The sequence below is a fragment of the Gouania willdenowi genome, chromosome 1 (assembly GCF_900634775.1).
Source record: "Gouania willdenowi chromosome 1, fGouWil2.1, whole genome shotgun sequence".
NCBI lineage: Eukaryota > Metazoa > Chordata > Actinopteri > Blenniiformes > Gobiesocidae > Gouania > Gouania willdenowi.
Window position 1 is genome coordinate 7,202,513 of NC_041044.1, and position 70,948 is coordinate 7,273,460.

General features: G+C 39.4%; 1 protein-coding gene, 1 long non-coding RNA gene, 25 other non-coding genes and 1 pseudogene across 27 annotated transcripts; 26 read left to right on the forward strand and 2 right to left on the reverse strand.

Moving 5' to 3' along the window:
• Positions 1-4,930: 4,930 nt before the first annotated feature.
• LOC114466092 (serine/threonine-protein kinase pim-2-like) lies at positions 4,931-10,486 on the forward strand (annotated as a pseudogene).
• Positions 4,997-7,450, reverse strand: LOC114461974 (uncharacterized). Its single transcript, XR_003673902.1, has 4 exons — positions 7,266-7,450; positions 7,067-7,187; positions 5,442-5,520; positions 4,997-5,045 (listed from the first exon to the last, which is right to left on the reverse strand). It is a non-coding gene; the product is annotated as an uncharacterized LOC114461974 (long non-coding RNA).
• A 5,305-nt stretch (positions 10,487-15,791) lies between the features above and the next one.
• Positions 15,792-50,280, reverse strand: LOC114461138 (lysosomal alpha-mannosidase-like). The gene is made up of 6 exons (XM_028443033.1): positions 50,262-50,280; positions 21,409-21,582; positions 21,140-21,333; positions 20,083-20,215; positions 17,085-17,193; positions 15,792-15,981 (listed from the first exon to the last, which is right to left on the reverse strand). The coding sequence occupies exons 1-6, from the start codon at positions 50,278-50,280 to the stop codon at positions 15,792-15,794; spliced, it is 819 nt and encodes a 272-aa protein (XP_028298834.1).
• Positions 22,097-22,169, forward strand: trnaf-gaa (transfer RNA phenylalanine (anticodon GAA)). The gene has a single exon. It is a non-coding gene; the product is annotated as a tRNA-Phe (tRNA).
• trnaf-gaa (transfer RNA phenylalanine (anticodon GAA)) lies at positions 23,211-23,283 on the forward strand. The gene has a single exon. It is a non-coding gene; the product is annotated as a tRNA-Phe (tRNA).
• trnaf-gaa (transfer RNA phenylalanine (anticodon GAA)) lies at positions 23,886-23,958 on the forward strand. The gene has a single exon. It is a non-coding gene; the product is annotated as a tRNA-Phe (tRNA).
• On the forward strand, positions 25,303-25,375 carry trnaf-aaa (transfer RNA phenylalanine (anticodon AAA)). Its single transcript has one exon. It is a non-coding gene; the product is annotated as a tRNA-Phe (tRNA).
• Positions 25,978-26,050, forward strand: trnaf-gaa (transfer RNA phenylalanine (anticodon GAA)). The gene has a single exon. It is a non-coding gene; the product is annotated as a tRNA-Phe (tRNA).
• trnaf-gaa (transfer RNA phenylalanine (anticodon GAA)) lies at positions 27,436-27,508 on the forward strand. Its single transcript has one exon. It is a non-coding gene; the product is annotated as a tRNA-Phe (tRNA).
• Positions 28,115-28,187, forward strand: trnaf-gaa (transfer RNA phenylalanine (anticodon GAA)). Its single transcript has one exon. It is a non-coding gene; the product is annotated as a tRNA-Phe (tRNA).
• On the forward strand, positions 29,564-29,636 carry trnaf-gaa (transfer RNA phenylalanine (anticodon GAA)). The gene has a single exon. It is a non-coding gene; the product is annotated as a tRNA-Phe (tRNA).
• trnaf-gaa (transfer RNA phenylalanine (anticodon GAA)) lies at positions 30,242-30,314 on the forward strand. Its single transcript has one exon. It is a non-coding gene; the product is annotated as a tRNA-Phe (tRNA).
• Positions 31,693-31,765, forward strand: trnaf-gaa (transfer RNA phenylalanine (anticodon GAA)). Its single transcript has one exon. It is a non-coding gene; the product is annotated as a tRNA-Phe (tRNA).
• Positions 32,367-32,439, forward strand: trnaf-gaa (transfer RNA phenylalanine (anticodon GAA)). Its single transcript has one exon. It is a non-coding gene; the product is annotated as a tRNA-Phe (tRNA).
• trnaf-gaa (transfer RNA phenylalanine (anticodon GAA)) lies at positions 33,783-33,855 on the forward strand. The gene has a single exon. It is a non-coding gene; the product is annotated as a tRNA-Phe (tRNA).
• trnaf-gaa (transfer RNA phenylalanine (anticodon GAA)) lies at positions 34,457-34,529 on the forward strand. The gene has a single exon. It is a non-coding gene; the product is annotated as a tRNA-Phe (tRNA).
• Positions 35,912-35,984, forward strand: trnaf-gaa (transfer RNA phenylalanine (anticodon GAA)). The gene has a single exon. It is a non-coding gene; the product is annotated as a tRNA-Phe (tRNA).
• On the forward strand, positions 36,668-36,740 carry trnaf-gaa (transfer RNA phenylalanine (anticodon GAA)). The gene has a single exon. It is a non-coding gene; the product is annotated as a tRNA-Phe (tRNA).
• trnaf-gaa (transfer RNA phenylalanine (anticodon GAA)) lies at positions 37,335-37,407 on the forward strand. Its single transcript has one exon. It is a non-coding gene; the product is annotated as a tRNA-Phe (tRNA).
• trnaf-gaa (transfer RNA phenylalanine (anticodon GAA)) lies at positions 38,008-38,080 on the forward strand. The gene has a single exon. It is a non-coding gene; the product is annotated as a tRNA-Phe (tRNA).
• On the forward strand, positions 39,464-39,536 carry trnaf-gaa (transfer RNA phenylalanine (anticodon GAA)). Its single transcript has one exon. It is a non-coding gene; the product is annotated as a tRNA-Phe (tRNA).
• trnaf-gaa (transfer RNA phenylalanine (anticodon GAA)) lies at positions 40,220-40,292 on the forward strand. Its single transcript has one exon. It is a non-coding gene; the product is annotated as a tRNA-Phe (tRNA).
• trnaf-gaa (transfer RNA phenylalanine (anticodon GAA)) lies at positions 40,887-40,959 on the forward strand. The gene has a single exon. It is a non-coding gene; the product is annotated as a tRNA-Phe (tRNA).
• trnaf-gaa (transfer RNA phenylalanine (anticodon GAA)) lies at positions 41,558-41,630 on the forward strand. Its single transcript has one exon. It is a non-coding gene; the product is annotated as a tRNA-Phe (tRNA).
• trnaf-gaa (transfer RNA phenylalanine (anticodon GAA)) lies at positions 42,221-42,293 on the forward strand. Its single transcript has one exon. It is a non-coding gene; the product is annotated as a tRNA-Phe (tRNA).
• Positions 43,663-43,735, forward strand: trnaf-gaa (transfer RNA phenylalanine (anticodon GAA)). Its single transcript has one exon. It is a non-coding gene; the product is annotated as a tRNA-Phe (tRNA).
• Positions 44,337-44,409, forward strand: trnaf-gaa (transfer RNA phenylalanine (anticodon GAA)). The gene has a single exon. It is a non-coding gene; the product is annotated as a tRNA-Phe (tRNA).
• Positions 45,095-45,167, forward strand: trnaf-gaa (transfer RNA phenylalanine (anticodon GAA)). The gene has a single exon. It is a non-coding gene; the product is annotated as a tRNA-Phe (tRNA).
• Positions 50,281-70,948: the final 20,668 nt, after the last annotated feature.

Genomic DNA, 70,948 nt, shown 5'->3' on the forward strand with positions numbered 1-70,948 from the left:
TGAATTAACGTGTTACATCTTTAATGTCCTTTAATTCAAACAGATACAGACTTTTATAGTGTGTCCCACTGATATAAACTCCCAAATTTGAAGATTTTGAAAATGAAGGTTTAGATTACATAAATCCAGTCAAAGGTTTCGTGCTAATTTTCTGACCTACGACCTTCTCTTGCAGAGTGTTTGGTTTACACCTTCAAATACCTCCACCAAACCTGTGTATATTTAGTTTGACCATATGAGGGACTTTGAGCTCATTAGAATGTCCAAGTTGGGAGTTAGTTGTTATTTATCGCCCCCATGTGGCCAGCAGAATCATTTCTGACCTTGTCTAACCCAGTGGTTCTCAACCTATTCAGACCACGACCCCCCGTACCTGAAGGTGGTTGAACACAGACATGAACATTGAAGAACAGTCATGTGGAGACAGGACCATCTATAAGGAAGAATAAAGGGGAGAGTTTTTTGGGGCCCATTCATGAAGTCAGGAAAATGATGGTTCATTGTTCTATGAATCTGTGATAACCACATTTATTTATTTATTTATCTGAATAATATCCACTGTTATCCAGGAAGTTTATTATTATTCAGGCCATAGTATATACTATATAGTCATCTTAAAGATGCAAATCATTGTTTTAATCAGAAATAAAATGGGTTAAAAGTGACCAAAAATGGTGAAATTAAATTTTAAAAAACACAAAAATTGGTTAAAAGTAGCAAATTAGAGTGGGCAAAAATGGACAGGAAAAGTGGTAAAAAGTGTCAAAATAAGCATGAACTTTGGTGAAAAGAGATTAAAAGTGACCATAATGGGTAAATGTATGCAACATTAGTTGGGAAAAGTGGTGGAAAAGGTGGAAAAGTGGGAAAAAAAAATGCAGCAAAGCCATTGAAATTTCATGGAGGAGTGGCAGGAATGCAACAAAAAAGCATTAAAATGAGCAAAAATATGGCAAGAAAAAGTGATGAAAATAAGTTAAAATATGGCAAGATTGGTGTATTTGCAGAAAAAGGGTAAAAATAAGCAAAAAAAAAAAAAAATGGGCTCAACTTGCATCTGGCGACCCTGTCTCACTGTCTCACGACCTCAAATGGGATCCAAACCCCAAGGTTGAGAATACCTAGTCTAATCCACACTTTATACCATCTATGTCAAACTCAAGGCCCGGGGGCCAAATCCGGCCCTTTAGAGCATCCTCACATCTGCCACAGTCTCTCCAATTTAGAGAATCCAAAACATTAATTATTGTTTAAATTACCAAAAAATCCAGTTATAGATATCTCAAATTCACCAATTTAATGAAACTCTACAATATTTTTATGGCCTTTTATTTTTCCTTTGTTTATATCACATGAATGCAGTCACTTTAATTGCAAATTGTGGAATGAACTCAACTTTTCTACAAGTTTTTTTCACAAAAATTGGTAAAAATCAAGTGAATTGAACCGTAATTGAAAACTAGGTCAAACTGCTCCATATTTGGCCCCTTAACTAAAATTAGTTTGACACCCCTGATAGAAAAGATGAAAGCTTTCATCCAAAAGAGTAAGATAGACCTTTTAATTGTAGCTTACACATTGTTGTTACACATCTGCTTTAAACAGGTTATATATTGTGATGTAATGCAGGGGTTCTCAACTGGTGGATTAGGACCTAAAAGTGCTGACAGCAGCAATTGAAGCTACTGGAGATGATCAGTTTTAATCAGATAAAGACACAAATAAAGCCTCATTAATCACAAAATCAAAGATCTTTTACTTTGAAAAAAGATGTAAAAGGTTGGAATTTGCTGCTTGAAAGTATGTTTTGATTTCTATCATGCGAATTCTCTTATTGACATTGTTAAAAAAGTTTCCTGCATTGCATCGTGGGATGTGAAGTCCTGTGAAAGTTTTTTTTAACTTCATTCTTGCAGTGATTTCTTGTGTTTCTTCACCAGACAAGGACAGTGATTGGATTCACACTATTTTTACTGTAGATTGTTCTCTGTATTTTTCATGATATCACTAGGGGTGTCCTGATCCGATATCAATATCGGATATTGGTCCGAGATCAGCCTGAAAACGAATATCGGAATCAAATTTCCGATTTTTGAATTTTTTTTGCAATTAATTTTTTATTTTATTTTTTTTAAATTTTTGTAATTTATTTTATTCAATTGTAGAATACTGGTTAATAATAAATGCTGCTGATATCTTATCGGATTAATATCGGTATCGGTCGACAGAGGCGTTGCAATGCGGTAGGCAACACAGGCAACTGCCTAGGACCCTGAGCTGAAGGGGGCCCCCGAGGGACGGCTGACATTAGTTAATTTCAATGAGAAAATAATGTAACTGCTTTGAGACGCTGCAGCGACAGAGCCTCAAAAATCCCCTGCACGGGGCCCTTTCTGAGTAGTCACTGGCTAGTTGCTAGTAGGGGCCCCGACAGACGGCAGATATCGGCAACACAACTTGAAACCCCCCGGGGTGATACGCCGGGAACCTCCCTAATGGGGCCCCACTACTACCGGTCCCTGCATCAACGTGCTGATGTTATCAAACACACACTGAATAAATGAAGCGGACATCCCACAGGGCTCATGAAAAGAAGAAAAAAACAAGAAGAGGATGAAAATAAAAACCGTGATAGTGGTAAGTGAGAATGTGTAAAATATGTGTGTTACATTATAAAAAAGTTTGTCCCAGTTAGTCCCAGTCACTTTGTCCTAAGCTCTCAGTCATACACCCAGCACCAGAAAAGTTAACTGTAGATTTAAGTCTGTGTAAAGTGAATTCAGCCATTTTCTTCTAAACACATTCATAAAGTGCGTTTATATGTTTTTATTAATCATTCAAATTTGACAGTGTGGTTAACAACAAACTTCTGTGGTATGACAAGCTTAGAGCACATATTTATTCTTACTTTACGCCAATTTTAACAGCTTTATGTTAAGAAGTTGTCCAGTTTTGCTTACATCATAAGTCTTGTTGCCAATGGCTGTGTACATACTGTACATTTATTGACACACAATAAGTTAGTCCTTTGCTGCCAATGATATTTTCTCTCAGAATAAAGTATTTGTGGTCAAATGTTAAAACTGATATCAGCATCAATCCTGCTGTCAGTTTAGTCTAGACTGTGGCTAATTTGTATTTAGAATTGAAAGATAATATAGTAATATAATATATCCATGAATTTTCTGCTATAGCCTAAATATTACATTAAATAAAATGTTAACATGAAGCATTAAAGTTGTTACTGCAAATTATGTTCATTAATTATTCCATACATATCTCAAATGTTTAGTGTTTGTGTAGCATGCACATTACTTTACTTTATGCAAGCCAACCAATTACATTGTGCTCTTTTCTTTTTTCTTCCTGAGGTGCTTTGTTGAAGTTTTTTGGACAACAACAACAACAACAACAACGACAGACCTCTCTATATGAAAGTAGGAACTTACTTAGTTTAACTTTTTTAAAGTTTAAAATATATCATGGGAGCTATCTGATTTAATATGACAACACAAATATTTGTCTTAAACAATTGCTTTTTATACTATTTTCTTTCTAGCAATATCAACCTCAGATCATGAGGGGGGTCTTGAAGAAGAAGAGTAGGACATGATAGTACCTTCATGCAGCAGCAGCAGCATGGCAGCACAGCATTCCATCACCACCTCCTCACCACCCCCATGACACCACATCACCAGAACAGAAGGTACTCAAATCAAATAATATCAGATGACCCAGCGCTGTGGCCGAAAGCCATCCATGACAATGCTCGGTGTCAAATTGTGAGAAAAGATCCACTCCAAATAACAGACACGGACTTCCCAAAAGTTTAGAAAACCCACCTCGGAGATTCACCAAAGAAAATTACAAAATGACAATGAGACATGGTTAGAAAATTCAATGTTCAAGGTTAGTGTACTCTTACTTTCCACTTCAATTCCTTGTTTTTTGTAGTTTTTTTGCTTGGTTGCATTTTTATAATACTTAAAATTTTGCACATTTCAGTGTTTGTTTTTCTGGCATTTACTGTATATATTGTGTGTAAATTTTGCATTTAGTTTTTAATTATTATTTATTTTATATGTTCATTATTTAATAAAGTATTCTTTACTGATCCGTTGTCCTGGACTTCATTCATCATCATTCTGGGGCCGAGAGGCCCCATAGTCCTTCTTGCCTCGGGCCCCCAGAGCGTCTACAAACGCCCCTGTCGGTCGATATGCAAGGTTGCAATATTAATATCTAATCGGAAATGAAAAAATTGTATCGGGACATCCCTAGATATCACCTTTCAGTTCAGCCACATTCAGATCTTATCAAGTCAGCCCCAAAATAAACATCTTCCATTGTTTTGCTGCAACTTTGGCAAAGTTTCTTTTGGGGCAAAGACAAGAAATCACAGTAAGAATGAAGTAAAAACACTTCTATGTATCTGTTTACGGGACTCTAGGACCCACAATGCAATGCACCAAACTTTTCAAACTATGTCAATAAAAACAATCTTCTATGCATTCCCATTACTTGTACTTAAGTACGTTTTTAAAAGAAGTTAAGTACTTGATTACATTTCTACACCCAACCGTTACTGAGTAAATAATTCTTTTTTGTGATTATTTTTTTAATTTCCGTTTCATGGTCTTTATAATTCATGAAGGCACATTGTACATAATCCATATGTTCTTAGTCGTGCCATTTCTGATCAACTTCCAGCCACTTTCTTGGGTTCAGGTGGTCTTTTCTACCTATAATGTTGTTCCCCACATGGCACTGTTTTAGAGTTCATAAATGTAACTATACTTAGAGCCTGATAATTATTTTGAATTGAATTAATTGGTGGTATTTTATTTTTAAAATAATGCTTCATTTTGACAAACCTTTTATTTTATACAGATTCCTTTGTGGAAAGATTTTTTTCTTTTGAAGTTTATACATGAGATGGAACCATAGCAAGCCGTTAGCTAGCCTCCTAGCATAGTCGTTAGCCACATGTTGCTTCTCAGTGCCTGACACTGAATCGTGGTGCTGAGCCACAGCCATGGCATTCTCTGAACACACACACATAATATTTTAGAAAAATCCACTTTGCGTTTTTTTAAAAACATCTTATCACAAATATCTGCAACACTTAAAGAGATTGGCCTCAATGTCTCAGTGAAATTTAATTTAAAGGTAATACAAAAATGTGACAAGTGCAGCATATACTCTATTAAAGCTTTGACTACATCTGTCACCTGTATTTATCCCTGTGACTTTGAGGTTATCTGGTGCCCACGGGCACCATGTTGGTGACCCCTGCTTTAACACAAGGCGATGACCCAAGGAACCCAATTCATTTTATGCAAATACAGCAAAGATAGAGGACTGATTTTCAATTGGATTGGGAATTCACTCAATCCTATCCATCAATATGGACGTTGGGAGTCAGTTAATAAAAGACTCACTCATGGTGTGGCTGTCCCCCACTCTGAAGGGCCCCTTCCTGGAAGCTGAACCACCAAGTACTTCCAGTTGGTTACACGTCTGGTAAAAAAAAAAAAAAGAGAGAGTGAGAAAAGATAGCAGAGCTGCAGACTAGACCTTTACAACATTTCAACTATGCATGTGTAAAATTTACCGTATTTTTCCAACTATAAGCCGCACTTAAAATCCTTTAATTTTCTCAAAAATCGACAGTGCGCCTTAAAATCAGGTGCACCTTATGTATGAAATTAATATGTAAAAATGTTTTAGTACAACTTTGGTAAACTATGAAGCTGCACTGCTTCATGAATTTTTGGCACTTCAGGGCTACCGTAGTCAGGCGCCTCATGGAGTGATATGTACCAGTACTGTGCTTCAACATACTGAACTGAAAAAGTGAATGTGAAGTTCTATATTTTATGTGTTAAACCTGAACAATGTAGAGAGTTATTGTTAATGAGTTGAATAAAGTTTGACTTATCTGACTATTTTATTTCGCTTAATGCGTCTTAATAAAAATAATAATAATAATAATAATAATAATAATAATAATAATAATAATAATAATAATAATAATAATAATGATAACATTATAGTCCGGTGCGCCTTATGTATGAAAATAGACCCAGTCAGGTCCATTCATTGATAGTGCACCTTATAATCCGGTGAGCCTTATAGTCCGAGGTTACTACAACTAAACACACTGTTTACATTGTGACTGAAGGCTTTTATTAAACCTTAAAACAACTTAAATCATTATGTCAGCATATATTGTGTGATTAAGAACTGCACAAATGGTACTTATGCACTCAGGCAATGGAAACAAGAGATATGATATGTACATGGCTGCAATTGTGGTACTTCTGTGAGCCACCATTTATATTGTATAATTGATACTGGACATTCAACAGAAATTGAGTTAAAAATAGTACATTTTTGACCAAAGTGGTTGAATATTTTTAAATACTGAGCCCTCGTACAGCAAATAGTCAGTTTTCATTGTATCACATACCTTCCTCTGTTAAAGAGTGACAATCCTGCATAGAGGAGATTCTTACAGGAAATGTTATTTGTTTATTGATAAAACTTAAACAACCATATTTAATATTTTGGAAGGAAAAATCCTTATCCGAGACCTTTTTATGTATTAATATGAAGGAGTTCAAAGGCAATTAGTTGCCTTTGCAAAAGTGACAGAAATAAACATCAAATGAAAAAAAAAACACTAATTACAGAAACACTCAAAAGGACAGAAATACACAGAATTACTTCAAAAAATACACTGAAATTACACAAAATGACCAAAAATACACCAAAATGAATGATGAAAAACTAAAACAAAATAACTCCAAAAGCACACAAAACTACACTACAAACATAAAATAGAAAAAAATACAAAATGACAACACAAATACAAAAATCATGACAAAACCATTAACATTCAGATTGGTCAATATTTTAAATGCCGACATAAATGTTGATGATGAGGCCCTCAATTCAGAAACGATCACATTTTTGTGGCCCTCGCTGTGATAAAATTAGATTTTTTTTAAGTCAGAAATGAATTCATTTTTCCATGCTGTAAATGAGTGAAGGTCAGATTTACCTGAAGGTTGCTGTTGCTAACCCTCTCATAGCGTTTCAGTGCAGGCCGACTGGTAAAGTACCCAGTCCAAAAGTCGTGAGCATTGTCTGCATAGGGGAAGAAGTCATCAGTTTTCAAAGGCCTGGACACAAGAGGACATCATGTACATCAGTCACAGGTGAAAAAACATTTCTAAAAGCATTCCTGAAACTCCTTTTACCAGGTGAGGTTAGCACGGTGCAGCTCTTGGAGGTAGCAGGATGGCGTGGAGTAAAGAACATTAACTTTGATGCCCGTGGCCTGCTGGGCGTTGACGTAGTGGATCAGTTTGTCCAGGTTGTTGTATCACAGGTTGGCGTTTTCATACTGGAAGTCTGAGCCCATGGTCATGATGATGTGGTTTTGTACACAGTGGACTGTGAGGATGAGTGAGACATAAACAGACAGAAAATGGGCTCTGTTTGCTATTGGCGGACAAGTAAATGTTTTGTGTGTGTGTGCGTGTGTCAGTGAATCATTGATCCCTGAGGGGAAATTGGGTGACAATGCTGCTCTTACATCTTTATATGACATGAACTGATATCTACCGTTTAATTGTATCTTACTCATTTTAAATTATATTTTTATTTTTGACATACATTTTTGTTTAATTATAGTTTTATTTTTTATTAGTATTTTGTTTCCTCACAGTACAACTTATAACTACATTTTAATTGTATTTTTGTTTGAGAGAATACTTTATAAAAGGTTTACTTCTCTGACCCAAAGTTCCATATTGCATATTTTAGGCATTGTTACAACATTGTTTTTTAAATTAAATGTTTATATTTTTACCATTTTAATGTATTTCTGCAATCAACTAAAATAAAAAACAATGCTTAAATCTATTGTGTGGCACTCATAATGTAGTTTATTTTTGTTGGGGAAAAAATGAGGCTGGTGGAAAATCTGGTTGGCTGGTAACTTTAAGAATCTACTAGCCATGCTGGCTGGTGATCTAAAATGTTAATTTGAAGCCCTGGTATTAGGAGAAAGAAAATCCCCTCACACAGTAACCTGGTCAACAACCTGTGAGGGAGGAATACAAACAGCTTTTAGGCCAATATTTGATGGATTTTCTTCAACAGCTTCTGAAAACTAATCAAAGACTCTGAAACCCTGATAATCACTATCAACACAATCACACTATCCACTACACTCACAGGAACCTTCATACCTCACTGACATGATACACATGCAGATTATCACTCACTTATGTAGAGACTTTTCAGCTTCAAAAATTTTCCCAGTTCTGTTTCAGAGTGTATCCATTTTCGTGTCAGTTTATATGTTTCTATTTGGTTTTCATTCCTTTGTTATTACAGGATGTCAAATATCACAAAATTATAATAAAACATTTAAAAACCAACAATATTGCTTTTTGTCTTTCACTGTGTCTTTTTCCCAGATATGAGAATATCTGTGCATTTCTGTATACCAAATGCAGTTTTACACCCACATTCATACATGCTGCTTCTGTCTATCTCTGTCTCTCCTCTGACTCTTACTCTCATGCCGTTTCCATCAGTTTTACTCGACTTGATTCAACTTTATTGACTTATTGTCGTGAGAATGAACAGTGAGCAACGTAGGAAGCTGTCAAATATCAGCACAGCATCACTTCCTCCCGTGTGATATTACTCTTACGCAACAGTTCTAAAAGTGCATTTTATTATTCAACAGTATTAAACGACAAGAAATTGTTGTTATTTTTATTTAATCATTTATTTGGCTCCACAAAAACAAATAGGTCCACAACTGGAAGGGAGACAAGGCTGTTGCTAGGCAACACATGAACATTTCCTAACTGAAAGTTGACTAACATTATTAGAAAGTTGACGCACCCATGGAACGTCTCTTATCCAATCAAATTACTTGGTTAGAATTAACTGTTGGATAATGTAACCTTTACCTCTATTATGAAGACTGAATGAAGACTAATGTATACTGATCAGTGGCCTGTAAGTTCAATGAGTTGATTCCATACTTATTGTTTAAGTTTTGTGTTCATGTGCAGTATATAGGCCCGTGTAAAAAATGTAAAAACTGTGCATTTATAGTGTACAAAGTTTAATAAACTGTGTTTTTCGGCCTTGGGACAGCAATGTTGTCATTAAAATATAAAGAACAGAACATGAAAGCGCATGTGTAGAATAGGTTCTTTCATCTCCATGGCAATCATCAAAACATTCTTTCTACACATTCACCCTGTGGTAGAGTGACTTTCATCTTGACAGTACAACTTTGCAAATGATGAATTCCAAAGTGAAGAAGTGTTTCAGACGTGTGCATCACATGATGGCTGAGGAGAACCACAAAGGATCCATCCCACTGAAGGAGGAAAGAAAGGCAAAAGAAGTGCTGTTTGGAATCATGAACAGTAGGAAAAGGAAGGCTGAGGACGAGCTGGAGGATGAAAGGCCAAGCAAACAGAGCTGCTTGGACAGCAGAGATCATGAGGTGAGGAAAACAAGAAAAATCCTCAAAGCCAGAAAAAGGTCAGTCCAAAAAAAGAAACTCCGAAGCATTGGTTCCTTGGTGTGCTGTGAGGAATACCACACATGCCATAACATCATTAAAAAAAGAAAAAAGGAATTTAAAGCAAAATATTGTGAATTCAAAAAGATTGGCAAAGGAGGCTTCGGATCCGTCATGTCAGGAATACGTCGTTCCGACTCAAAACCCGTGGCAATAAAGCATATTCCAAAAGGCTTGGTCCGATACATGTTGGTGAAACGCCAAGGTTATGAGTACAAGGCAGTAACCGAAGTGGCCCTCATGGCCCAGGCAGCCGGCCTCCTCTACGATGGCAGTGTGGCAAACCAAGGGGTCATCGGCTTATTGGATCTCTATCAGCTAAGAACAGAAATCCTGATAGTTATGGAGTTACCCTTGAAATCAATGGACATGCACAACTTCAATATCCTCAGAGAGGGACGTATCCCGGAGCACGAGGTCAAGAGCATATTTAAACAACTTGTAGATGCTGCAGTGCTAATGCATGAGAATGGGATTTTTCACCGGGACATAAAGGCAGAGAACGTCCTGGTTTACCTGGACCAAGGAAACCTCTCTGTAAAGATCATTGACTTTGGCTGTGGCGATATCATAAAAAATGAGCCATACACGCGGTTTTCTGGCACTTTTGACTTTGCACCACCAGAGAAGCTTTTGCAGAGACAGTACTACGCAGAACCAACAACAGTGTGGCAAATAGGGGCCCTGCTGCGTGACCTCTACGCTGAAGAAGCATTTGAAACCAGAAAATACATGGAAGGACCAAACCCCCCCTTTGACTGTCTGTCTCATGAATGCAACGACTTCATGAACCAGTGCTTGACCATCTCCCCAAAGCAGCGACCACAATTGGTGGAGCTACAGCGTCATCCCTGGCTGGTGTAAAAATCTCCCCCGCCACTCCACGCTCCCCCCACCTCGCTGTGGTGAGAGAGTACAATTAAAAAAATAGGGAGGATCTGCTGGATTATCTCAGAAGGAGAAGAGAACCTACTACACCCATTCCAATCCCAGATGACTTACTGGATGGTAATGGATGAATAGAAAGGGAGCTGCAGGGTTCAAGGATGCAAACAGGACATGGGTTTATCACCCACCTCTGTTTCACATTCACCAGCATCTACTTCCTGAGGTTTCATACAGAATAACACAAACTGGCTCATCTCTAACCGACTGATTGATAAACCTCTGGCTTATATGTATTTGTTTAAATTACATTTGTTGAAATAAAAATGTTAATATTGTTGAAATATACATTTTTCTGATCTATTCTCTCATGCACACTTACAGTAAATGAATTAAAAATCTCCAACATAATCATCATCATAACTGCAAATAAGAAAACACTGATGCACTATCTGTTACATGTTTATAATACATTTGTATAACACTGTGTAGTGTTTCAAGAACTACCATTACATTAAGTTTGCATTTAATACAACCACATCAAACCAACCAAATCACCATTATTCACAGAATGAACAATGAGCTGTTCAACATGTTTAACAATACACAAATAAAAATAAGAAGTATAAGTTTACGAACTCAGCTGCATTTGTCAAAACAAACAGTTTTATTTGCCAAAAAACCAACACTTCTATTATTAAGAAGAAAAACAACATATTTCTGTCACTCGTTGTAGCATTTGAGCGTCATGAGGTATATTTAGACATTAAAAAAGTAATAAATGCATTGTTCAGAGCATCTATTGTTTGGCTAACCAGACTTTATATTGACAGCATTAGACTGATGTTTATATGACGCAAATCACTTTTGGATTTAAAAAAAAAAAAACTCTTGAGTGTGGGCCTTAAATATGTCCATAGATGCTCAGATTAAGTATCTTCGTTCTTCTTAGGGTCAAGTAATTAACAACAAACAACAACACCATTAGACGTATATGTTAATGTTTTATTTATTTAGACTTTTTTCAGGAAATGTACTTTGATCTACTGACATGTTTCGACTGTAAACCTCCAGTCTCACTCAGAGGCATCCTCTGATCACTTTGATGTTTCCTTGACTTCTGCGTAACAATTCCAGCAAGTTCTTTTTGTCTTCTTCTTGAATAATATGTTAAGGTTTCATTTATTCGGACAACTTTTTTCGGGAAATTTACTCCTGAAGAAGACTGGCAGTTGACAGTTGAAACATGGAGAGCAAAGTAAAGTTACTGGAAAAAGTTGTTAACACATTATTAAAAAAGAATTTACTATTAGACATGACCTCCTCTCTCTGATTGGCTCTTGTTGTACTGTAACTTCATACGTCTGGCAAATATATAATTCAATAAATGTAAACATTTATACTTTGACTTATTTGCACTACAACAAAGGACAACAACATTATTATGCCATTATTTTACTAGCGCTTACAAGGCCCTATAACTAAACTTAGTTAGACTCCCAAGCTGTACATGATGAAGTGAGTGTAAAAGATGAATGAAATGATTAAATCAAGTTTTGTTGTGTCCTTAGAATGAGCGCAACAAAGTAAGAACTACTCTGACAATTATGGAGATGAGGTAATGGGTAATCTTGCGGCATAAGTCCTGTTCTTACTGTACTGTTCTGCTAGAGAATTCAATTTATAGATGATAGTTTGGCTTTACTTGATTCAGTGAATTGATTAAAATTTTCACTAGTCAAGATGTAGTACGTCATAAGTGATAGTTATAGGCCCTTAAAAGTTAGAGTTGCACTTGTATAGCCTGGGAGTCAAATACAAAGTGACTCATTTACGTTTCTGAGATGGGATGAGCTTAAAAAGTCACACCTCGTAGAAGAGAAGGACATTAAAGCAAGTAAAGAAAGCTTATCTTTTCCTTAAAAGAACATGCTGCCCCAGGAAAACATACCAAGTCATGTCGCTTTCGGTTTAACTGACTGAGGCAGTGTTATGATCACAATGACAACATGCCACATGATACAGTGAATAGAATTTGTCAGTCATGCAAATTTGTCATTGGATGGAGCCAACAGGCACTCATTGAGTCCATCATTGGCCATGTTTACATGGGAGCTTTAATTCCTTTTTTAAAGCAGAATAAAAGTTAATTCCTCTTTAACCTGACCTTGTAAACACTTAATCCGCATTAAACTTAATTCCTTCTTGCTGTCCTTGGCAAATTTGGCTTTGGAGAATCATTCATACAATGGATCTCCACCCTGTACACGAAACCTAAGGCCTCAGTAACCACAAACAAAATAACATCCCAAAGCTACACACTACAGAGGGGAACCAGACAAGGTTGCTCACTCTCACCTTTGCTTTTTGCAATATTCGTTGAACCTCTCGCAGCAGCTGTACGTCAAAACTCTGTTATTTAAGGAATCCACTCATCCATCTCAGAAAACAAAATAAATCTTTATGCGGATGATATATTACTCTATTTGGAAGAACCCCAATCCTCATTAGAAGAAGTATTTAAACTAATAAACAGCTTCTCTAAACTATCAGACTATTCCATTAACGGGTCAAAATCATCAATCCTCCCTTTAACAAAAAATTAATGGAACCCAGTAAGCCAAATCCCACAATACCCCTTAAATATATCACCAAACTTAAATGAATTACTTAAACTGAACCTGGATCCGCTGTTGGATAAAGTCACAGATGATCTGCGAAGATGGAACAATCTCCCCATCTCACTCCTTGGCAGAATAGCTGTTCTCTCTGTTCTCTATGATCCCGCTGAAACCACCAACGCAATGGTTCCAAAGATTAGATTCTGCAATTACAAAATTCCATGTGAGGAATAAAAAACCTTAAATAAGTCATTCAACCCTCCAAAAAAATAAAAGTGAGGGTGGTTCAGAAGCCCCTAATTTCATGCATTATTACTTAGCAAACCAAAAATTATACTTAACAGAATGGCTAAAACCAAAACAATACTAAAAGAATAAGAAATAGAACAGCTAGATTGCATACATATTAAACTCTCTGATCTTCCTTTTATCACTGCAACCCTCAAATGTCACAACTGTTTTAAAAACCTACTGATTGCCTCCACCCTGACTGCGTGGTGGAAAGCTTTGGACATTACGAATATTCAATTAAAAACTAGCATGTTGTCTCCAATCTGGCACAACCCTGACTTTAGAATTAAAACAACACTGCTCTATCTGAAGACATGGGAAGAAAGTGGAATCACTCATCTCCAAGACCTCTTTGAAAATAACAAGCTCATGATATATAACAATCTAACCCAAACATTCATTATGAATAAAAGTAATTTTTTACAGTACTTACAAGTAACAGAAACAATCAAGAAAAACACTTCTGTAGATCCAATTACCTTACAACCTCCAGAACTGGCTATATATATGAAGAAAATCTCAACAAAATCAAAAAAACTCTCAAAAATATACAGAGCACTCTCGAACACTAACTCTAATCACTTACCAATCGCTGAATGGGAGGCTGAAACTTCAATCTACACGAACACCGATTTCTGGGAAGAAATTTGTTGTAATACTTTAAGGATGACAAAAAACACAAACCTACAGCTAATTCAATACAAAGTCCTCCACAGATCTCACATTACCCAACAGAAAATGTATAAAATGGGCTTCTCCCCAACAGACATCTGCTCTCAGTGCACCGAGGGAACTATTGATTCTTATTTACATGCCTTATAGCTCTGTTCCCCAGTTCTGGTCTCTAATTACTAAAAAACTGTCCTCCATTTTGGACTGCAGGATTCCTCTCTCTCCAGATCTATGTCTGATAGGAGACCTGACGAAGCTTGATCTTCCAGCAAACCAATCACAATCCATCCTCGCGACACTCACCATAGCAAAAAAAAACAATATTAGTGAATTGGAAAGACAAAAAATCCTTAAACATAAACCAATGGCAAAATCTCCTCATAGAATATATTTCCATGGAAAAGATGTCAGCTCTCAGAGAAAATAAAACAACCTGCTTTGAGGAGCGCTGGACTCCTTTTTTAACTGCATTTAATGTCGATTTCTTGGCCTAATGATCTAGCCTGCAAGCGAACTGCCAGAACCACTCTTAACTAACACACTAATCAAACTGTAGACCTGGATCTCCCTGGGCTTGTGGGGTGGCTTGGGTGGGTGGCCTGGGTGTCTCTTCGCGGGTGTGCGTTCCTTCTGGATGTCCTCCGGACCCTGGGCTGTTTGAATTTTGCTCTCCTGCCCCCTCCGTACACGTCTGGGAGGCCTGTGGGACTGGGGGCCTGCGTGTTTTTCTGCCGCTCTTTCCCCTTGCTCTCTGTCCCCCGTCCCGTTCTCCCCTCCTCCTTTTCCTTTGCTCTGGCGCCTGCTCTCCTGCTGGGTTGGGCGTTGGGGGGCTCCTGTCGGCCCGGGGTACTCGTCATGGGGGGCTGTGGCTTACGCCTGGGGGACGGGCGGGGCTGCGTCGGGTTGGTTAGCTTGGGGGTGGGCCCGTCGGGGTGCCTGGGGTGGTGGGGTTTGTGGCTCCTGGCCGGGGGGGTCTGGGGTGGGGGTGGCTACTGCTCGGGGGCGACACCTACATCCTGGATCGCTGGGTGGCGGGGGTGCTGCCGTGGGCCGCTGCGCCTGTGCTACTGAGTAGTGGCGCGGGGGTGGCATTCCCACCTCAAACTGCCCTACCAATCCCTCCAATTTTAATCGCACTTTAACACACCACCCCCGGAGGGTGCGACTACCACTTCCACCCTCCGGATCTATTTGCACCACATACACATATATTGCACATCATACAGTCACTAAACACACACATTCACACAGGGGATAGGGAAGTATAACACCATAACAGGAAGGTGGGTAGGATCACATATTTGGGCGGGTGGGGGCCTGATCCCTCTGTTGATGGCTGGGCCACCGTGTAGAATGCAAATATATCAGGATGGTGTGGTCGGGCATTGTGGAGCGGTAGGTCTCGGGAGGCATGGGGGGGTGCTGCTGGGGGCTCTCTTTGCGGGGTCTCTCCGGGCAGTGTCAGCCCGGCGGGGAGTGGGGGTGCCTCTTCCCTATGGGTGTGGCTTGGTCCTTGTCTCGTCTCCTGGTCGCCTTGGGGGCTGTCCTCGGTGTGTGCGGCCTGGGGCGGCCCGCCTCGCCGGTGTGGGGGTTGGGTGCTCTCTAGTGGGCTTCGCCCGGGGTCTCGCCCTTGGGGGTTCCCGGCTGCCGGGGGTGTGGTCGTTGTCCTCGGGCGTGCTGCTCCCGGTGCTGCTTCTATTCTATTCCGGGTCGTTCTGGCCTGGGGTCCGGTCCCTGCTGGCTCTGGGCCCACTGACGGGTGCCTGCCGGCTGCCCGTTAGTCGTGGCTCTGGCCGTCTGCTGGGCGTGGGCCTTTGCCCCTCAGCTGGGGTCTCGGGCGGGGGGCTCTCTGGGCCCTCCCATCGGGGGATTGGGTGCGGGGGTGGGGGGCTTTGGGGTTGGGGACGGAGTGCGTCGGCTCCTCGGCTTCTAGGTGCTTTCTCGGGTGTGTATGTGGGGGCGTCTGGGGGGCTGCTCGGCTGGGGGTGTGTTGCCTGGGCTCCCTGGCCCACGCTCTTTCTGCTATTCTGGCTGCGTCCTCGAGTCCGGGGCAGCGCTTGGGTTTACAGTGGCAGTATCTTGCACATACATCGGTCTACGATGCGCTAGCATGCCTTGGACTGTGGGATAAAACTTGTAGTGGGCTTAACTCTAGACACGCTGATCCCAAATACCTGTTTCAGGTATTACCACTCACTCCTTCCCTCTGCCCACAGCCACCACCATGATAGTTAAGCTTCACGCCTACAACTTCACATCTCACTCTCACTTTACAGTAATCAACTCCTCCCCACCCCTCCATTTCTCTACTTGAATCGCTCCTCCTTGCTCTTAGAGCCTGAGAATTATTTTCATTTTGAATTGAATGCATTGGTGTTATTTTAGTTAAAGAAGAATTGTACATTTTGAAAAAGCTTTTGTTTTATACAGATGCCTTTGTGGAAAATAAGTTAAGTTCCAATTGTGCAACATTTTGTCTCTTCCTTTACAAATTTATACATGAGATGTTTACTGTATGCAAGGGAACCGTGTCAAGATTTATTCCCAAAAATAAATGTAGGGGGTTAAAGTAACTAGTAAATTTTACTTTGAGTACCATTTAATTAAGCTACTTTTTACTTGCTCTTAAGTATTTTATGCATGACTTACTTGTACTTGAGTACAATTTCAATCAAGTAACAGTACTTCTACTTCAGTAGGAGATACAGTACTGTATCAGGTACTCTTTACACTTCTGTGGGTTGTTTTGGTTTATTATTATTTTACACTACAACTTGTTTGCTTTTAACTGTTTGAGGTTTCTTGGTTTGTATTTTCTAAATTATTGGATTTTGTTTTTAGTTTTGTCAAGACTGACCATTTTTGATTGTATGGTAACAAGTCTTTTTTTGTTTTTTTATCTTCCCTATTTCCACCAATTTCTTCTATTTTTACCCTCTCCTGTTGGAGTTCAGTCTTACCTGAGCAATAGCTATGTTGACGAAGCGCTGCACCACATCATCAACATTGTAATCTTCCAGATCGGGGTCATCCCTGATTGGTGGGTCGTCACATGATCCCAGCAGAATCCATCAGGAGGGTTGTACCCATTGGGCAGGATCCCTGTGTGTGGAGGAGGGAGTACATTTCATTCCTGTCATCTAATGCAGGGGTTCTCAACCTTGGAGTCAGGACCCCATTTGGGGTCGCAAGACACCGGGAGGGGGTTGCCAGATGCCTTCAAGAAACTAGAAGTATTTTCTTTAACAATTTGAGCAATTTTTTTGCTTGTTTGAGCCCAATTTGACCTTTTTTCTGCAACTAAATCAAACTTGTAATATTCTAACTTATTTTCAGTATTTTTTCTAGCCATATTTGTAATCCTTTTAATGCATTTTTGCCATCAAATTCCCATGCTTGTTCAGCAATTTTCTTCCACTTTCAAGACATTTTCGGAACTTATAAACCCTTTCCACCACTTTTCCCACCTAATGTCTCATATGTTGACAAATTGTCACTTATAACCTCTTTTCACTATATTTTATGCCTATTTTTGCCAATTTAACCACATTCACAATTTGTCATGCCCATTACTTGACAATTTAAACTAATTGTTCCTACTTTTTAAATTACATTACCCCTATTCCCCCATTTCTGACACTTTTAAGCTAATATTGACTGGTTTTGAAAATCCCATTTCACCACCTTTGGTCACTTTTAACACATTTTATTTCTGATTAAAACAAGGATTTACATGTTGAAGATGACTATATACTATGGTCCAAATAATAATAAACTTCCTGGGGAACAGTGGATATTACTCAGATAAATAAATAAATGTGGTTCTCACAGATTCATAGAACAATGGACCATCATTTTGCTGACTTTATGGATGGACCACAAAAATCTCTCCCCTTTATTCCCCCTTACAGATGGCCCTGTCTCCACATGACTGTTCTTCAATGTTCATGTCTGTGTTCAACCACCTTCAGCTACAGTGGGGTCCCCGGTCTCTGAATCCTTTATTTTGTTGGTCGCAGGCTGATGTAGGAGGAGATGAGTTATTATTAATGGGTTATATAACTAAGAATATTAATTATGATTATTAATATTACTTCAAATCTGCGGGGTGCCACTCCTTTTAACAGGAGAAATATGTCTAAGTTTTTAGACTAAACTCATCAAAGTGAAACCAGGGAAAAGTGAATTCTAACAGCAACATCTACACCATAATCACAGCTTTAATGAATCAGAGGAATCAAAGATTATGTTTAACCTTTTATTCACAAGTTAACAATTAACACAGTCAAAATATCAATTGAAATGGGATAATTAAATCATGATAAAATGCATTTCTAGGCTAATAAAGTGAGGATTATATGTAATAAAGTGAAATCACTAATCTAGGAGAATGCTAGTCTACTAAATATTGAATAAAAATGCAGGATACATATTCGAATAATAGGATCATAAAATCAAAGAATAAAATAAAGAGAGCTCATAACAAAGAGAGGGAGACGAACAGGGGAGACGAACAAACATGAATGAGATGAACTGTGTGTGGAACATGTTGTGAGTGTGTGTGAGTTTGTAGTTATGGAAATATGTATGTGATCTATTGTGGTTGAAGTTGCTAATGAATGTTCATCCAGGTACCTTGAAGCCGGTGTCAGGGTTGGACCTGGAGGTGCTGTTGAAGCAATGCCGCAGGACGTGCCACCGTTGGATTCTGTTATGTTTCACAGAATTTAGCCCCTTCAGCCGATCCAGGCGGTTTCTGGCCTTCGCAGCTGGCTTAGAGAATGGCTCGTGGCTCACCCCAATGGGTCGCAGGCCGGGCTTCTGTCGGCTGTTACGCACATCACTAGAGGCTGGATTCGTTCGAACCAAGCAGCTGTTGTTTCCAAAATCTGTTTCAACTAAAAATAAAATAAAAAGATGAAAAGATTGGAAATATGAGGGAACACGGGTGAGCACGGGTGACGCCCGCGTCCAAAACTGTAGTTTCTGGTCGCGCGTCTTTTTTTAAAGGAAGTTTGGCGACGCCTTTTGGAGGAGGCATCTAGGGTGATCATTCTGTGATCATGTCGGTGATTGGTCACTGTCCCTTCTTTCAGCTTGTGGGTGTGTCTTGGGTGTGTGTGTGTGAATGGAGTGACAGACAACAAAGGATGATTCTAAACATAAAAGAATGCCTAATAAGTAATTCCACATATTTCAAAACATCTTTTCAACATCATATCCTGAAATATCATCTATAATGAAAGAGTTTGATACCAAACATGACTGGAAAACATCCTAGGAACACTTTAGAAACTGGTTAATGAGCTTTACTTGTAATTACTCATAAACATAAATGTCAAAAATCATGTTATGCCTCCTCTTAACTATATGGTCGCAGTAAATACCTCAAACTAACTTTTGTGATGTTTTCTGGTATTTTTAAGCACTTTTACATGATAAACACTTTAAAATAGCATTCTGTTGGTTATTGCATTACATGAAACGAGTGTGATTGAACAGACAATATTTGCAATTTCAATTTCTGTAGAAATCATTCCAAAAATGTTTTCATTTGTGATTTTTCAAACATAAGACAATTTCTTTGTTCTCTCTTCTTCACTGGGAGACATCTTCAGATAAGGGCCTGGTAAGCGTCCTTCTGTGACATCTCACCACAGGGGGTCAGAGGGCATTGGGACCGTTCTTTGAACTTACAGCATCCCACAGTATCTGTTTAAAAAGGGGGAGAAGAGGGGTGTTCTTCTTTCGATCCTAAATGTTGCAGGGAGGTGATAACAGGAGGAAGACTGTCCTTGGATTCTCCTGTGCTTTGTTCGGCAGGAAGGGGAGAAGACCCCCCTGGGGGAATGTTTGCACTTCACAGTAGGCGATAGACTCTCTGACTCCACGGACTGGTGAAGCCAAATGTTCTAAGTCCAGATCAACTTGGGGGTTTAGTTTCCTACACTGAGAAACCACTGATCTAATGGCGCGCGCACACGCACACACCTGTAAAGAGGTCAGCCATCGGGGGGGTGAGGCTGTCTGAGGCTCTCCACAGAAGCTCCTGCTCTTTGCTCCTCATCCTGCGAGCTCGGTCCTGGTAGTCCAGCCGTCCAAAGAAGAAGCCATCAAATCCCATCTACAAAGCAATAAAAAAAGTGACTCCAAAGACAGATACAATTTGAATAAAATTACACATAAAGACAGAAAATAGACAAAACAAGAACAAAAATTCACAAAATAACTCCAAAAATGCACAAATTAAGAAAGAAAATTCAGAAAATGACAGAAAAACACACAAAATGACAAGAACACACAAAACAATATAAACACAAATGACTGGAAAATCACAGATTGAGGATAAAAATGTCTAAAAAAAAAAAAAAAAAAAAAAATCAATTTAACCAAAAGCTTTTCTGGAAAGTGAAGTCTTCAGGTGATTCTTAAAAGAGCGATGATCACAGTTTTCGTTTTGTTAGAATTTATATGAAGATAATTCGATTAAACCATGATCTACAGCGTCAGGTAGATGATCGTGTAAAACCAAAACTGTGTAGCGACCAGAGTCAGCGGCCATCATCATGTCACTGCAAACTTTCACAAGAGCAGTTTCAGTGGAGTGGTTTGACCTAAAGCCAGATTGATATTCATCATAAAAAACATGCTGTTCCAAGAAAGAGGCTACCTGCTTAGCAACCACTTTTTCCATCATTTTAGACATGAAGGGAAGTTTATATATGGGCCGGTAATTTATAGGTTCCCCGGGATCAAGATCAGGCTTTTTAAGAATGGGATTCATTCCAGCATGTTTACAGAAGCTGGGGACCGAGCCAGTGAAAGGTTTATATATTTTACCACCCAGGGACCGACAACATCAAAAACCTTTAAGAGCAAGGTAGTAGGAACAATGTCCACAGGGCTCGATTATGGTTTCATCTTTTCCACTAAAACCTGAACATCCTCTCGGTACTTTTGCCACCTCTGCCAGTTGCCGGGCTTGAATCACCATTACTGGTAGAATGACGTTTGTGGGGAAGGACACACTTCTTGACGGGACCCATACCTGAGCGAACATGGAGGCGTGTTCCCGGGTGTGGCCAAAGGGGTCGATGTGCCAGGCGACACGAGGACGTCCACAAGGCCCAAAGGTGTCGTTGAGGAACCTGAGGCCCATGGTCATCTGGTCAATGACAGCGCTGTAGTGAGTGGTGGCCTCGTCGCTCATGCACCAGCCCCCGTTCACGAATTCCAGACGACCTGTGGGCAGGGAGGAGCAGGTGTTGGTGTGATGGTATCAAAGCTGTGGTACAGTTGTACCGTGTACTGTCACACCTTCGTTAACCAGCTGTTTGACCGTCTGCCTCATGCTAGAGCTCTGCTGCTTCCACCAGCGGTAGAAAAAGGCCGTCTCCACGTAGATGAACCTACGGTCTGGATTCTTCAGCAGCTGATCCACCACTGAGTCCAGAATGTACTGCACCCCGGCATGCTGGATGTCATTACGGTCTAAGCACACACACAAAGACACACATAAAAAACATACAGGAGTGAATGCGTGTACGTGTGTGAAAGATTGCCTGTTTCTGTTTGTTGTCCTGGGACAGACTGGCTTCATGTTCAGGGTAAACCCCATTCTACTCCAGACAGGGTTGGGGTCAATTAAAATTGTAATTGTGTAATTGATCATTCATTACAACTGTGGTGTAATTAAGGAGCCAAGCCCGCTGGTCCTGGGAACCTCGTATGCATATATGCGCTGGGAAACCTATTGTTTTTGTTCTGATTTTTATAGTTACCTTGATTTTACTGATGATTTTAATTGATTTTACTTGAGATTTTAATTGATTTTACTGATGATTTTAAATGTTCTTATTGATTTTAAACAATTGAATGTTTTATCATGTAAAGCACATTGAGTTGCCTTGAGTATGAAATGCGCTATACAAAAAAATTTGCCTTGCCTTGCCTTTTCATGGTTTAATAAAACATTTTTTTTCAAACATTTTTTTTTGCCATTTGTGCCAGAATAGCTCAGTTGGGAGAGCTTGAGACTGAAGATCTAAAGGTCCCTGGTTCGATCCTGGGTTGCGGCAGATATGCTCTTGTTTTCTGCGAAAGAGTTGTGCTGATGACTCAGCAAAAGTAAAATACATTCACTCGCATTAGTAACCAAGCTCACGGTCACTGATGCTAGCCAAGGAACCACTGAAACTATCTAGCCAGTGAGTTGAGTTGCATTTCGTCTGAGTTCTTAAAAATTACTCATGACAGTGAATAGTCTATTTGTGGTGTGACATCTTATAGTAATTACAACATTTTTTATTTTTATTTTTACATTTTTGTGCTGGAATAGCTCAGTTGGGAGAGCTTTAGACTAAAGATCAAAGGCTCCATGGTTAGATCCTGGGCTGCGGCAGATGTATGAATTTGTTTGGGTATATTGTTATGGAATTCTTTTGGTGACTCACCAAAAGTAAAATTCGTTAGCTACCACCAGTCACCAAGCTCAAGGTCACTGATGCAAGCTAAGGTACCACTTAAGTTATCTAGCCAGTGTGTTGAGATAGCATTTTGGCAAAAGTAAAATGCATTAGCAAGCTTTAGTAACCAAGCTCACGGGAACTGATGCTAGCCAAGGAACCACTGATGCAATCTCGCCAGTGAGTTGAGTTGCATTTCGTCTGAGTTCTTAAAAATTACTCATGACACTGAATAATCTATTTGTGTTGTGCCATCTTATAATTATTACATTTTTTTTTTTTTTTTTTGCATTTTTTTTTTTTTTTAATTTTTGTGCTGGAATAGCTCTGTTGGGGGAGCTTTAGACTAAAGATCAAAGGCTCCCTGGTTAGATCCTGGGCTACGGCAGATGTATGAAATTGTTTGGGTATATTGTCATGGAATTCTTTTGGTGACTCAGCAAAAGTAAAATAAATTAGCTACCACCGGTCAACGAGCTCAAGGTCACTGATGCAAGCTAAGGTACGACTTAAGCTATCTAGCCAGTGTGTTGAGATAGCATTTTGTCTGAGTTTTCAAAAATTACTTATGACACGGTGACTCAACTCTCTGATGTGTCCCGTTTCATAGTTTGATAAAACATTTTTTTTCAAACATTTTTAATGGCTTTTCGTGCCGGAATAGCTCAGTTGGGAGAGCGTTAGACTGAAGATCTAAATGTCTCTGGTTCGATCCCGGGTTGCGGCAAATACGCCATCATTTTCTGCAAAAGAGTTGTGCTGATGACTCAGCAAAAGCAAAATGCATTAGCTAGCATTAGTAACCAAGCTCACGGTCACTGATGCTAGCCAAGGAACCACTGAAGCAATCTGGCCAGTGAGTTGCGTTTCGTCTGAGTTCTTAAAAATTACTCATGACACTGAATAATCTATTTGTGGTGTGCCATCTTATAGTTAATACAACATTTTTTATTTTTATTTTTTCATTTTTTTTTTTTTTTAGATTTTTGTGCTGGAATAGCTCAGTCGGGAGAGCTTTAGACTAAAGATCAAAGGCTCCCTGGTTAGATCCTGGGCTGCGGCAGATGTATGAATTTGTTTGGGTATATTGTTATGGAATTCTTTGGGTGACTCAGCAAAAGTAAAATTCGTTAGCTACCACTTGTCACCAAGCTCAAGGTCACTGATGCAAGCTAAGGTACCACTTAAGTTATCTTGCCAGTGTGTTGAGATAGCATTTTGTCTGAGTTTTCAACAATTACTTATGACACGGTGACTCAACTCTCTGATGTGTCCCTTTTCATAGTTTAATAAAACATTTTTTTTCAAACATTTTTACTGGCCTTTCATGCCGGAATAGCTCAGTTGGGAGAGCGTTAGACTGAAGATCTAAAGGTCCCTGGTTCGATCCCGGGTTGTGGCAAATATGCCATTATTTTCTGCAAAAGATGACTGATGACTCAGCAAAAGTAAAATACATTCACTCGCATTAGTAACCAAGCTCACGGTCACTGATGCTAGCCAAGGAACCACTGAAACTATCTAGCCAGTGAGTTGAGTTGCATTTTGTCTGAGTTCTTAAGAAATTACTCATGACACAGTGAATAGTCTATTTGTGGTGTGACATCTTATAGTAACTACAACATTTTTTATTTTTATTTTTACATTTTTGTGCTGGAATAGCTCAGTTGGGAGAGCTTTAGACTAAAGATCAAAGGCTCCCTGGTTAGATCCTGGGCTGCGGCAGATGTATGAATTTGTTTGGGTATATTGTTATGGAATTCTTTTGGTGACTCAGCAAAAGTAAAATAAATTAGCTACCACCGGTCAACGAGCTCAAGGTCACTGATGCAAGCAAAGGTACCACTTAACGTATCTAGCCAGTGTGTTGAGATAGCATTTTGGCAAAAGTAAAATACATTAGCTAGCATTAGTAACCAAGCTCACGGTCACTGATGCTAGCCAAGGAACCACTGAAGCAATCCAGCCAGTGAGTTGAGTTGCGTTTCATCTGAGTTCTTAAAAATTACTCATGACACAGTGAATAATCAATTTGTGGTGTGCCATTTTATAGTTTGTTACAACATTTTTTATTTTACATTTTTGTGCTGGAATACCTCTGTTGGGAGAGTGTTAGACTAAAGGTCCCTGGTTCGATCCCGGGTTGCGGCAAATACGCCATCGATTGCTGCAAAAGAGTTGTGCTGATGACTCAGCAAAAGCAAAATGCATCAGCTAGCATTAGTAACCAAGCTCACGGTCACTGATGCTAGCCAAGGAACCACTGAAGCAATCTAGCCAGTGAGTTGCGTTTCGTCTGAGTTCTTAAAAATTACTCATGACACTGAATAATCTATTTGTGGTGTGCCATCTTATAGTTAATACAACATTTTTTATGTTTTCCTTTTTTTTTTTTTAGATTTTTGTGCTGGAATAGCTCTGTTGGGAGAGCCTGAGACTAAAGATCAAAGGCTCCCTGGTTAGATCCTGGGCCACGGCAGATGTATGAAATTGTTTGGGTATATTGTTATGGAATTCTTTTGGTGACTCAGCAAAAGTAAAATAAATTAGCTACCACCGGTCAACAAGCTCAAGGTCACTGATGCAAGCTAAGGTACGACTTAAGCTATCTAGCCAGTGTGTTGAGATAGCATTTTGTCTGAGTTTTCAAGAATTACTTATGACACGGTGACTCAACTCTCTGATGTGTCCCGTTTCATAGTTTGATAAAACATTTTTTTTTCAAACATTTTTACTAGCTTTTTGTGCCGGAATAGCTCAGTTGGGAGAGCGTTAGACTAAAGATCTAAAGGTCACTGGTTCGATCCCGGGTTGTGGCAAATACGCCATCATTTTCTGCAAAAGAGTTGTGCTGATGACTCAGCAAAAGCAAAATGCATTAGCTAGCATTAGTAACCAAGCTCACGGTCACTGATGCTAGCCAAGGAATCACTGAAGCAGTCTAGCCAGTGAGTTGCGTTTCGTCTGAGTTCTTAAAAATTACTCATGACACTGAATAATCTATTTGTGGTGTGCCATCTTATAGTTAATACAACATTTTTTATTTTTATTTTTTCATTTTTTTTTTTTTTTAGATTTTTGTGCTGGAATAGCTCTGTTGGGAGAGCCTTAGACTAAAGATCAAAGGCTCCCTGGTTAGATCCTGGGTTGCAGCAGATGTATGAATTTGTTTGGGTATATTGTTATGGAATTCTGTTAATGACTCAGCAAAAGTAAAATACATTAGCCACCACCGGTCAACAAGCTCAAGGTCACTGATGCAAGCTAAGGTACCACTTAAGTTATCTTGCCAGTGTGTTGAGAAAGCATTTTGTCTGAGTTTTCAAGAATTACTTATGACACGGTGACTCAACTCTCTGATGTGTCCCGTTTCATAGTTTGATAAAACATTTTTTTTCAAACATTTTTACTGGCTTTTTGTGCCGGAATAGCTCAGTTGGGAGAACGTTAGACTGAAGATCTAAAGGTCCCTGGTTCGATCCCAGGTTGCGGCAAATACGCCACCATTTTCTGCAAAAGATGACTGATGACTCAGCAAAAGTAAAATACATTCACTCGCTTTAGTAACCAAGCTCACGGTCACTGATGCTAGCCAAGGAACCACTGAAACTATCTAGCCAGTGAGTTAAGTTGCATTTCGTCTGAGTTCTTAAGAATTACTCATGACAGAGTGAGTAGTCTATTTGTGGTGTGACATCTTATAGTAATTACAACATTTTTTATTTTTATTTTTACATTTTTGTGCTGGAATAGCTCAGTTGGGAGAGCTTTAGACTAAAGATCAAAGGCTCCCTGGTTAGATCCTGGGCTGCGGCAGATGTATGAATTTGTTTGGGTATATTGTTATGGAATTCTGCTAATGACTCAGCAAAAGTAAAATACATTAGCCACCACCGGTCACTAGAGATGTAACGATTCACTCAACTCCCGATATGATTCGATTCACGATACTGGGTCCACGATACGATTCTCTCACGATTTATTTTACAAAAATGGGACTGTAGACAAATTTTTTTTTGGGAAAAAAACTATAAAATACTGTATTATTTTCCTTTTATATTTCATTGTCAAAAGAATCCCTTGATAAACTATTCAAAACAATGCAATTTAACTAAAAATAAATCTTGAATGAAATAAATAAAGGAATAATACAAATGAAAATGAAGCCTATTAATTTAAATTCTGGTTCTATAATAAACAATGCAAAACTGCATAATAGTTCTTTTTCTTTTGAAAAGTGCAACTGAAAATGTATTTTGTGCCTTAACAATTGGACTTTAAAAAAAAAAAAACCGTGATTACACTGATTTACGCCATATTTGTTTGGACCAGCAGAGGGCGCTGGTAACCCAGTGGTCGGTTGGCATGCAGAAATTCTTGCAGTGAAGAAGAGAAGCTATGCTAGCAGACGGAGCTAATAGAAAAACGTGATTTTTACAGATATTCGAGTAATACTACAGATATTCTTTCGGTGCTAAAGGGGCAATGAATCATTTATTAACATATTTAAGAGTAGAAGGCAGCCAGAAAGAAAGTATTAGCAGACTCCGCCCGCCGCCTACACTTGTGGATAGCGCCCTCTGCTGGTTAAAAAAAGTACTGCGATTCAATTTTCAGAAAATCGATATCCGTTGTGATACCTATGAATCGATTTTTAACTGCATTCCGATTAATCGTTACATCCCTACCGGTCACCAAGCTCAAGGTCACTGATGCAAGCTAAGGTACCACTTAAGTTATCTTGCCAGTGTGTTGAGATAGCATTTTGTCTCGAGCTTTCAACAGTTACTTATGACACGGTGACTCAACTCTCTGATGTGTCCCGTTTCATAGTTTGATAAAACATTTTTTTTTTCAAACATTTTTACTAGCTTTTTGTGCCGGAATAGCTCAGTTGGGAGAGCGTTAGACTGAAGATCTAAAGGTCCCTGGTTCGATCCCGGGTTGCGGCAAATACTCCATTATTTTCTGCAAAAGCTGACTGAGGACTCAGCAAAAGTAAAATACATTCACTCGCATTAGTAACCAAGCTCACGGTCACTGATGCTAGCCAAGGAACCACTGAAACTATCTCGCCAGTGAGTTGAGTTGCATTTCGTCTGAGTTGTTAAAAATTACTCATGACACTGAATAATCTATTTGTGGTGTGCCATCTTATAGTAATTACAACATTTTTTATTTTTATTTTTTCATTTTTTTTTTTTTTTAGATTTTTTTTGCTGGAATAGCTCAGTTGGGAGAGCTTTAGACTAAAGATCAAAGGCTCCCTGGTTAGATCCTGGGCTGCGGCAGATGTATGAATTTGTTTGGGTATATTGTTATGGAATTCTGCTAATGACTCAGCAAAAGTAAAATTCGTTAGCTACCACCAGTCACCAAGCTCAAGGTCACTGATGCAAGCTAAGGTACCACTTAAGTAATCTAGCCAGTGTGTTGAGATAGCATTTTGTCTGAGTTTTCAACAATTACTTATGACACGGTGACTCAACTCTCTGATGTGTCCCTTTTCATAGTTTAATAAAACATTTTTTTTTCAAACATTTTTACTGGCCTTTCATGCCGGAATAGCTCAGTTGGGAGAGCGTTAGACTGAAGATCTAAAGGTCCCTGGTTCGATCCCGGGTTGTGGCAAATATGCCATTATTTTCTGCAAAAGATGACTGATGACTCAGCAAAAGTAAAATACATTCACTTGCACTAGTAACCAAGCTCACGGTCACTGATGCTAGCCAAGGAACCACTGAAGCAATCTAGCCAGTGAGTTGCGTTTTGTCTGAGTTCTTAAAAATTACTCATGACACTGAATAATCTATTTGTGGTGTGCCATCTTATAGTTAATACAACATTTTTTATTTTTATTTTTACATTTTTGTGCTGGAATAGCGCAGTTGGGAAAGCTTTAGACTAAAGATCAAAGGCTCCCTGGTTAGATCCTGGGCTGCGGCAGATGTATGAATTTGTTTGGGTATATTGTTATGGAATTCTGCTAATGACTCAGCAAAAGTAAAATACATTAGCCACCACCGGTCACTAGAGATGAAACGATTCACTCAACTCCCGATACGATTCGATTCACGATACTGGGTCCACGATACGATTCTCTCACGATTTATTTTACAAAAATGGGACTGTAGACAAATTTTTTTTTGGGAAAAAAACTATAAAATACTGTATTATTTTCCTTTTATATTTCATTGTCAAAAGAATCCCTTGATAAACTATTCAAAACAATGCATATTAACTAAAAATAAATCTTGAATGAATTAAATAAAGGAATAATACAAATGAAAATGAAGCCTATTAATTTAAATTCTGGTTCTATAATAAACAATGCAAAACTGCATAACAGTTCTTTTTCTTTTGAAAAGTGCAACTGAAAATGTATTTTGTGCCTTAGCAATTGGACTTTAAAAAAAAAAAAAACCGTGATTACACTGATATACGCCATATTTGTTTGGACCAGCAGAGGGCGCTGGTAACCCAGTGGTCGGTTGGCATGCAGAAATTCTTGCAGTGAAGAAGAGAAGCTATGCTAGCAGACGGAGCTAATAGAAAAACGTGACTTTTACAGATATTCAAGTAATACTACAGATATTCTTTCGGTGCTAAAGGGGCAATGAATCATTTATTAACATATTTAAGAGTAGAAGGCAGCCAGAAAGAAAGTATTAGCAGACTCCGCCCGCCGCCTACACTTGTGGATAGCGCCCTCTGCTGGTTAAAAAAAGGACTGCGATTTAATTTTCAGAAAATCGATATCCATTGTGATACCTATGAATCGATTTTTAACTGCCTTACGATTAATCGTTACATCCCTACCGGTCACCAAGCTCAAGGTCACTGATGCAAGCTAAGGTACCACTTAAGTTATCTGCCAGTGTGTTGAGATAGCATTTTGTCTGAGTTGTCAAAAATTACTTATGACACGGTGACTCAACTCTCTGATGTGTCCCGTTTCATAGTTTGATAAAACATTTTTTTTTCAAACATTTTTACTAGCTTTTTGTGCCGGAATAGCTCAGTTGGGAGAGCGTTAGACTGAAGATCTAAAGGTCCCTGGTTCGATCCCGGGTTGCGGCAAATACTCCATTATTTTCTGCAAAAGATGACTGAGGACTCAGCAAAAGTAAAATACATTCACTCGCATTAGTAACCAAGCTCACGGTCACTGATGCTAGCCAAGGAACCACTGAAACTATCTCGCCAGTGAGTTGAGTTGCATTTCGTCTGAGTTGTTAAAAATTACTCATGACACTGAATAATCTATTTGTGGTGTGCCATCTTATAGTAATTACAACATTTTTTATTTTTATTTTTTCATTTTTTTTTTTTTTTAGATTTTTTTTGCTGGAATAGCTCAGTTGGGAGAGCTTTAGACTAAAGATCAAAGGCTCCCTGGTTAGATCCTGGGCTGCGGCAGATGTATGAATTTGTTTGGGTATATTGTTATGGAATTCTGCTAATGACTCAGCAAAAGTAAAATTCGTTAGCTACCACCAGTCACCAAGCTCAAGGTCACTGATGCAAGCTAAGGTACCACTTAAGTAATCTAGCCAGTGTGTTGAGATAGCATTTTGTCTGAGTTTTCAACAATTACTTATGACACGGTGACTCAACTCTCTGATGTGTCCCTTTTCATAGTTTAATAAAACATTTTTTTTCAAACATTTTTACTGGCCTTTCATGCCGGAATAGCTCAGTTGGCAGAGCGTTAGACTGAAGATCTAAAGGTCCCTGGTTCGATCCCGGGTTGTGGCAAATATGCCATTATTTTCTGCAAAAGATGACTGATGACTCAGCAAAAGTAAAATACATTCACTTGCACTAGTAACCAAGCTCACGGTCACTGATGCTAGCCAAGGAACCACTGAAGCAATCTAGCCAGTGAGTTGCGTTTTGTCTGAGTTCTTAAAAATTACTCATGACACTGAATAATCTATTTGTGGTGTGCCATCTTATAGTTAATACAACATTTTTTATTTTTATTTTTACATTTTTGTGCTGGAATAGCGCAGTTGGGAAAGCTTTAGACTAAAGATCAAAGGCTCCCTGGTTAGATCCTGGGCTGCGGCAGATGTATGAATTTGTTTGGGTATATTGTTATGGAATTCTGCTAATGACTCAGCAAAAGTAAAATACATTAGCCACCACCGGTCACTAGAGATGTAACGATTCACTCAACTCCCGATACGATTCGATTCACGATACTGGGTCCACGATACGATTCTCTCACGATTTATTTTACAAAAATGGGACTGTAGACAAATTTTTTTTTGGGAAAAAAACTATAAAATACTGTATTATTTTCCTTTTATATTTCATTGTCAAAAGAATCCCTTGATAAACTATTCAAAACAATGCATATTAACTAAAAATAAATCTTGAATGAATTAAATAAAGGAATAATACAAATGAAAATGAAGCCTATTAATTTAAATTCTGGTTCTATAATAAACAATGCAAAACTGCATAACAGTTCTTTTTCTTTTGAAAAGTGCAACTGAAAATGTATTTTGTGCCTTAGCAATTGGACTTTAAAAAAAAAAAAAAACCGTGATTACACTGATATACGCCATATTTGTTTGGACCAGCAGAGGGCGCTGGTAACCCAGTGGTCGGTTGGCATGCAGAAATTCTTGCAGTGAAGAAGAGAAGCTATGCTAGCAGACGGAGCTAATAGAAAAACGTGACTTTTACAGATATTCAAGTAATACTACAGATATTCTTTCGGTGCTAAAGGGGCAATGAATCATTTATTAACATATTTAAGAGTAGAAGGCAGCCAGAAAGAAAGTATTAGCAGACTCCGCCCGCCGCCTACACTTGTGGATAGCGCCCTCTGCTGATTAAAAAAAGGACTGCGATTCAATTTTCAGAAAATCGATATCCATTGTGATACCTATGAATCGATTTTTAACTGCCTTACGATTAATCGTTACATCCCTACCGGTCACCAAGCTCAAGGTGACTGATGCAAGCTAAGGTACCACTTAAGTTATCTTGCCAGTGTGTTGAGATAGCATTTTGTCTGAGTTGTCAAAAATTACTTATGACACGGTGACTCAACTCTCTGATGTGTCCCTTTTCATAGTTTAATAAAACATTTTTTTTTCAAACATTTTTACTGGCCTTTCATTCCGGAATAGCTCAGTTGGGAGAGCGTTAGACTGAAGATCTAAAGGTCCCTGGTTCGATCCCGGGTTGCGGCAAATATGCCATTATTTTCTGCAAAAGATGACTGATGACTCAGCAAAAGTAAAATACATTCACTTGCACTAGTAACCAAGCTCACGGTCACTGATGCTAGCCAAGGAACCACTGAAGCAATCTAGCCAGTGAGTTGCATTTCGTCTGAGTTCTTAAAAATTACTCATGACACTGAATAATCTATTTGTGGTGTGCCATCTTATAGTTAATACAACATTTTTTATTTTTATTTTTTCATTTTTTTTTTTTTTTAGATTTTTTTTGCTGGAATAGCTCAGTTGGGAGAGCTTTAGACTAAAGATCAAAGGCTCCCTGGTTAGATCCTGGGCTGCGGCAGATGTATGAATTTGTTTGGGTATATTGTTATGGAATTCTGCTAATGACTCAGCAAAAGTAAAATTCGTTAGCTACCACCAGTCACCAAGCTCAAGGTCACTGATGCAAGCTAAGGTACCACTTAAGTAATCTAGCCAGTGTGTTGAGATAGCATTTTGTCTGAGTTTTCAACAATTACTTATGACACGGTGACTCAACTCTCTGATGTGTCCCTTTTCATAGTTTAATAAAAACATTTTTCTTCAAACATTTTGACTGGCCTTTCATGCCGGAATAGCTCAGTTGGGAGAGCGTTAGACTGAAGATCTAAAGGTCCCTGGTTCGATCCCAGGTTGCGGCAAATATGCCATTATTTTCTGCAAAAGATGACTGATGACTCAGCAAAAGTAAAATACATTCACTCGCTTTAGTAACCAAGCTCACGGTCACTGATGCTAGCCAAGGAACCACTGAAACTATCTAGCCAGTGAGTTAAGTTGCATTTCGTCTGAGTTCTTAAAAATTACTCATGACACAGTGAATAGTCTATTTGTGGTGTGACATCTTATAGTAACTACAACATTTTTTATTTTTATTTTTACATTTTTGTGCTGGAATAGCTCAGTTGGGAGAGCTTTAGACTAAAGATCAAAGGCTCCCTGGTTAGATCCTGGGCTGCGGCAGATGTATGAATTTGTTTGGGTATATTGTTATGGAATTCTTTTGGTGACTCAGCAAAAGTAAAATTCGTTAGCTACCACCAGTCACCAAGCTCAAGGTCACTGACGCAAGCAAAGGTACCACTTAACGTATCTAGCCAGTGTGTTGAGATAGCATTTTGGCAAAAGTAAAATACATTAGCTAGCATTAGTAACCAAGCTCAAGGTCACTGATGCTAGCCAAGGAACCACTGAAGCAATCCAGCCAGTGAGTTGAGTTGCGTTTCATCTGAGTTCTTAAAAATTACTCATGACACAGTGAATAATCAATTTGTGGTGTGCCATTTTATAGTTTGTTACAACATTTTTTATTTTACATTTTTGTGCTGGAATACCTCTGTTGGGAGAGTGTTAGACTAAAGGTCCCTGGTTCGATCCCGGGTTGCGGCAAATACGCCATCGATTTCTGCAAAAGAGTTGTGCTGATGACTCAGCAAAAGCAAAATGCATAAGCTAGCATTAGTAACCAAGCTCACGGTCACTGATGCTAGCCAAGGAACCACTGAAGCAATCTAGCCAGTGAGTTGCGTTTCGTCTGAGTTCTTAAAAATTACTCATGACACTGAATAATCTATTTGTGGTGTGCCATCTTATAGTTAATACAACATTTTTTATGTTTTCCTTTTTTTTTTTTTAGATTTTTGTGCTGGAATAGCTCTGTTGGGAGAGCCTGAGACTAAAGATCAAAGGCTCCCTGGTTAGATCCTGGGTTGCAGCAGATGTATGAATTTGTTTGGGTATATTGTTATGGAATTCTGTTAATGACTCAGCAAAAGTAAAATACATTAGCTACCACCGGTCAACAAGCTCAAGGTCACTGATGCAAGCTAAGGTACCACTTAAGCTATCTAGCCAGTGTGTTGAGAAAGCATTTTGTCTGAGTTTTCAAGAATTACTTATGACACGGTGACTCAACTCTCTGATGTGTCCCGTTTCATAGTTTGATAAAACATTTTTTTTTCAAACATTTTTACTAACTTTTTGTGCCGGAATAGCTCAGTTGGGAGAGCGTTAGACTGAAGATCTAAAGGTCCCTGGTTCGATCCCGGGTTGCGGCAAATACGCCATCATTTTCTGCAAAAGAGTTGTGCTGATGACTCAGCAAAAGCAAAATGCATTAGCTAGCATTAGTAACCAAGCTCACGGTCACTGATGCTAGCCAAGGAATCACTGAAGCAGTCTAGCCAGTGAGTTGCGTTTCGTCTGAGTTCTTAAAAATTACTCATGACACTGAATAATCTATTTGTGGTGTGCCATCTTATAGTTAATACAACATTTTTTATTTTTATTTTTTCATTTATTTTTTTTTTAGATTTTTGTGCTGGAATAGCTCTGTTGGGAGAGCCTTAGACTAAAGATCAAAGGCTCCCTGGTTAGATCCTGGGTTGCAGCAGATGTATGAATTTGTTTGGGTATATTGTTATGGAATTCTGTTAATGACTCAGCAAAAGTAAAATACATTAGCCACCACCGGTCAACAAGCTCAAGGTCACTGATGCAAGCTAAGGTACCACTTAAGCTATCTAGCCAGTGTGTTGAGAAAGCATTTTGTCTGAGTTTTCAAGAATTACTTATGACACGGTGACTCAACTCTCTGATGTGTCCCGTTTCATAGTTTGATAAAACATTTTTTTTCAAACATTTTTACTGGCTTTTTGTGCCGGAATAGCTCAGTTGGGAGAACGTTAGACTGAAGATCTAAAGGTCCCTGGTTCGATCCCAGGTTGCGGCAAATACGCCACCATTTTCTGCAAAAGATGACTGATGACTCAGCAAAAGTAAAATACATTCACTCGCTTTAGTAACCAAGCTCACGGTCACTGATGCTAGCCAAGGAACCACTGAAACTATCTAGCCAGTGAGTTAAGTTGCATTTCGTCTGAGTTCTTAAGAATTACTCATGACACAGTGAATAGTCTATTTGTGGTGTGACATCTTATAGTAATTACAACATTTTTTATTTTTATTTTTACATTTTTGTGCTGGAATAGCTCAGTTGGGAGAGCTTTAGACTAAAGATCAAAGGCTCCCTGGTTAGATCCTGGGCTGCGGCAGATGTATGAATTTGTTTGGGTATATTGTTATGGAATTATGCTAATGACTCAGCAAAAGTAAAATACATTAGCCACCACCGGTCACTAGAGATGTAACGATTCACTCAACTCCCGATATGATTCGATTCACGATACTGGGTCCACGATACGATTCTCTCACGATTTATTTTACAAAAATGGGACTGTAGACAAATTTTTTTTTGGAAAAAAACTATAAAATACTGTATTATTTTCCTTTTATATTTCATTGTCAAAAGAATCCCTTGATAAACTATTCAAAACAATGCAATTTAACTAAAAATAAATCTTGAATGAAATAAATAAAGGAATAATACAAATGAAAATGAAGCCTATTAATTTAAATTCTGGTTCTATAATAAACAATGCAAAACTGCATAATAGTTCTTTTTCTTTTGAAAAGTGCAACTGAAAATGTATTTTGTGCCTTAGCAATTGGACTTTAAAAAAAAAAAAACCGTGATTACACTGATTTACGCCATATTTGTTTGGACCAGCAGAGGGCGCTGGTAACCCAGTGGTCGGTTGGCATGCAGAAATTCTTGCAGTGAAGAAGAGAAGCTATGCTAGCAGACGGAGCTAATAGAAAAACGTGACTTTTACAGATATTCAAGTAATATTACAGATATTCTTTCGGTGCTAAAGGGGCAATGAATCATTTATTAACATATTTAAGAGTAGAAGGCAGCCAGAAAGAAAGTATTAGCAGACTCCGCCCGCCGCCTACACTTGTGGATAGCGCCCTCTGCTGGTTAAAAAAAGTACTGCGATTCAATTTTCAGAAAATCGATATCCATTGTGATACCTATGAATCGATTTTTAACTGCATTCCGATTAATCGTTACATCCCTACCGGTCACCAAGCTCAAGGTCACTGATGCAAGCTAAGGTACCACTTAAGTTATCTTGCCAGTGTGTTGAGATAGCATTTTGTCTCGAGCTTTCAACAGTTACTTATGACACGGTGACTCAACTCTCTGATGTGTCCCTTTTCATAGTTTGATAAAACATTTTTTTTCAAACATTTTTACTGGCCTTTCATGCCGGAATAGCTCAGTTGGGAGAGCGTTAGACTGAAGATCTAAAGGTCCCTGGTTCGATCCCGGGTTGCGGCAAATACGCCATTATTTTCTGCAAAAGATGACTGAGGACTCAGCAAAAGTAAAATACATTCACTCGCATTAGTAACCAAGCTCACGGTCACTGATGCTAGCCAAGGAACCACTGAAACTATCTCGCCAGTGAGTTGAGTTGCATTTCATCTGAGTTGTTAAAAATTACTCATGACACAGTGAATGGTCTATTTGTGGTGTGACATCTTATAGTAATTACAACATTTTTTATTTTTATTTTTACATTTTTGTGCTGGAATAGCTCAGTTGGGAGAGCTTTAGACTAAAGATCAAAGGCTCCCTGGTTAGATCCTGGGCTGCGGCAGATGTATGAATTTGTTTGGGTATATTGTTATGGAATTCTTTTGGTGACTCAGCAAAAGTTAAATTCGTTAGCTACCACCAGTCACCAAGCTCAAGGTCACTGATGCAAGCTAAGGTACCACTTAACGTATCTAGCCAGTGTGTTGAGATTGCATTTTGGCAAAAGTAAAATGCATTATCTGGCATTACTAACCAAGCTCACGGTCACTGATGCTAGCCAAGGAACCACTGAAGCAATCCAGCCAGTGAGTTGAGTTGCGTTTCATCTGAGTTCTTAAAAATTACTCATGACACAGTGAATAATCAATTTGTGGTGTGCCATTTTATAGTTTGTGACAACATTTTTTATTTTACATTTTTGTGCTGGAATAACTCTGTTGGGAGAGCATTAGACTGAAGATCTAAAGGTCCCTGGTTCGATCCCGGGTTGCGGCAAATATGCCATCGATTTCTGCAAAAGAGTTGTGCTGATGACTCAGCAAAAGCAAAATGCATTAGCTGGCATTAGTAACCAAGCTCACGGTCACTGATGCTAGCCAAGGAACCACTGAAGCAATCTAGCCAGTGAGTTGCGTTCCGTCTGAGTTCTTAAAAATTACTCATGACACTGAATAATCTATTTGTGGTGTGCCATCTTATAGTTAATACAACATTTTTTATGTTTTCCTTTTTTTTTTTTAGATTTTTGTGCTGGAATAGCTCTGTTGGGAGAGCCTGAGACTAAAGATCAAAGGCTCCCTGGTTAGATCCTGGGTTGCAGCAGATGTATGAATTTGTTTGGGTATATTGTTATGGAATTCTGTTAATGACTCAGCAAAAGTAAAATACATTAGCTACCACCGGTCAACAAGCTCAAGGTCACTGATGCAAGCTAAGGTACCACTTAAGCTATCTAGCCAGTGTGTTGAGAAAGCATTTTGTCTGAGTTTTCAAGAATTACTTATGACACGGTGACTCAACTCTCTGATGTGTCCCGTTTCATAGTTTGATAAAACATTTTTTTTTCAAACATTTTTACTAACTTTTTGTGCCGGAATAGCTCAGTTGGGAGAGCGTTAGACTGAAGATCTAAAGGTCCCTGGTTCGATCCCGGGTTGCGGCAAATACGCCATCATTTTCTGCAAAAGAGTTGTGCTGATGACTCAGCAAAAGCAAAATGCATTAGCTAGCATTAGTAACCAAGCTCACGGTCACTGATGCTAGCCAAGGAATCACTGAAGCAGTCTAGCCAGTGAGTTGCGTTTCGTCTGAGTTCTTAAAAATTACTCATGACACTGAATAATCTATTTGTGGTGTGCCATCTTATAGTTAATACAACATTTTTATTTTTATTTTTTCATTTATTTTTTTTTTAGATTTTTGTGCTGGAATAGCTCTGTTGGGAGAGCCTTAGACTAAAGATCAAAGGCTCCCTGGTTAGATCCTGGGTTGCAGCAGATGTATGAATTTGTTTGGGTATATTGTTATGGAATTCTGTTAATGACTCAGCAAAAGTAAAATACATTAGCCACCACCGGTCAACAAGCTCAAGGTCACTGATGCAAGCTAAGGTACCACTTAAGCTATCTAGCCAGTGTGTTGAGAAAGCATTTTGTCTGAGTTTTCAAGAATTACTTATGACACGGTGACTCAACTCTCTGATGTGTCCCGTTTCATAGTTTGATAAAACATTTTTTTTCAAACATTTTTACTGGCTTTTTGTGCCGGAATAGCTCAGTTGGGAGAACGTTAGACTGAAGATCTAAAGGTCCCTGGTTCGATCCCAGGTTGCGGCAAATACGCCACCATTTTCTGCAAAAGATGACTGATGACTCAGCAAAAGTAAAATACATTCACTCGCTTTAGTAACCAAGCTCACGGTCACTGATGCTAGCCAAGGAACCACTGAAACTATCTAGCCAGTGAGTTAAGTTGCATTTCGTCTGAGTTCTTAAGAATTACTCATGACACAGTGAATAGTCTATTTGTGGTGTGACATCTTATAGTAATTACAACATTTTTTATTTTTATTTTTACATTTTTGTGCTGGAATAGCTCAGTTGGGAGAGCTTTAGACTAAAGATCAAAGGCTCCCTGGTTAGATCCTGGGCTGCGGCAGATGTATGAATTTGTTTGGGTATATTGTTATGGAATTATGCTAATGACTCAGCAAAAGTAAAATACATTAGCCACCACCGGTCACTAGAGATGTAACGATTCACTCAACTCCCGATATGATTCGATTCACGATACTGGGTCCACGATACGATTCTCTCACGATTTATTTTACAAAAATGGGACTGTAGACAAATTTTTTTTTGGAAAAAAACTATAAAATACTGTATTATTTTCCTTTTATATTTCATTGTCAAAAGAATCCCTTGATAAACTATTCAAAACAATGCAATTTAACTAAAAATAAATCTTGAATGAAATAAATAAAGGAATAATACAAATGAAAATGAAGCCTATTAATTTAAATTCTGGTTCTATAATAAACAATGCAAAACTGCATAATAGTTCTTTTTCTTTTGAAAAGTGCAACTGAAAATGTATTTTGTGCCTTAGCAATTGGACTTTAAAAAAAAAAAAAACCGTGATTACACTGATTTACGCCATATTTGTTTGGACCAGCAGAGGGCGCTGGTAACCCAGTGGTCGGTTGGCATGCAGAAATTCTTGCAGTGAAGAAGAGAAGCTATGCTAGCAGACGGAGCTAATAGAAAAACGTGACTTTTACAGATATTCAAGTAATATTACAGATATTCTTTCGGTGCTAAAGGGGCAATGAATCATTTATTAACATATTTAAGAGTAGAAGGCAGCCAGAAAGAAAGTATTAGCAGACTCCGCCCGCCGCCTACACTTGTGGATAGCGCCCTCTGCTGGTTAAAAAAAGTACTGCGATTCAATTTTCAGAAAATCGATATCCATTGTGATACCTATGAATCGATTTTTAACTGCATTCCGATTAATCGTTACATCCCTACCGGTCACCAAGCTCAAGGTCACTGATGCAAGCTAAGGTACCACTTAAGTTATCTTGCCAGTGTGTTGAGATAGCATTTTGTCTCGAGCTTTCAACAGTTACTTATGACACGGTGACTCAACTCTCTGATGTGTCCCTTTTCATAGTTTGATAAAACATTTTTTTTCAAACATTTTTACTGGCCTTTCATGCCGGAATAGCTCAGTTGGGAGAGCGTTAGACTGAAGATCTAAAGGTCCCTGGTTCGATCCCGGGTTGCGGCAAATACGCCATTATATTCTGCAAAAGATGACTGAGGACTCAGCAAAAGTAAAATACATTCACTCGCATTAGTAACCAAGCTCACGGTCACTGATGCTAGCCAAGGAACCACTGAAACTATCTCGCCAGTGAGTTGAGTTGCATTTCATCTGAGTTGTTAAAAATTACTCATGACACAGTGAATGGTCTATTTGTGGTGTGACATCTTATAGTAATTACAACATTTTTTATTTTTATTTTTACATTTTTGTGCTGGAATAGCTCAGTTGGGAGAGCTTTAGACTAAAGATCAAAGGCTCCCTGGTTAGATCCTGGGCTGCGGCAGATGTATGAATTTGTTTGGGTATATTGTTATGGAATTCTTTTGGTGACTCAGCAAAAGTTAAATTCGTTAGCTACCACCAGTCACCAAGCTCAAGGTCACTGATGCAAGCTAAGGTACCACTTAACGTATCTAGCCAGTGTGTTGAGATTGCATTTTGGCAAAAGTAAAATGCATTATCTGGCATTACTAACCAAGCTCACGGTCACTGATGCTAGCCAAGGAACCACTGAAGCAATCCAGCCAGTGAGTTGAGTTGCGTTTCATCTGAGTTCTTAAAAATTACTCATGACACAGTGAATAATCAATTTGTGGTGTGCCATTTTATAGTTTGTGACAACATTTTTTATTTTACATTTTTGTGCTGGAATAACTCTGTTGGGAGAGCATTAGACTGAAGATCTAAAGGTCCCTGGTTCGATCCCGGGTTGCGGCAAATATGCCATCGATTTCTGCAAAAGAGTTGTGCTGATGACTCAGCAAAAGCAAAATGCATTAGCTGGCATTAGTAACCAAGCTCACGGTCACTGATGCTAGCCAAGGAACCACTGAAGCAATCTAGCCAGTGAGTTGCGTTCCGTCTGAGTTCTTAAAAATTACTCATGACACTGAATAATCTATTTGTGGTGTGCCATCTTATAGTTAATACAACATTTTTTATTTTTTCCTTTTTTTTTTTTTAGATTTTTGTGCTGGAATAGCTCTGTTGGGAGAGCCTGAGACTAAAGATCAAAGGCTCCCTGGTTAGATCCTGGGCCACGGCAGATGTATGAAATTGTTTGGGTATATTGTTATGGAATTCTTTTGGTGACTCAGCAAAAGTAAAATAAATTAGCTACCACCGGTCAACAAGCTCAAGGTCACTGATGCACGCTATGGTACGACTTAAGCTATCTAGCCAGTGTGTTGAGATAGCATTTTGTCTGAGTTTTCAAGAATTACTTATGACACGGTGACTCAACTCTCTGATGTGTCCCTTTTCATAATTTGATAAAACATTTTTTTTCAAACATTTTTACTGGCTTTTTGTGCCGGAATAGCTCAGTTGGGAGAGCGTTAGACTGAAGATCTAAAGGTCCCTGGTTCGATCCCAGGTTGCGGCAAATACGCCATCATTTTCTGCAAAAGAGTTGTGCTGATGACTCAGCAAAAGCAAAATGCATTAGCTAGCATTAGTAACCAAGCTCACGGTCACTGATGCTAGCCAAGGAACCACTGAAGCAATCTAGCCAGTGAGTTGCGTTTCGTCTGAGTTCTTAAAAATTACTCATGACACTGAATAATCTATTTGTGGTGTGCCATCTTATAGTTAATACAACATTTTTTATTTTTATTTTTTCATTTTTTTTTTTAGATTTTTGTGCTGGAATAGCTCAGTTGGGAGAGCTTTAGACTAAAGATCAAAGGCTCCCTGGTTAGATCCTGGGCTGCGGCAGATGTATGAATTTGTTTGGGTATATTGTTATGGAATTCTTTGGGTGACTCAGCAAAAGTAAAATTCGTTAGCTACCACTTGTCACCAAGCTCAAGGTCACTGATGCAAGCTAAGGTACCACTTAAGTTATCTAGCCAGTGTGTTGAGATAGCATTTTGTCTGAGTTTTCAACAATTACTTATGACACGGTGACTCAACTCTCTGATGTGTCCCTTTTCATAGTTTAATAAAACATTTTTTTTCAAACATTTTTACTGGCCTTTCATGCTGGAATAGCTCAGTTGGGAGAGCGTTAGACTGAAGATCTAAAGGTCCCTGGTTCGATCCCAGGTTGCGGCAAATATGCCATTATTTTCTGTAAAAGATGACTGATGACTCAGCAAAAGTAAAATACATTCACTCGCATTAGTAACCAAGCTCACGGTCACTGATGCTAGCCAAGGAACCACTGAAACTATCTAGCCAGTGAGTTGAGTTGCATTTCGTCTGAGTTCTTAAAAAATTACTCATGACACAGTGAATAGTCTATTTGTGGTGTGACATCTTATAGTAATTACAACATTTTTTATTTTTATTTTTACATTTTTGTGCTGGAATAGCTCAGCTGGGAGAGCTTTAGACTAAAAATCAAAGGCTCCCTGGTTAGATCCTGGGCTGCGGCAGATGTATGAATTTGTTTGGGCATATTGTTATGGAATTCTTTTGGTGACTCAGCAAAAGTAAAATTCGTTAGCTACCACCAGTCACCAAGCTCAAGGTCACTGATGCAAGCTAAGGTACCACTTAAGTTATCTAGCCAGTGTGTTGAGATAGCATTTTGTCTGAGTTTTCAACAATTACTTATGACACAGTGACTCAACTCTCTGATGTGTCCCTTTTCATAGTTTAATAAAACATTTTTTTTTCAAACATTTTTACTGGCCTTTCATGCCGGAATAGCTCAGTTGGGAGAGCGTTAGACTGAAGATCTAAAGGTCCCTGGTTCGATCCCGGGTTGCGGCAAATATGCCATTATTTTCTGCAAAAGATGACTGAGCAAAAGTAAAATACATTCACTTGCACTAGTAACCAAGCTCACGGTCACTGATGCTAGCCAAGGTACCACTGAAGCAATCTAGCTAGTGAGTTGCGTTTTGTCTGAGTTCTTAAAAATTACTCATGACACTGAATAATCTATTTGTGGTGTGCCATCTTATAGTTAATACAACATTTTTTTTTTTTATTTTTACATTTTTGTGCTGGAATAGCGCAGTTGGGAAAGCTTTAGACTAAAGATCAAAGGCTCCCTGGTTAGATCCTGGGCTGCGGCAGATGTATGAATTTGTTTGGGTATATTGTTATGGAATTCTGCTAATGACTCAGCAAAAGTAAAATACATTAGCCACCACCGGTCACTAGAGATGTAACGATTCACTCAACTCCCGATACGATTCGATTCACGATACTGGGTCCACGATACGATTCTCTCACGATTTATTTTACAAAAATGGGACTGTAGACAAATTTTTTTTTGGGAAAAAAACTATAAAATACTGTATTATTTTCCTTTTATATTTCATTGTCAAAAGAATCCCTTGATAAACTATTCAAAACAATGCAATTTAACTAAAAATAAATCTTGAATGAAATAAATAAAGGAATAATACAAATGAAAATGAAGCCTATTAATTTAAATTCTGGTTCTATAATAAACAATGCAAAACTGCATAATAGTTCTTTTTCTTTTGAAAAGTGCAACTGAAAATGTATTTTGTGCCTTAGCAATTGGACTTTAAAAAAAAAAAAAACCGTGATTACACTGATATACGCCATATTTGTTTGGACCAGCAGAGGGCGCTGGTAACCCAGTGGTCGGTTGGCATGCAGAAATTCTTGCAGTGAAGAAGAGAAGCTATGCTAGCAGACGGAGCTAATAGAAAAACGTGACTTTTACAGATATTCAAGTAATACTACAGATATTCTTTCGGTGCTAAAGGGGCAATGAATCATTTATTAACATATTTAAGAGTAGAAGGCAGCCAGAAAGAAAGTATTAGCAGACTCCGCCCGCCGCCTACACTTGTGGATAGCGCCCTCTGCTGGTTAAAAAAAGGACTGCGATTCAATTTTCAGAAAATCGATATCCATTGTGATACCTATGAATCGATTTTTAACTGCCTTACGATTAATCGTTACATCCCTACCGGTCACCAAGCTCAAGGTCACTGATGCAAGCTAAGGTACCACTTAAGTTATCTTGCCAGTGTGTTGAGATAGCATTTTGTCTGAGTTGTCAAAAATTACTTATGACACGGTGACTCAACTCTCTGATGTGTCCCTTTTCATAGTTTAATAAAACATTTTTTTTCAAACATTTTTACTGGCCTTTCATGCCGGAATAGCTCAGTTGGGAGAGCGTTAGACTGAAGATCTAAAGGTCCCTGGTTCGATCCCGGGTTGCGGCAAATACGCCATCATTTTCTGCAAAAGAGTTGTGCTGATGACTCAGCAAAAGCAAAATGCATTAGCTAGCATTAGTAACCAAGCTCACGGTCACTGATGCTAGCCAAGGAATCACTGAAGCAGTCTAGCCAGTGAGTTGCGTTTCGTCTGAGTTCTTAAAAATTACTCATGACACTGAATAATCTATTTGTGGTGTGCCATCTTATAGTTAATACAACATTTTTTATTTTTATTTTTTCATTTTTTTTTTTTTAGATTTTTGTGCTGGAATAGCTCAGTTGGGAGAGCTTTAGACTAAAGATCAAAGGCTCCCTGGTTAGATCCTGGGCCACGGCAGATGTATGAAAATGTTTGGGTATATTGTTATGGAATTCTTTTGGTGACTCAGCAAAAGTAAAATTCGTTAGCTACCACTTGTCACCAAGCTCAAGGTCACTGATGCAAGCTAAGGTACCACTTAAGTTATCTAGCCAGTGTGTTGAGATAGCATTTTGTCTGAGTTTTCAACAATTACTTATGACACGGTGACTCAACTCTCTGATGTGTCCCTTTTCATAGTTTAATAAAACATTTTTTTTCAAACATTTTTTACTGGCCTTTCATGCCGGAATAGCTCAGTTGGGAGAGCGTTAGACTGAAGATCTAAAGGTCCCTGTTTCGATCCCGGGTTGCGGCAAATATGCCATTATTTTCTGCAAAAGATGACTGATGACTCAGCAAAAGTAAAATACATTCACTTGCACTAGTAACCAAGCTCACGGTCACTGATGCTAGCCAAGGAACCACTGAAGCAATCTAGCCAGTGAGTTGCGTTTCGTCTGAGTTCTTAAAAATTACTCATGACACTGAATAATCTATTTGTGGTGTGCCATCTTATAGTTAATACAACATTTTTTATTTTTTCCTCTTTTTTTTTTAGATTTTTGTGCTGGAATAGCTCAGTTGGGAGAGCTTTAGACTAAAGGTCAAAGGCTCCCTGGTTAGATCCTGGGCTGCGGCAGATGTATGAATTTGTTTGGGTACATTGTTATGGAATTCTTTTGGTGACTCAGCAAAAGTAAAATTCGTTAGCTACCACCAGTCACCAAGCTCAAGGTCACTGATGCAAGCTAAGGTACCACTTAACGTATCTAGCCAGTGTGTTGAGATAGCATTTTGGCAAAAGTAAAATGCATTATCTGGCATTACTAACCAAGCTCACGGTCACTGATGCTAGCCAAGGAACCACTGAAGCAATCCAGCCAGTGAGTTGAGTTGCGTTTCATCTGAGTTCTTAAAAATTACTCATGACACAGTGAATAATCAATTTGTGGTGTGCCATTTTATAGTTTGTTACAACATTTTTTATTTTACATTTTTGTGCTGGAATAACTCTGTTGGGAGAGCATTAGACTGAAGATCTAAAGGTCCCTGGTTCGATCCCGGGTTGCGGCAAATACGCCATCGATTTCTGCAAAAGAGTTGTGCTGATGACTCAGCAAAAGCAAAATGCATTAGCTGGCATTAGTAACCAAGCTCACGGTCACTGATGCTAGCCAAGGAACCACTGAAGCAATCTAGCCAGTGAGTTGCGTTTCGTCTGAGTTCTTAAAAATTACTCATGACACTGAATAATCTATTTGTGGTGTGCCATCTTATAGTTAATACAACATTTTTTATTTTTTCCTTTTTTTTTTTTAGATTTTTGTGCTGGAATAGCTCTGTTGGGAGAGCCTGAGACTAAAGATCAAAGGCTCCCTGGTTAGATCCTGGGCTACGGCAGATGTATGAATTTGTTTGGGTATATTGTTATGGAATTCTTTTGGTGACTCAGCAAAAGTAAAATATGTTAGCTACCACCGGTCACCAAGCTCAAGGTCACTGATGCAAGCTAAGGTACAACTTAAGCTATCTAGCCAGTGTGTTGAGATAGCATTTTGTCTGAGTTTTCAAAAATTACTTATGACACGGTGACTCAACTCTCTGATGTGTCCCTTTTCATAGTTTAATAAAACATTTTTTTTCAAACATTTTTTCTGGCCTTTTGTGCCGGAATAGCTCAGTTGGGGTTAGACTGAAGATCTAAAGGTCCCTGGTTCGATCCCGGGACCTAATAAAAAATATGATAATATAGCAATGCTAATAATAAAATGACAATACCAGTAACTATAATATAAAATATTAATAATTAAAAAGGAGTTTAAAATATATAATGATCATTATAATAATGCCAATAACATTAATACAGTAGTACAATTATATAATAATAATGGCAAAAACAAAATAGCAAGAGAATCCAGTCACTGTAATACAATAATAAAAACAATAATAAACATAAAATAATAAGGTAATAGCAATGTTAATTATAATACAATGAGAATACCAGTAACTATAAGATAATAAAAAAATAATAATAAATTAAGAATAACTATAACAATACAGTAATAGTACAATTAGATAGAGATATAATATCAATAGTGAAAGTAGTAATAGTTATAATATTAATAGCAATAACATATAATGAGAATCCAGTAACTATAATAAAAAAAAAATATATATTAAAATAAAACAGCATGTGCAATTTCCCCGGTTTAATTCTATGGGATATGAACATGATAAATGTGTTGTTGTTTTTTAACTCACTTCTATATTTTTTTTTGTTTGGTGTATTTTTCTGTAATGTATGTTTTTTGGAGTCAATATGTGTATTTGTGTATCTTTCTGTTTTAGTATATTTAAATAAATAAATACGTATGTGTTTGAGACGCTGATAACCAAACTCCATAGACATTGTAGCGCCAATCAGAAAAACAACCAAACTGCGCAAAACAAAACGTAAAGCTCCAAACTACATGAGTGAGTAAGTAAATGAAAGTATTATGTACAATTCGGCTGTCTTTTTAAAAAAACAAAAATATTTTTTTACCTTCGAACCGAGTGGTCAGAGCTTAGCTTCCATGCACGGCATGACACAGAATCCGCAGTTTTCCAGAAGGAGAATTGAACAGGTTGAGGTCAATATCGACTCTAGTGAAACAGCGCGTTATTGAACAACAGTTATATGGTTTAAACAATGGGAAACGTGTCTGCAGAAGACTCACCAGAGGCTGGCGGTTTCAAACCATCTATTCAGAGAGCTCCCGTGTTTGAGAAGCTAACAATAGCATGGCACAGGAGGAAGTGACGTCTGCCGTGGCTCACACACACGAACATCAGTGACTAACATCAGGCCCAATAAGTGAGACTTAAGAGCTTTGCTAGTTTATCAGTGCAAACACTGCTGCTCAGACGTTCCTCTCCAGTATAAAACGATCTTCTTCTCTCTCACTCGTGTTTACAGTCCGTGTCCGCTTGGCTGTGTGCACACGTGACTCTTGCTCGTGTGAGGAAATAGATATAGATGGTGCGCGAGCGCCCCCTCACACCCTGAGGGCAAAAGTTGAATAGGTTTCATTTCGGGGAAGTCCAGAAGTGAAATAAAATTAAAATAAACATTTTGAAATGACCAAATTACTCCAAAATAACAGATAAACGCACTCGGGGTATTTGGAACCCGTCGAGCGAGTTTCAGGTCGAACTAGCACCGCGTCGGGGAGATATTTGCTCCACACACACACACACACACACACATCCTGACACACAAACAGACCTCCCTTTAATTATAGTATAGATAAATAAATACACGTTTAAAAAAATTACGAAGGAAAATTTTAAATTAAATACAAATAAATAAATATAAGTGGGGAAAAATACAAAAGTAAATATATGATTTAGAATATAAGTACATCATTGAATAAATGCATGCAAAAAATATTGTTAAAAAATTAAATGAAATAGATTGATTAATATAAGTGGAAATTAAAAAAAATATATACAAATATAATTTCTATACTTTTTTTTAACTTGTATTCATTTCATCATGTATTTTATACATATAAAACATTTAAATTTTTGTTTTGTTTTTATTTTTAAATTTATTCTTTTATTCATTTTTTTTTTTTTTTAATTTTGGCAGGTTTGGTCCTCCATAGAAAAACAATGGCCAAACGTGATCTCAGTGGTGCGTTCATAGTCCGTGGGAAACTGCCACATACAGAACGTGAAAAGTGGTTTCACCTTACGTAAATTATTTTATTTTTATAGTTCATAAAAAACGTTAAGATAGCCATTATTTATGTATTGCTCACAAATAAAAACAAAAATAGACTGTGTATCTTGAAAAAAAAATTTTTTTTTAAGTTTTAACGTAAAGTTGCTTGACGTCGTAGTCATGGAAACGAGTTGGGTGCGGCATTTAAATTCACCTGCTGAACTTCAACGTTCTTAGCGAGCAGCGAGAGACGTTGAGAGGAGAGCTGTGAGCATCTGTGAGCATCTTTGAGCTGAGAAAGGAGAGAAAAACTCTACAAAACACTGAGAAAAGTCATCAGAAGACCTCTACACGACCAGAAGAAGAACTTCAGACCAGGACGAGAACTTCAGAAAAAGGAGTTATAAGACGACGAGACCAGAAAAGTGAACCATGGCCCTGCGCATGGCTCAAGGTAAGACACGTTTTAATTATTCTCACCTGATAGGCCTTATTTCATCATTTTAGCACTGAAAAGTTAAACATATATGATGATTTATAATCTATAGGTCTGTCTAAATCAGGTTCGGGGCCTGAGGTAGTGTTGTGTTCAAGACCGCACTATCCGAGACCAAGACTTGCCCGAGACCAGAATGCACCGAGACCAAGACAAGACCAAGACTTTCGGGAGCCGAGACCGAGTCAAGACCAAGACCGAGACAAGCCGAGACCGAGACCAAGACCAAGACCATAAACATTATTTTTTTTCAATTTAAAAAAATATATAAATAAATAAAATTATGACAAGGTTCAACAGTTAAATAACATTCTCTCTTTAATTTTAGTTTATTTTAAATACATTTGACGGACAAAAAAGGTGCCTGCAAAAAATTAACTAAAATATTAAAACTACTACTGATAAATTCACAATTATTCTACATATTTGAAAACAAGATTTTTATGTCAGCTGAATGTACAGCAAGTGTTTAAAAGCATTTCTGCCAAGAAATAATGATTCTTGATTCTGATTCTTTCAGTTGTGCAGGTCAACAGGTCACAGATTTCATAAGATATTTTTTTTAGTTTGAAAAAGCCTTTACACAGGTTATTTTTATTAATTCACTTAGTTGATATAGTTTAATTTGGTTGCTGTAATATAACTAGGATATTTAATTAACAAAGGTTTCCAGCTGTAACTGTAAAAGTGAAACTTTCTGAAATAAAACTACAAACAAGTTGTCATCAGTGTAAAAAACAAAGAGCTACAGGTAGATGTGAAACTAAATAAAACAAACTCAAACCCTGGAAAAGTCATGTGACAAATTAATCAATAGTTATTGTTGAGAATTATTATTATTATTCTGGATACAGTGGAAACAGAAACTATAAAAATAATTATATTGTGAACCTGTTTATATTGTGGGGAACATATTATATACATAAATGTAATTGGAGTCTAAAGCCACAAAAAAAACACCACTTTAAAAAGATAGACTAATATAAAACCTCTTTAGTTATTTGACTCATTCTGGCTTGTGCAACTCTGCGGCGATGACGCGCTGGTGACGACATAATCCAAGATGGCGGCGGCCCGGACTAGAGCCGACATTATGTAATAAAGCCTTAAAAGACATGGATGTAATGAAAAGAGTGGATGCATAAACATGCGGACTTTCACACGGACACACACGGACTTATTAAACACACACGGACCTCAGTAAACACGGTAAACGGAACAGGCTTCCCCGCTCGGCTGGCACTAGGACCCAGAGGCGGAGTAAGTGCGTCCCCCGTACTTCACAGGCTGTAATATCATCAGTTTATCATTTTACCAGTTGTTAGAGCTACTGTCTTTACCAGGGAGATAATATTTATTACTGGTGATTGTTTTCTGGAGTTTTACTGGGATTTTTACCGGTGATTAGTTCATTTCTCCCTGGCGCTCCGCAGTCCAAACTGACACTGTAGCCACACACATATGAGTGTGTCACACACGTATGAGTGTGTCACACACGTCACTCAGTCACATTAAGGAAGGTTGTGGTCATTATACGGGGTGGATTAAATAATGAATAAAGGATTGTTTTATCCCGTTCTTCTCCGTGTTATTATCACATTATAAAAAAGTTTAAAAATAGCAGGAATTAGTGCTGGTCTCGAACGGTCTTGACGGAAAATCCCGAGTCCAAGACAAGACCGAGTCAAAATGCTTCAGAGACCGAGACAAGACCAAGACCTTTAAAATTTGGTCTCGAGACCAAGACCGGTCTTGACCACCACAACACTAGCCTGAGACGTTTATATTTTATATTATAAGCCGACAGAAAATGGTTTTAACATAACGAAAATCAAGAAATGCTGATTTGTTATATGTTTGTAATGGGGGTTGGGTGTTGCTGGGGAAGTTTGAAGAACAGTGAATTGACCAAATGTTTATGGAGGGAGTGTAAAGCGACCGGGTGTGAGCACCTCTTAGTTACCAAGGAGGACAGCAACCATGATGTCACAAATTTATTAAAAAGATTAAGGTAACAGATAAAAATGCCCACAAATTAAAATCAATGTATGCTAAAATCCATTAACGATGTGGGCTAAGGAACGAATAAAATAGGGGTAAAAGTCACTGTCCACAATAAAATGCAATGTGCAGCTACACCCAGGTCCTCCGCTCTCCCTTGTCCCAAGGCGGTAGATCCCACTGGTCACAGGCTCAGGGTCCCCTGAAAATGCAAAACATAGGCCAGCACGGGGGTCCGAGACTACGTCCGAAGGAGGGGTGTTGCCACGTCACTTACAGGGCAAGGCAGAGTTCCCCTCTGCCTTTGCGTGTATGTGGCTCTTAACACTCCAATCAGTCTCGATACTTCCCGCTGGCTCCAGCCCTCCACACGCTGGGACACCTACACAGAACAACTACCGGCAGTCAAACGTCCCACAACAATATCCCCGATCTGACTTTGTCCAACAAGTGTTACTACGGTCCCATAGGGTACTCACACGGAAGGCAGAGTCCTCCTCTGCCCCTGCGTGTATATCGCCTCGCAACACTTGTGATCCCGGCGTGCTTGTGGTTCCCGATGCGTGTGCCGTCCTGTGCCCTGGAAACCTGGAGGGCAGAGTCCTCCTCTGCCCCTGGGAACCTGGGGAGGACCCACAGCTTCCCTGCTGCTCCTTCTCCTGTCTGTGTCGTTTTTCCTCACCCCTGCGTGTATATCGCCTCGCAACACTTGTGATCCCGGCGTGCTTGTGGTCCCCGATGCGTGTGCCGTCCTGTGCCCTGGGAACCTGGAGGGCAGAGTCCTCCTCTGCCCCTGGGAACCTGGGGAGGACCCACAGCTTCCCTGCTGCTCCTTCTCCTGTCTGTGTTGATTTTCCTCCCCCTGCTCCTTCTCCTGTCTGCCCCTTTTATTGTGCTCCAGCCACAGGTGCTGATTAGCCTCAGGTGTGTTGATTAGCCTCAGGGTTTGGACATAGTCATGTGATGGGGTTGATCAAATGACAGCATGTGACTGGCAAGGCTCATAAAACAAAAGCTAAAAATGCACTGCAAAAATAAAACCAATACAAAACACAGCACACAATACAAAATAAAATACCATTACACAGCAGGATCACACCCCCCCACGCTCTGAGGTTGTCAGTCCCTGAAACATACAGTTCAGTTTCTGTACCGTGTCGGTATTTGTCCAAAATTTGGGCGATTTGACCTTCTTGGGGCAAAATCCACAATGTCCTGCTCGGCCTGGGCTGGTGCTAAAGGTCTTTTAAAGTCAAAATTATCCATCAGGATGCAGCTCCTCTCAAGCATAAGGGATCACTGGTGAGGAACAAATGCACAAAGCCTACAAGAGGCACATACAATGAGCACTATGGTGCTGCAGAAGGGGGCAAACAGTCCAGATTTGACTCCAGTTCAGATCACATGAAAAGGAATCCTCAAAGAAGAAGAAGCTCACAGAACAAGTTCACAATCCATGAAATGAGCAAACACCTATAGAATTAAGCCTGTCTGTCATTTCCACACAAATGGAGCATGTTACCTCTGATGCAGCGCTACCATTTTCCGAGTCCAATGACAATGCCTCCTCTTGTAGCGCTGCAAAGTCATCACCTGGGTGTCGACGAGCATACACCTTTAGTGCCTGGGCCATTGGTCCTTCACACAGTCCTAGAAGCAACTGATCTCGCAGAGCTGCCATGGAGAGGGGGGAGGTCATCATGTCGCCGTAGCCTGCAATATAATTCACTGAGACGTAAAATAAAAGACGGACAGTTTCACCCGGCTTCTGAGCACAGCTAAAAAATTGTGACCTTACAATAGAGATTGGTGTTTGGTCACCATAGAGGAAGCCAAGATAAGTAAAAATTTTCCAGGCTGCGTCTTTTTCATCATCATCATCTAAGATGCTGATTTAATGCTTAGCTTCACCGGCCAACGCTCCTAAAACAATGGCAACTTTTCAGGGCTCAGTCAGCTCTTGCGACCCCAACAACCCTTCAATTTGTTCCTTCCAATCATTAAGTTTTAACTCATCCCCTGGCCCTTTAAACTTGGGGAGCCAGGGGGCACCAGGATAAACAGGCATCATCATGGCTACTTCCTCCTCGGTAACAAGTGTGCTCGAGACCCAGATCCTGCCGACAACGCCAGAAAATGTAATGGGGGTTGGGTGTTGCTGGGGAAGTTTGAAGAACAGTGAATTGACCAAATGTTTATGGAGGGAGTGTAAAGCGACCGGGTGTGAGCACCTCTTAGTTACCAAGGAGGACAGCAACCATGATGTCACAAATTTATTAAAAAGATTAAGGTAACAGATAAAAATGCCCACAAATTAAAATCAATGTATGCTAAAATCCATTAACGATGTGGGCTAAGGAACGAATAAAATAGGGGTAAAAGTCACTGTCCACAATAAAATGCAATGTGCAGCTACACCCAGGTCCTCCGCTCTCCCTTGTCCCAAGGCGGTAGATCCCACTGGTCACAGGCTCAGGGTCCCCTGAAAATGCAAAACATAGGCCAGCACGGGGGTCCGAGACTACGTCCGAAGGAGGGGTGTTGCCACGTCACTTACAGGGCAAGGCAGAGTTCCCCTCTGCCTTTGCGTGTATGTGGCTCTTAACACTCCAATCAGTCTCGATACTTCCCGCTGGCTCCAGCCCTCCACACGCTGGGACACCTACACAGAACAACTACCGGCAGTCAAACGTCCCACAACAATATCCCCAATCTGACTTTGTCCAACAAGTGTTACTACGGTCCCATAGGGTACTCACACGAAAGGCAGAGTCCTCCTCTGCCCCTGCGTGTATATCGCCTCGCAACACTTGTGATCCCGGCGTGCTTGTGGTTCCCGATGCGTGTGCCGTCCTGTGCCCTGGAAACCTGGAGGGCAGAGTCCTCCTCTGCCCCTGGGAACCTGGGGAGGACCCACAGCTTCCCTGCTGCTCCTTCTCCTGTCTGTGTCGTTTTTCCTCACCCCTGCGTGTATATCGCCTCGCAACACTTGTGATCCCGGCGTGCTTGTGGTCCCCGATGCGTGTGCCGTCCTGTGCCCTGGGAACCTGGAGGGCAGAGTCCTCCTCTGCCCCTGGGAACCTGGGGAGGACCCACAGCTTCCCTGCTGCTCCTTCTCCTGTCTGTGTTGTTTTTCCTCCCCCTGCTCCTTCTCCTGTCTGCCCCTTTTATTGTGCTCCAGCCACAGGTGCTGATTAGCCTCAGGTGTGTTGATTAGCCTCAGGGTTTGGACATAGTCATGTGATGGGGTTGATCAAATGACAGCATGTGACTGGCAAGGCTCATAAAACAAAAGCTAAAAATGCACTGCAAAAATAAAACCAATACAAAACACACTAAAAACACAGCACACAATACAAAATAAAATACCATTACACAGCAGGATCACATGTTACTTTGACTTTTGTAATAATTTTACTCTGATGTGATACTTTTAGTGAGCGTTTGGGCTGTTCCGACTGTTTTGCTGAGGTGTAATTATTTATTTAAAAAAAACAAAAAGTAGATTTATTTAAGTCCTGTACTGACTGAGACAAATACATTTATTATTTTTGCTTTATTGTGACCATCATTAGCCCTCCTGAAGGAAGGATAAACTAAACTTAATAAGGGGAATTAAATTGAATTGAATTGTTTATTTTTGAATATGCAAACAAAATAATTAAAATGGGGGAAAAAGAGCATAAATTTGAACATAAAACATCAAATACAGAAGTGTAACTTATAAACTACTGCTCCTTCTTCTATTCTAAACTAATGAATTACAGTAGCAATCTTCATTGTACTAAGACAGTATGTAATATATATACAGTATGTATATAAGTGCATAGCATGTATATCACAAAATATCGTCCCAGGTTGCCCGTTAAGCCCTTGAAAAACAAATAAAGAAAAACAATAGTATAAAATATAAGATAATAATAATACAACAATGTACCAAATACAAAACAATTGAACAATAGTATATATATATATATATATATATATATATATATATATACATACATGAACATGAACAGTGTCCTCTTAACACTCAATGCCATCCAACACCTCCCTCATGCCTGTACCTTTTAAAAATTGTTGTTGTGCCTTCTTTTGAAATGTTTAATATTTGGACTGTGCTTTAACTTCATGGTGAACCTGTTCCATAGTGTCAACACACTACCTGAAACTAAAACTTTGCCTAGTTTTACAAATTGGAGTTAAATTAAGGTACATTTTCCCCTCAATAATGCTATTTAACGCCTGTATTTTCATCTATAATTGTTTTTTTTTTTTAGTCTAGCTTGCTGTTGTATGTCTGAATTGGACAAATTTTGTCATATAATGAGTAAAATTTTCCTAAAACTCATTATATACTTTTTCTCGACATATTACATCCCAATTATACTGCAGTAATTCGCTTTTTAGTGCATGTAATGCTCTCATAAACTGTCAACACTGGCAAATAGTGGTTTTTAACATTGATTAACAATCTGCTTATTGTGTTTTTATCAATGCCATTGGTAAAAATATTGTCAATGAGAGTGGCAGAATGAAAACCTCTGTTCCCTTTAACTTCCTTCCTCATTTCAGAAGTGCGCTTTTCTGATTTGTGTTTGTGAATCGCACCATTACGTCGTTGTAGTTCCTCCTTTGCAGAGGGTGGGGTGCCTCCATGTGATTACAGATTCCCTTGGACTGTAGGAAGTCGCTCGAATCACCATCCATCTCACCAGGCTCTCCCCCGTCGTCATTGGTCAGCGCTCGAGCGTATGGCCAGGGTATTATTTGGAGTCCGTCGATGATCATATCATTGACCCGCGTAAGTCTGGGACTCTGCTTTCCAAGTAGGTGGTGGTGCGCTTATCTTTTCTCTGCATTCAGCAGCCGCAGAGCCTTCACTTCTTTGACCTGGTTCAGTCGAACAGCATACAACTCCTCATCAATGCCTTCCCCATCATCGGATAGTTCTTTTAGCCCATGTCGCCAGTTTTTATTGGCAAAATAAAGCTGTTTGCCGGTCGAATGGTATATTCAAACAGTCAACAAGTCTGTTGTAATGAAATTCAAACCTCCAGCAACTGGCTCCATATTATCTTAGTGAATGTGGCGCCAGTGCTCAGTATTCAGCGCCCAACAAGGTGCACGAACAGGACCAGGCCCCATCACAACCCCACACAAACCGCTACACCAGTTAGCGGCGAACCGCAGCACGCTAGAATGTCGCCCAAGAAGGGACGGCCACACCAGCAGGTATGTAAGAGCAAGGCCAAAGCCTAGTCTCCTGCAAAATCCACCTGCCTGTGGCCCCCGACCAGGCACCAAGGAGAAAACCCACACAACGCCCCACCAACAGCCACCCCCACGAGAAGGAGACACACATAACGGCACACGTGTCAATGCAATGTAGCGGCCCCCAGCCAGGGATGCCCCGACACACCCACCCACTGGCCTGTAGACAGTAAGACCCCACCAGGCAGCCCACAGTACCCCCACCTGCTGAAACAGTGAGCACCACCCCTCGCAGACAGCACCATCCTAAGGGGCCACGCAACCCTACATCAACCCCAGTGCAGACAGCCACAACTCCCACCCCCATGACAGCCAGACATGACACCCCAGGCCAACCCACCACGGAGACCACTTCCAAGACCATCAAGATATTTCAAATTGATTCAGTGAAAAGTATCAGGAGTTAAATGAAAACATTCTACAAACAACAACAAAAATAATTGGTGTTTCTGTATGTGAGACCATATAACAGTTTAAATGTACGTCTAAAGGAAGGTGCAAACATGTTTCAGTTAAAAAAGAGCTTTAAAAACTTCATATTTACAATGTAATGAAAAAAAAAAGTTTAAATATCACTGTTCGTTAAACATTTTTTTTTGTTGTTTATTCCAGGTATGGGTCAGCCCGAGGGTTGGGTCGCAGGCTGGGCCGAACCCGAGGGTTGGGTCGCTTGCTGGGCCGAACCCGAGGGTTGGGTCGCTTGCTGGGCCGAACCCGAGGGTTGGGTCGCAGGCTGGGCCGAACCCGAGGGTTGGGTCGCTTGCTGGGCCGAACCCGAGGGTTTGGTCGCTTGTTGGGCCGAACCCGAGGGTTGGGTCGCTTGCTGGGCCGAACCCGAGGGTTGGGTCGCTTGTTGGGCCGAACCCGAGGGTTGGGTCGCAGGCTGGGCCGAACCCGAGGGTTGGGTCGCAGGCTGGGCCGAACCCAAGGGTTTGGTCGCTGGCTGGGCCGAGCCCGAGGGTTGGGTCGCAGGCTGGGCCGAACCCGAGGGTCTGGTCGCAGGATGGGCCGAACCCGAGGGTCTGGTCGCAGGATGGGCCGAATCCGAGGGTCTGGTCGCTGGCTGGGCCGAGCCCGAAGGTCGGGTCGCAGGCTGGGCCGAACCCGAGGGTCGGGTCGCAGGCTGGGCCGAACCCGAGGGTTCGGTCGCAGGCCGGGCCGACCCTCCGGTTTTGTTTCCACCCTGGACAGACCCTCGCTGGTCCGACCCTCCGGGCTCGGATGCAGGCTTGGATCCAGGCTGGACCGACCCTCGCTGGGCTGACCCTCTGGGTTTGGACCCAGGCTGGGCCACAGGTAAGTTCTGAGACTCCTCCATCGTTCGGCTCTGACTGTCGGTGTGAGTCTGGGACCAAGAGGCCTTGGTGAGTTGACAATTCTGACTCATCTTAGAGTCTTCTGTTTCTTGTTTTTCTCGATGAGTTCCTTGTTTAAACATGTCTTTCACAGCTAGTCCTTGCGTCTGGCTGGATTAGTTTAGCCTTTGGTTACATTCACGCCAAGGCTTGTGTATATAATATCACCCTTTTGCCACAGTGGGCGTAATTCTCCCGTCACTCTCGTAAACAGGTCAGTATGTTTAGGTATAGTTAGGTTGTTAAGAATTTAGAGATTACGTTTTTATTCCCAGCATGTTAGAGACACAAGAGACATCAGCAGAGGATGAAGACGAAGGACGACTTCTATCAATCAAAACTATGTAAGTAAAGCGTCTCGTTTACACAGAAAGACACTGAACATTTTTTTATTGTAAAAATGCTGTCATTGGTAAAAAAAAAAAAGAGAAATAGATGTTCCTTTACACTAAAACCTGTAAATTGTCCACCACAGTGTTCCACAATCAGCCCCAGGAGGAGACGCCAGCAGAGGAAAGAAACAATATTAACCAAAACAATGTAAGTAAAACTTCTCATTTCCACAGAAAGACACTGGACACGTTTATTGTAAAAAATGACTTTATAATAATGCCTGTAAAATTTTGGACTTGAACACCAGAATCCACTGATGGAGAACAAGGAAGATGGAAGAGTACCATCATCTACCAATGGAAGAGGAGGAGGAGAAAAATGGGGGAGCACCAGCATCCAAAAGTGTCCCACAATCAGCCTCAGGAGGAGATATCAGCAGAGGAAAGAAACAATATTAACCAAAACAATGTAAGTAAAACTTCTCATTTCCACAGAAAGACACTAATCAGATATTTAATGTATAAATAGACGTCACGTTTTACTAACTCCTGGAAAATGTCGGAGAGGAACGCCAACATCCACTGATGAAGGAGGGGAAGAAAGATGGAGGACGGGAGCGCCAGCATCTACCAATGGAGGAGAAGAAATACTTTTATTAACCAAAACAATGTAAGTAAAACCTCTCGTTTACACAGAAAGACACTAATCAGATATTTAATGTATAAATAGACGTCACGTTTTACTAACACCTGTAAAATGTTGGACTTGACCACCAGAATCCACTGATGGAGGAGGAGAAAGATGGAGGACAGGAGCACACAAACATCAGCACAAGACGGAGATGAAGAAAGACTTCTATCAATCAACCAAAAACAATGTAAGAAAAGCCTCTCGTTTGAACACACATTTAATATAAAAACAGATGTTAATTACTGTACTAGTGCCTGTAAAACGTCTTGTGTGTGATTACAGATTCACTTCAGAGGAGAATCAGACTGTTCCAGATGTTCATCACCACAGCACAGAATGAGACAGCAGTAGTAGTAGTAGTGTTTACTCTGACTGCTTTCATTTCAACTATAAATAAATAAAAAATACTATCTTAAGAAATCAAACTTGGTGAAATGCTTTGTGTGCTTTCCATCAGAACTTGAGATCATCTTAATCACTGATGTTTCTTCATCAGTTCACATGGAGATTATTTATATAATAAGAAATTTAAACAATGCAAACATTCCAAACCTGGTTTTGTGAAGATATGTTGATATATGACTACTTACCTAGATTTTTAAAAAATAATTTACTTTAGTATTTATTTTTTTAATACTTAACTTGGGCCAGTTATTAATATTATTTTACACCAGAGCTTTGTCGGAGTTCATTTTTCCTATAATGATCCTTTACAATCTTAAGGTTCCCAGTGGTCTCCCCAGTAGGTCTGACATGGACATCTGCACACATGAAATGGTTTACAAACGAATGCACATGTTTGTTTGTGTTAGGTGTGCAAAGCATAACTAACTCTGAATAAGACTGAACTAAAACAATATCAAACAGTTGTGTAAACATGAGAGAATTTTTAGGAAATTCTGAAATGACTCTACATTTATTCAACTTTAAAAAAAAACAAACAAAACAGTCTTTGTTCAGCTTGTACAATGAATGGTTTGATACTTTGTATTTCAGAAGACCACAATTATAGTAAAGTTCAAACGTAAAACTCTTGTACTGATCCACACATCTCACAAACATCAGAAGCACACACACACACACACACGTGTCTAGGCTATTTATATAGCACATAGTCATCTATATTATGTAAAAACAAACAGACAAAAAAAACTACCACTTCTAGGCTAGCGTTACATTGTGGGGGACAAACACCCATCCTAATCCGATTCCATTCAAAGTGCATTTTTAACATTCATTTTTCAACATTTAAAGTTTTATCTGTAGAATACTGTGAGTGGCTTTTAGGAAACACATTCTCCTCACATTTCAAGCTATTCCCTGTGAGGAACGTTGAGAAAATAACCATCTTTTTCTGAATCAATGAGATGGCAATGGAGTCTGAGATGCATGTCCGTTGTTGGTGTAGTTTTAGCTGAGAGTTCAACAAAAGCCAGTCTGATTACGTTTCAGAAGCACCCTCTAACACCCATGAAGCACACCATACTGGTACATCTGATCCTGGAGAAACAGCCCAATATTCAGCAAACAAACAGAAACCTGAGTCCAAAGGAGGCGTCAACAAACCTTTCACTGACCAAATAAACCACTTAGAGAATCAATCAATCGTTCAGTATGTTAAACCCTGGAAATGTAGAAAAACAGGTTCAATACTTACAAAGAACAAATATGTTTACTGTAACAGATCAAAATGCAGGATTGAAGTTAAAGCTGCTGGAAACGATCATTGTTTAACAGATAAATGCAGTGTTTCCACTGGCGGTATCAGCTCGGCTCTGCTCTCTTTTTACGCGTTTCCACTGGGAAAAAGTTGAGGTTCCAAAAAAAGCAGCCCTGGTCTGAAAATGTGACGTCGGCACAAAGCAGACACTGATTGGTTCAGAGAATCATCACAGCGTACAGTCATCAAATCACACACAGAGGAAGCTTTTGGCCACCATTGATTTTTGTTGGTGATCTTGTGAGGATGGCAGCAAAAAAGTGCAATCAGTGGAGTCGTCTTGTATATCAGGTTGGTGGTCAATGGAAATGCTGCAGAAAAACATTATGAGGTCCAGAAAGCGAGGAGCCCTGTAGAACCAATACCACCAATGGAAACGTGCCAAAAGATACAGTGTGGACCTCAAAGATCAATAAGTCGTTGAAAATACTCCTCGAAGCCTATTTTTGATCTCGGCTAAAAAGAGTCGTTTGTTGACATGTCGGAAAAGTTTTGCGCATTGCATTGTGGGATGTGGAGGCGCGTAAACGGATGCATAGAGGTCTTTTTAGTTCATTCATACTTGGAACAAACTAGAACAAAATTGGCAAACAAATCACTGTCCTCCTCGTCTGGCAAAGAAGCAGAACAACTCACGGTAAGAATGTAGTTGAATGTAATTATCTCTATCCGTTAATAATGATTTCCTCTTCCAGCTTTAAGGTCTCCTTTCAGTAACACTTTACTTTAGGGTTTATACATGAGGCTGACATTACACTGTCAATATGATGACATTAGCATGAATAACGTGTCATGATGGCAGACATTAAGTGTTGTTTGTTACCTTAACCTTAATCCTAACCAGGGTAGGGTTCAATTATGATTGTAATCACGTTATTGATAATTAATTGCCATTATGGCGTCGTTATAATTGTCATTGTAATTAAAAAACATGTTGCTGTCGTAATCATAATTACATTGTAATTGAGTTTAAATAATTGACTGTGTAATTGTAATTGCCATGAAAATTCTTTAAAAAAAGGCAATTATAATTTAACACAAAACTGGGGAACCATATTACATTTCTAACTACAGTTCTACACATATTTAGTTAACAATTAAAGTGTTTCATATTGAGCTTTCCCACATTTTACCATTTAAAAAAACAAATGAAATCTAGGGTATACTGACACAAAAAAGGCTCAGATGCTCACACCAAAATATTAAAACCTATATTTTCATTGATTAGGAAGCCTAACGAGGTTAGAAAAGACATTAGATATTTAAGATTAGATATTTGTTTTTAGTGTATTTTAGTCATTTACAGCTGATTTAGGACCTGCTATCATAAGAGATGCTAACAGAAAGCTAACACAAGAGGAAGGTTAACTTTTATTAGGTCATTTATTTCAGGCTCGGTAAGTGTGATTAACGGTAATTGAAAGTTAGTAATTGAGAAAGTAATTGTAATTGACTTTTGGAGGATACATTTTTTTGTAAATTCATTGTAATTGAAAAAAATGCTGGTCACTGTTGTTGTAATTGAATTACAATTTAACATGGGTAATTGAAAATGTAATTGTAACTGAAAAATGCAATTGACCCCAAACCTGATCCTAACCCTACCTAACCCCACTAGATCACACTACCTAACCCCAAAAACGCCAACATAGCTCTAAAAGTGTTATAATTTAGTGACGGACATTTAATGACAGCCTTCATAACACCTTATTCATGCTAATGACAGACAATGACAGCGTAATGTCAGCCTTATGTATAAAACTTCAGGTGTTACCCTCCTTTCAAATCATTTCAGTAAGAGTGGCATTAATACGTTTCCATTATTACTTATCTCATTCATCCAGAAAAACAAAGAGGTTGTTGAAGTAAATGTAATGTTTTTACATTAAAAGTTTCTAATAGTAAAACATACTGAAGCTGCTTTTGTGTAGCCCACCTCACAGTGAGGATGAGACATTGTTTTATGGAAAAAAATAAAAACACTAAAAAGGCAACTTTTAAAATGGTGCCTTTTACACTTGAGATGACAGAATATTTAGTTTTTTGCTTCAATTACACAATGATTCCATGTTATTTACTATATTGTAAAATACTCTTTAACACACGTATTTGAGATTTTGAGATAAAGACTACATTAAGGACAGCCCATTCTGCATCACTGACCAGCACTGTATGCTTCTTTATGTAATATAGGCTTAATAATCCTACCATCACCACAGGATCTCATTCCAGTTGGTGTGCTGCAAACCACAGATAAAACAGTTGGATCACAGAGCTGATTTGACTCATATTCCACCATTCTCACACAGCAGGAGCCCCTTTTTTTCCCTCTGTCCTTCATTTGTGCGATTTCACATGATGCACCACTTTGTCCTCAAACATCTTCCTCATTGTCTTTTCCACTTGTTTGAGGAAAACCTGAGGAATCCACCCACACAGAGTGTTGACCGTGTCTAGAAACTTTGTCTGGATGGGATAGAAGAGGGACTGGAACATGTTGTCCTCAAAGGGAAACTGCAGGGACAAAGATAACAGAACTGGTTTCACTTATAAGTTATATATATATAAGACAAATCACTCTTTCAAAATGCCATTTATGTAATCTGTCAGTGTGGAAGAGGTGGAGTACTATATTAATCATCATTTACTCCAGGCTCAGTATTTAGGAAGATTATCTCAGCAGAGCAGGAAAAACAAACTCTGGAGTCAGAGGCAACAAACCCTGAATTTAAAAAGTGACCCAGATTGTGTAATCCCAGCAAGAGGAGAGAAACTGGATGGTAGAATAAATCACGTCTTTCTGAGACCTGCAAAGTCTGACGGCTTTCCTTCGCATTGTAATTTATTATTTTTTCAAAATGATTTTTAATCCTGGAGGTGTTTTAGACATCAGCCAGCTACAACATGACATCATCTGGTGAAGAATGATGAACTGTCTTGCAGCTCTGATGAAATCCAGGTAACAATTCTCTCCTGGCATTCAAGTGTTGTGTTGCAGCTGCAAGACTAAACCCGACTAAAACAGGAATAATCCCAGAATCCCAGAATCAACTTTAGGCCCCGTTTTTTTACCAAAAACTAGGAATCAAAAATCCCGGGAGTTGAATCTGGGCCGTCCTCTGGCTCTACGTCACCATGCACCCTCCGACCACCACCAACACTCACACACTACATTCATACTAGGCAATGTGGGTGAAGTGTCTTGCCCAAGGACACAATGACAGATATCACTGGAGTGACTGTCCCCCACTGTGGCACCTGGAATTCTCAGTGGTCTCCCATCCAACTACTAACTAGGCCCAGCCTGCTTAGCTTCTGAGATCTAATGGGATCGGGCAATGACAGGCTGTTAAGTTATGATATCAGACCTTTAAAAACACCACATCAGCAGTTTCCCAAGTCACGACTCAGCAACTTGTCTCTGATTGAGTGAAGACTTATCACAAATCATCAAATGGTATTTTGTCTTTTTTAGAAAAAATATTGAGATATTAACATTGGTCCATATTGCCCAGCTCTACCTCAAAATACATTCAATAAATATGAGGGGCGCCTATTATAATGATAACAGTACATGTGATTTAGTTAAACAGTCTGAGGGGACACACAGGGCAAAAGGATAGGAACCACTGCTTGTAGACTACGGGTGGATACTTACATCCCGTATTGCATCATAGATGACCTTGAAGGCTGGTTGCTTGTCGTCATGTACACGCCGCGATTACCGTGAAGAATGGACACGCCCTCCTCCTCAGCCGCCTTACAGTTACTCCCATACATGCAGTGGTCAGGTCTGTAGTTCCACTGGCATGGAAAGATGAGGAGACATTCTGTGGGGTGGAAACAGATTAGACATCAGTACTCAGCAAAGCTATCAACAAAGATGATAGCAAGACATGAGCTGTGTTGAAAATGTCATACTAACCTACTACTCATACTAAGTCTGACGTCAAAATTAGTACGTAGTGCGTTCACAAGATTGAATGCGCAAAATATACCCAGATGTATAATGTATGGGGACATTCCCTAAGTATGCACGGTAGGCACACACCCCATGATGCACTGCGAGCATAAAAATCATTCTGGGACTGGTTTCAGGCTAAAAGTCAAACATCCCTTTTCAAACAAAAGCATTGTTTCTTGTCTCTGATTAGTTTTTTATCTCTTTCGTAAATAGGGCTCTTGTTCTGAAGTTTACCGGAAGTTTTGTCAGTAGCTCGATGGTGAGTCTAAAAATCTCCGAAATGTCGGCATGAAATGTCTTTCTGCCAATTTGATGAATCAAATGACCACATGTTGATATTCTACACTGTAAATAGTCCTTCAATGGTGTTGTCTGTAGGAATTAATTTTAAAAAGTACATCTCTCCTAATAAGTTAATTTCCTTTTCTTTTTTAATTCAATTAAGTTACACATGAGTAAAAAGTTTGAATTTTTTGGTAACTTATTATTAGCTATCATAAAATAGATTTTCCTGAACTTTACAATAAATTGCTTCTACAAAACTCAATTTATTTATTTATATCAAAAGTAAAATTTCATGACCAGGTCACGACCCGCCCACATGTAGCGGCGGAACAAGGCGACCGTTGGTCAGCTCAGCCATTTTTGGGTTTGTGTGAAGACTTTGACGGCAACAACGCCCACAGCACATGTAAATAACTATTTACATCGTTTAAAGTTAGGTTTTAGTCGAATCAGCACGCATTTTTTTCCCCTGTAAAATGCAAAAGCGTCCCCCGGTTTCAGGCAAGTTTAGTTTGCAGGTCCCATGAGGCTTCACCGAAGGTGTTACATTAACGTTAATGTCACACGACCATCGCTAACATTAGCCTCGGATAGGTTTATGTGAGATATATTGCCAAACACTGTTTCTACTTGGTTTGCAGCCTTTTTTTTCTTCTAAAAACAAAAAACAAATGTCGTTATTTTGTTTAAGGAGTCGACTAAATTTATCGACCATTTTTTCCCCTGTGGCAGCAAAACCTGGGCTTTGGAAGGCAGCGTCATTTGAGATATGTTAACGTTAGCCTCGGTGAATGTGAATTATTCTGTCTCGTGTCGTTTCACAGACGAATTGCAGAAAAAATACTCAATGTTCAGTCTTGTTTCGCTTATAAACTTCTATACTATGACCCGGTATAATGTCTGTGTGGTGTCCACATCTGAACCGGCTGTGCAGGTAGTGGGTTGCAAACATGGCGCTTTTTGGCGCCTCTCGCTTTTTTTCACGTCAGTTTGGGTGACTTGTGTGAATTGTGCAGATCCGAAGAGTTTTTTATTTGGGGTGGTGTTATACAGTTTATGGTTTTTGTGTATGTGTAACGTCTTAGCTTCATCAAATTCACCTGTAAAATACATGGTGCAAGCTAGGATTCAGTCGGATGACGGATAAAGCATTTTTGACGAGTACGAGCATGATATGAGTATTACTGGTCAATGTGCGGAGGGAAAATCCTCATTGGATAACCCGACTGTCTTCATGCTCTGTGATTGTTCAGTCACACACAGCGCCCGCATCCCTCTCTCGCACAGACACAGACGTTGGCTGAGGTGAGAGACAGAAACGAGCTGAGTGACTAGCTCACGTTGCTCTTTTCAGTCCTCCTCAGGCTTTCTTCAGCTCGCCTCTATTTCTCTATGATATTTAAACTTGGCGAACTTGTTTCGTAACGTACGCGGTGCATTTGACAAGACAGAGCTGAAAATGGCTCGTGCAGCGTCAGTCACTGCCTCCACTCCAGTCGGGGTTTTTTTTTTGGCTGGTGATGTAAAGTTGGAAAACTTTTCTCGTCCTGAACACGGTGCTTTTTCTTTCATTTAGCAACAACGCCGATGAATTATTGTCCAAAGTTTTCACCGATAATCATTTGACTTCGAGACGCAGCGGTATAAACAGTTTGACTTTGTATCAATATTTCATCCTTCTCCAGTGATCAATTAAATCATATTTAGTATCAGTTGATATCTATGGATCTCAGGATTATAAAGATGGTACTGTCATTGCTCTATCTGAAAAACTGAACGCAATAGATCTAAAAATAAATAAATGTTATCATTAAGTGATCTTCGGTAAAGTAGAACAAATAAAACAGAATATTCCAATTTAAAGACATAATGAATGATGGAAAAGTCAGATTATTATGATCTAATGTTGGTGCATATGAGATAGATGTTTTAATATAAACTATATTATCTTGAAAAATTGCTATATTTTATAATGGTGATAATAATGTAATAATAAGTACTTTATCCAATGCATCAACTAGAAATGAAAGTTTCAAGTCACACCATCCACCAGGAAAGTGTTCAGCCTGTTAGAAGATTCAGTGTAGAAGAAGTTCTCTGTCAGACAGCAGGTGAAATACTAAACATGACTTTGTGATTTACTGGAGAATAAATTCCTACATCATTTTTAAAAATCATATTTGCTGGAACACATTTCCAACAATAATTAATACGGTAGTAATATTTTTCTGCAAATATGAATAAACATTATTTAGTTTATTTGATTAATTATGGTGGTTTTTCTCAACAAACCTTCAAATTCATGTGAGAGAGATGAAAATTACATCTGACTGCATTTACCTCAACAATCTGATATTAGATTGAGTATTTTCTATCTTGAATCCATATTAACTTATAGATTTGAGTTTGGTCGTTAGTCACGCCCATGCTGGGGAGGGTGTCCTCCTTTTGGATTCTCAGAATATGGTCACCCTATTTAACTGCTAAGTTTGTAGTCACTGTTTGTCGTCCTTGCGTGATTGAAAACGATGAAGACATAATGTACTTCTGGCGTCTCTATCTGCAACCTGTTATCTTAATTGCATATGCCTAAACTTAATCTGTTGATGTATTAGTCTGAAATATATTGAAACCATATGTTTGAGTAGAAATGTTAACGTTTTTCTTTTACATTGCAATAACATCAATTATCTTGATATTTTCTAAAATAAACTCTTTCATTCCTGTTGCCTTTTCAGAAGACCATCAGCTCTACTGGGAGGAACAGTTCATGAAGTAGGTAAGCTCTTGGTGGAACAATGTTTCAGAAGTTTGAGATATGTCATTCCGATGAATTAAAGTATCCAAAACTGTTTGTGGGGAGCCAGCAACAACAGTTATTGAGGGTCGGCTATTGGCATCCCTAACTGTTTCTTTCTCATCTCTTTTTTTTATGACAGATGTGATGGCCTTGTAAATTATGCAGCACTGTTGTACCAGTAAAGACTGATATTCTAAAACATTATAGACTGCATCATGGGACCTTTGGACACAGCTATGCCTTGCCTTGTATACATATAGACTGCCCATGCTCTTTTAAAAACTGGAGTAGCCTCCGGTGTCACTTGTCAAGACAACATCCAGCTGTCGACTCACTTAGTTCACCTCAAGTAACTCTTTTGTTCACCTGCCTATTATGTGAAAAATCTGGATTCCCTGGTGAAAAGGATTTTTTTGAACACATTGGTCATCATCTGAAGAATAATGAAACTGTAAATTGCGTTTTTGCAGGGTGTGATCACCAAACAAATGTGTATGGGACTTTTGCGACACACAAATATAGGAAGCATACTCCACATACTTCACAAGATTTCAAACCAGGCATTATTTGTGAAAGGCATTTGACTGAACAGGAGGAACCACCGGTTTTTGAAGCCTCTGAAGAGGACGATGACCACAATGATGCCAATTATGAAGTCTCTGCCTCAAATGCTCACCATGAAGAGGATGATGGAAGCAGCGTGGTTGTAGAGTACATAGCATCCATCCTTTTGAAATTAGAAAGTGTTCATAACGTTTCAGTTCGGTGGCTAAATGAACTGGTAGATGCTCTTCACTTCATAGCAAGTTCTGCATCCATAACTACAATAAGAGATATTGTTGTTTCACATCTAAAGAAAAATAATCAAACAACTGATGACACGTTTGTAACATCTCTAGTAGAAGAATTGTGCAAACACAATCCGCTAAGCACAGCACTTAGTGCTGGTGGTCCTCTTTCATCATCATTTAGGAGGTGAAAATATTATAAAGAAAAATTTGAAGTTGTTGAGCCTGTTGAATACATCCTTGAACCAAATGAAAAGAGAAGTTTCCAGTATATCCCAATTCTTCAGTCCTTAGTTCAGATTTTGGGTAAAGAAAATCTTAGAGAAAAAGTTCTGAATAAAGAACAGGACCACTTGTCATCTATTCAATATGGATCATATCGTGATGGCGCAGTCTATAAAGAGAATTCCTTTTATTCTGAAGAGCTAAGACTTGCACTTGTGCTTTATGTAGATGACTTTGAAATTTGTAACCCTCTGGGAACATCACCCCAGTGGGGTGGCAGTCACCCAGTGGTATCTGTCATTGTGCCCTTGGGCAAGGCACTTCACCTACATTGCCTAGTATGAATGTAGTGTGTGAGTGAGTGTTGGTGGTGGTCGGAGGGGCCGATGGCGCACTATGGCAGCCTCGCTTCCGTCAGTCTGCCCCAGGGCAGCTGTGGCTACAATAGCAGTTTACCACCACTAAGTGTGGAGTGAAAGAATAATGCCTTAATTCTGTAAAGTGACTTTGAGTGTCTATGATAAAGCGCTTTATAAAACTGATGCATTATTATTATTATTATTATCAAGAAAAAAGCAAAAAATCACAGCTATATACTGGGTGTTTGGCAACGTACCTCATTCATTTCGATCCACTCTTAACTCAGTATACCTGGCCCTTTTATGCAAAGCAGTTGATATCAAAAGATTTGGCTACGCTGAAGTGCTCGCTCCTTTGTTAAAGGACATTGCCATTTTGGAGCGTGACGGCGTCTATATTTCCAGTGTTGGACAACATGTTAAAGGCTCCGTGTTTTCTGTCGTCGCTGATAATCTTGGGGCACATTCGATTTGTGGACTTGTGGAAAATTTTTGTGGACCATTCATTTGTAGATTTTGTCTTGGAGAGTGATTAGAAATTCAAACAAAGGAGGTGAGGTCAGGTGCATTTCCTGCCCGGACCAAAAATAATCATTCCAGTCATATATTGGCTGTTAAAGAAAATCCTGCTTAGACACACTGTTATGGTGTAAAAAATGCTTGTCCGTTGACTGAAAATCTGAGCTATTTCCACTGCATCACTGGCTATCCACCCGATATATTGCACGACATTTTTGAAGGCATTGTTCCCTTGGAATTGGGTCTATGCTTCAGTTTTTTTTATCTTAAAGAAATATTTCACTTTCAGTGAACTAAACAGTGCCATCACACAATTTCCGTACAAATGGGCTGACAAAACTGATTGTCCTCAGCCATTGCCTTCAACCTTTTATTTAAAAAAGAAGATCGGAGGAAACGCACATGAAAATTGGGCCCTCATACGACTGCTGACATTCATTATTGGACACAGAATACCTTTGAATGATCCAGCATGGCTTCTACTCATGTCTTTAAAAGACATTGTTGAACTTGTTGTTGCCCCAGTCCACAATGAGGAAAGCGTTGCATATCTTGACTCAAAAATTTCCGAACACCGACACAGATTCCAAGAAGTATTTCCTAATGAACGGTTCATCCCAAAGCATCACTTCTTGGAACACTACCCTGCATTAATAAATGCTTTTGGACCTCTGATTGCTTTCTGGACAATGAGGTTTGAAGCCAAACACAGCCAATTTAAGCAGATTGTAAGACACACTGGCAACTTTAAGAACATTCTCCTTTATCTGGCCACAAAGCATCAGCTTATGATAAGCCATCACCTGCATTCCACAACAGTTGTGCCTGCCCTGAGTGTTGTAAGAGTCGCATCAGTCTCATTAGATGTCCAGCATGTAAATGTTCAGGAATCAATTAAGCGTCTGTTTCCTTGTCAGTCTCAAGTACAGCTGGCTGATACAGTCACCTTCCATGGAACAAGGTACTCAAAAGGCATGATTGTGGCCTATGGTTGTACTGCTGGTCTTCCTGATTTTGCTGAGATTGTTCAAATTGCCCTTTTTGGAAGAAAGGTGCATTTTATTGTGAAAACACTCATGTCCTGGTATGATGAACACTATCGTGGATTTCATCTGGAGAACACAGATCACATAAATCTTGTTGAACAACAAAGCCTAAATGATGTTTGTCCTCTGTCAGCCTATATTGTTGCAGGAAAGCGCATGGTGACATTAAAGCGCCACATCTGCCTCCAGTGCTGAATATGACTTTATTTAACATATTTGTTTTTTCTGGCTTCCTAGACATGGAACCAACTGTCAGATTCCGGGTCCTCATTGATCATGAAGTCAAAAAACTTACACTCAACAGCGGGATACCCTCAACTGTGGATGACTTGGTTGCAGCCATTAAAGAGCAATTTAACATCACCACAGAAATCAGTCTTCAGTACAAAGATGAAGACTTTGATGACTTTTTCACCCTAATGACCACAAATGAACTCAAAGATAAAGACACACTGAAAGTAGTGTATGTGCCACAAAACAAAACACTGACCCTCGAGTCCCTGGAAAGCACCCCTGATCCCGCCAGTGTGTACTCTTTATCTGAATCTGTGACACACTCTGAGGGCTCAGATGATACTGTGATTCTTCCTCTTTCCCCCTCTGTAAGGCAAAACCCATGGCCTGCTGTATTTCCAATTCCAACCTTTTCATACAACACTGAGCTTGCTTTGAGTCAAGGCAATGAGATCTATTTAAGAGATGGCACCCCACTGACATCACCCAGTGTGAAAGCGGACATCTTGGAGCGCCTGGCAGAGGCCATGTTTTGCTACACAGCGTACCCCAATGATGCCCAGAGGTGTGAAGTAGCACAGGCACTAATAGATAAGCATCCCTGCTTGAAGGAGCCTGGCTCTTTCAATGGAATTTATGGGTGGCAACAAAGCCTGAAATACAAATGTGGAAACTATCGTACCAAACGTAAAGCATTGGGAAGCCCTGAAATCTTGATAAACTCCATGAAAAACAAGATGGAGGATGAAAAAAAACCTGCTAAAAACATCAAGAAACCAAAGAGGGCAGAAGTAAATTACCTGCCTCAGCACCTTCCTGGTGAAAAAGACAGCAGCCTTGAGAATGTGAGGCTTGACCTAATTGAAGCCAGCAAGAAAAGGGACGCCAAAAGCATAAATGACATGATGGCCAGGACATATAGCTGGAGAAGAGTGGAAGTGGTTACCCAGTCCCCAGATGTGGAAAAATTTAAAGAAAGATGGCCTGCCCTCTTTGAACCATTCCAAGTAAATGATTTCTCTTTGATGTTTTCTAAAGTGTCAGATTGGCAACCTTT

Coding starts and splice junctions, on each gene's coding strand:
- LOC114461138 (XM_028443033.1), bottom strand. Junction 17,194..20,082: donor GATGGCTGACCTCTTTACAG/GTGTGTGCGTGT, acceptor CTCCACACACAG/GGATCCTGCCCAATGGGTAC. Junction 15,982..17,084: donor ATTACAATGTTGATGATGTG/GTGCAGCGCTTC, acceptor CCAACCCCAAAG/CCCCCCACCCCCGCACCCAA.